Source organism: Phyllobates terribilis, unplaced genomic scaffold (genome assembly GCF_046119375.1).
Source record: "Phyllobates terribilis strain yellow unplaced genomic scaffold, ASM4611937v1 Scaffold_61__1_contigs__length_8056638, whole genome shotgun sequence".
In the NCBI taxonomy this organism is placed as follows: Eukaryota; Metazoa; Chordata; class Amphibia; order Anura; family Dendrobatidae; genus Phyllobates; species Phyllobates terribilis.
Window position 1 is genome coordinate 2,438,884 of NW_027362821.1, and position 72,089 is coordinate 2,510,972.

The 72,089-nt window shown below is 45.2% G+C and overlaps 1 pseudogene; it reads right to left on the reverse strand.

The window, feature by feature from the left end:
* Positions 1–8,371: 8,371 nt before the first annotated feature.
* Positions 8,372–32,639, reverse strand: LOC141192429 (uncharacterized; annotated as a pseudogene).
* Between the last annotated feature and the right edge of the window lie 39,450 nt (positions 32,640–72,089).

Sequence of the window (72,089 nt, forward strand, 5' to 3'; positions counted from 1 at the left end):
TTCTGGGATGTATTAACAGAAGCATACAGTCTAGATCACGTGAAGTCATTATCGGTCTTTACTCTTCTTTGGTCAGACCTCATCTGGAATACTGTGTACAGTTTTGGGCACCACATTTTAAAAAAGACATAGACAAACTGGAGCAAGTTCAGAGAAGAGCGACCAGAATGGTGACTGGTCTGCAAACCATGTCCTATGAGGAACGGTTGCAGGATTTGGGAATGTTTAGCTTGCAAAAAAGAAGACTTAGAGGAGACTTAATAGCTGTCTACAAATATGTCAAGGGCTGTCACATTGTAGAAGGATCATCTTTATTCTCATTTGCACAAAGAAAGACTAGAAGCAATGGGATGAAACTAAATGGGAGGAGACACAGATTAGATATTAGAAAAAACTTTTTGACAGTTAGGGTGATTAATGAGTGGAACAGGCTGCCACGAGAGGTGGTGAGTTCCCCTTCAATGGACGTCTTCAAACAGAGGCTGGACAGACATCTGTCTGAGATGATCTAGTGAATCCTGCTTTGAGCAGGGGGTTGGACCAGATGACCCAGGAGGTCCCTTCCAACTCTACCATTCTATGATTCTATGATTCTACCCCACAGACCACTGCATTACACAGATCAGTACGCAGCACGAGAGGTAAACCCCCTGCTAGGTGCATTGAATAAAATAGTACAATTTCTGAGAATGTAGATAGTTACCCCTGAGGTATTATGTATTATACTACGTATTGTATTAAAGTGTGTAACTTATATTTCTTCCCTTTGAATGGACAATTCAAGTGATATGGACACTTTAACCCTAACCTGTTTATTCCTTATATATGAAATCTGAGGCTGAGGACTTTGTGCAGCCCAAAGATTTTCTTTGTAAATATTTGCGCTCCCTGGAGTGCCCCTTTGAGCAACCTCTCCGGAAGAGACTTGGACTTTCTGGTTGCTCACTGCCTACTGCTTTTGCAATGTATATATATATTTTTATTCATGTTTTGTTATGCAACGTTCAAGTGTTCTAACCTCCCATAAAGGGAAGCTTGTTATTTCTATTGTTTACAAAATGTGCTTCAGCCCGGGAGTGCTGACTTTAACTAGGGGGGGGAATGTGACGCCCCGCTGTGCATGGAGTCACAGACCAAAGGGGGGTGCATTTCAGGTTTTCTCCACAAGAGGCCCTCAGAGCATTCACACATCTCCACCCTACCTCAGAACCACCAGAGGGAGCCCTTTAGTGAATATATAAAGGAGGGTGGAGGCAGGAAGAGGGGAAGTTCAGTCAGTTGTCTAAGGAGTGAGTCCAGTCAGGAGTCTCTGCTGAGACACAGAAGGTTAGTGACTCAGCAGGTTTCTGCTGAGAGGAGTTGTTTGGAGTCTGCTGCAAGCAGCTCAGAGAGAGACAGCTAGGAGCGTTGCCGACGCTCTAAAGAGCGGCAGAAGAGGCAGCCAGCTTACTGCCAGTGTGTTTAGCCTAGTGACCCAGAGTAGGCCGAAGGCTAGTGGAACAGTAGCATCGGGGACCGAGGAGCTTCATAAGCTCACCCCAGAAATATACCGGACACCGGCTCCGAGTCTGCAGAGCAGTATACCCTCTGTGGAAAACAACCGGATCTTTCCTGGAAGACTTCAGGTCTCAGGATAGCCCAGGAGCTGACACGTAACAGGACCAGGAGGCACGGAGGCTCCGCCATACCAGGAGCGTGCTCTTCAGCAAAAGGCCCTAACACCAGGTCAGCCGGCGCAACACAAGGACTAAGTTAGGCCTAGTTTCAGACAGGCCATAAACTACACAAGCGGCAAGGATACAGGAGGCCCTATACCTGCTCACTGGGGAGAAACCAGCAGTGCACCCCTCACCCTACAGTGCTCCGGGCGGTACCGCAACTCCACCAGTAAAAAGGTACTGAAGCCAAACGTGAGTGTGTCTCCCATTTTTTCCTTGGACCCGACTGGGTCACTGCCATATAGTGCACCTTACCGAACACCGCTGCCCTGAGGCCTAGCTCCACCTGTGGGGAGCTACCCCATCATAGCTGCCGTAACACCGGCCTCAGTGGATTGCCGCAGCGCTGGTGGTCCTCACCAGACACCACAGGTGGCGTCAGGAACTTTCATTTTCCATTTAACCCCTTTTTTTTTTTAAGAGAGACCCCAGGGTACGGGCCCGGGAGCCGACCACCGCGACATCCCCTAAGGCCAGGCATTAAGGCCCGGGCGCCGAGTAGTCCCCATCCCCTGGGTGCCACACCAACAGTTGTTGCCTTCTCACCAAGCTGCTTGCATATTGTCCTGTAGCCAATCCCAGCCTGGAGCAGGTCTACAATTTTGTCCCTGGTGTCCTTAGATAGCTCTTTGGTCTTAACCATGGTGGATAGGTTGGAGTGTGATTGATTGAGTGTGTGGACAGGTGTCTTTTATACAGGTAACGAGTTCAAACTGGTACAATAAATACAGGTGAGGAGTGCAGAGTAGGAGGGCTTCTGAAAGAAAAACTAACAGGTCTGTGAGAGACAGATTTCTTGCTGGTTGGTAGGTGATCAAATACTTATTTCATGCAATAAAATGCGATTTAATTATTTAAAAATCATACAATGTGATTTTTTTTGGATTTTATTTTTAGATTCTGTCTCTCACAGTTGAAGTGTACCTATGATAAAAATGACAGACCTCTCCATTCTTTGTAGGTGGGAAAACTTGCAAAATCGGCAGTGTATCAAACACTTATTTTCCCTACTGCGTGCGTGTATGTATGTATGTATGTATGTATGTATGTATGTATGTGTGTGTGTGTGTGTGTGTGTATATATGAGTGGGGCCTTTTTTACAGAGGGCCCTGGAGCTTTGGATTTCTTTTTCCCTTAATAATAAAATACCTTCATTTAAAAATGGCTTTTTGTGTTTACTTGTGTTATCTTTGTCTAATATTTACATCTGTGACAAATATGCAAAAGAATAAGAAATCAGGACGGGGCAAACACTTTGTTTTACACCACTGTATCTCAGAATGTTAGATGCTTCTGACCGCAAAGAGCATGACTGAAAAGTAGACCTGTTATGATCTTTTGATAAACCTATATTTCTATAACTAAGGATTCAAATCTCTATTAATGAACACACTGAATATATACATAATGGATAAACAATATACTTATTACAAAAATTATTATAAGAATTATACAAACCTCCCATACTGGTGCCGTTCCATCGGTGTCAGCACTTGTGTTCCCGGGACTCAGGTCAGGTTGTTTCGCCATGTGAGCCCTGAGCCCAGTCAGCGCTGGCGTCACATTTAACGAGGCCAAACATGAGGAATAACAAAGCATTGTCCAAGTAGAGGACATCCCCTTTAAGAATGGAGAGCGGGGGGCGTGGCCTAGCTCTTGATGTGAGAGGTCGGGTGGCAGTGCCTCTCCACCACCATTAGCTTCAATTATCCTGCACAGAGCCCGAACCAGCCAAATCCCTTATCAGGAACTGCTGTCTGAGGGTCCCGGGAGTCAGAGGCGAGCTTCTGCCAGACTCAGAGAGTCCAACATGGGCCGCAAAAGGCAGAAGGATGCCGGGGCCTGCAGCAGTGCCTCAGCCCAAGATGGCACCGAGACAGAGGAAGAGGCGGGAAGGAGGAACACAGCCTATGCACGGAGGCTGGAGGCTTCAGCACGGCTGCACAGGTATGCGAGGGGCATGAAGGCAGATGAAGAAGGAAGTGAAGGCAGTGAGAAGCATGGAGATGAGGAGGAAGATGGTGAGGAGATGCCTGTGCCTGTGCTACATAATGAACAGCAGGAGGAGGGGGATGGTGACACTGTGCTGGCAGCTGAAAGTTCAGATGAGGCAGAGCCGACTCTGCGAGATGTATTCCAGGCTGTCTTATACTGCAAGACTGCTTTAACTGCTCTGACAAAGCAGGTGAATGGTCTGAAAGCCGACATGGGAGGCATTGAGGCTTCTATGCAGAAAGTTACAGCCAGATTGACTGAGGTGGAGGGCAGAGTTGGTGTAACAGAAGATCATTTAACCTCAGTGCAAAAGACGCAGCAACAGCACACTCAGAGGATCACGGTAGTGGCTAACAAAAACGATGACCTGGAAAACCGGTCACGCAGGAACAATTTGCGTATTGTGGGCATCCCTGAAAGAGCTGAGGGTGCTGACCCCACGACCTTTGTTGAAACCTGGCTGCTGGGAAAGTTTGGGTCTAATATCCTGTCGAGGGTGTTTGCTGTGGAGCGTGCCCATTGAGTGCCCATGAGACCCCCAGTGCCTGGAGAGGGCCCTCGTACGATGTTAGCCAGAATCCTGAACTGCAGAGACCGGGACACTATCTTACGTAAGGCCAGAAAATTGACAGATCTTACCCTGGAGGGCAAACGCATTGAAATATACCCGGATTACTCGGCTGAGGTGCAAAAGCTGCGGCTACGGTATGGTGAAGTGAAGAAACAGCTCCGCTCTTTGAATGTGAAATACTCTACAATTTATCCTGCCAAATTAAGAGTGGAAGCCTTTGGAAAGGTCAATTTTTTCCCGTCACCGGTAGAGGCCGCCTCGTGGTTGGAGCGGAACCGGAGCAAATTGAGAGAAGCTGAGGACTCGGCACGGTGAATGCACGACCCTGCTATCCTGACCACTGGACAGGGTTGTGGCTCTGCATTGCTCTGCGAAACCGCAGAGGAGGGGGAGAAACCCCCGCTGGGATCTACGTTTTATAGTTAATTTGTTTGATTAATGGTTCGGGACTATGCATACTATTGATTATGTGGTGGAGAGACTGCCAATGCTGGAGGAGGACACGGCGCATGTTGATATGCGGTATACTACGATGTTGCTCAGGTTCTTTGAGCTCCCACTCTCACGTTGGGAAGAGAGTGACAAGAGAAGGGTGGGGGGGAGTTGGATGGGTTGGATTTGCGGGAAAATGGGGTTGCTTATGCTGTTTGACCTGGTATGCTTGGGAACAAAATGGAAAGAGGTTACTTGATGATGGTGGATTGTTTTTTCTAATGCACAATGAGTAACCGTACGGTTCGGATTTTAAGTTGGAATGTACGTGGTATATCGGACAGGATTAAGAGGGCAGCAGTTCTGAATCACATCAGATCTTGTGATCCTATGATTGCGTGCTTACAGGAGACCCATCTCACTAGAGATACTAGGCACTGGCTATCGAGAGGGTGGATGTTAAAGACATATCATTCCACTTATTCCTCGTACTCCAGGGGGGTGTCAGTCCTAATACACAAAAACGCACATTATGAAGAGCTGGCAGTGCAAGTAGACAGTGAAGGGCAGTATGTATGGATTGCGTGCAGATTGTATGGACACAAAATGATTTTAGTGGCTTTATATATCCCTCCACCTTATTCTAAAAAGGAACTTCAAGCAGTAATGGACTTGACGGCCAGATGGGGGGAGGCTCCGATGTTGATTATGGGAGATGTTAACAACACCATGAATGATTACTGGGATAAAGTACGTCCGGCAGGTATGGAAGCTGGACGGGACGGAATGACTGCATTTGGCACCCACGTGGGGGAGCTGGGGCTGGTGGATCTGTGGAGAGTACGAAATGAGGGTAAGAGGACCTTCTCGTGTCATTCGGCTACACACGGAACACTGTCAAGGATAGACCTGGCTTTTGGGGATACTGCTATGGATGGGATGGTTGGGGAGGTGGAATACCTACAGAGGACTCTATCGGATCATAGTCCTATGGTTGTCACGCTTCTAGTGGGATCTGCTCAGGGTCAGAGGGGAGGTTGGCGTCTTCACCCGACGTGGCTTAAAGTGGTGGATATGGGTGGCATAACCAAAGAACTAGAGCACTTCTTCCAAGTGAATGAAGGGAGTGCTGAGGCCACAGTGGTGTGGGAGGCTATGAAGGCATTTACGAGGGGACTCTTTATAAGTGAGATCTCACGGTGTAAGACCAAAACTAAATTGGCAGATCAACAAATAAAGGATGACTTGACAAGGGCAGAGGCAGACATGATTTTGGCGCCAACGAGTGTAGCTCACAATAGACTAAAATTGGCACAGGAGGCAGTTAATAAACTGCACATGATGCAAGCTGAGAGGAAAAGGGCATTTCAGCAAGCCCAATTCTTTGAGGAAGGAGAGAGAGTGTGTCGCTTGTTGGCGGTGATATCTGCGGCACAGAGGGAGTCTTCCAGGGTGTACAGGTTGAGAGACCAAACGGGGACGACTCTGACAGACACAAAGGACATATTGGAGGTCTTCAAGGAATATTACATGGCACTGTACAATTCAAGAGTACGGGACACGGAGGGGGCCGTAGAGGAATTTTTGGAAGGCATCTCACTGTCTAAATTGTCTGAGGAAGATAGGATGAGGTTGGATGAACCTGTGAGTGTGGAGGAGGTGGAATGTGCAATTCTGTCTATGCCCAATAACAAATCACCGGGTGCTGATGGTCTACCTGGGGAGGTGTACAGGGAGCTGGTGGAACTGCTAGCTCCAAAATTGAAATCTGTGTTTGATGAGGCTTTGGTGAAGGGGGCGTTACCGAGATCAATGGAGGAAGCGGTGATAGTGGTTCTGCCAAAGGAGGGGAAAGACCCCATGGATGCGGAGTCGTATAGGCCCATATCGCTGTTGACAACGGATGTCAAAATACTCGCTAAGATCCTGGCCACCCGGCTCACCGGGGTTGCGCATACTGTTATTCACGAGGACCAGTCGGGCTTTATGCCCAACCGCTCCACGGCTGTTAACTTGAGAAGATTATTTCTTAATATGCAGCTGCCTGCTGATAATGGTGGCGGGAGAATAGTGATGTCATTGGACGCTAGAAAAGCATTTGATAGCGTGGAATGGAAATATTTATGGAAAATCATGGAAATAATGGGATTTGGCCCCGCATTCATGGCCTGGGTGAAGTTATTGTACTCATCCCCAAGGGCGGTAGTTAAGGTGAATGGTGAACGGTCCGGGATGTTTGACTTACATAGGGGCACAAGGCAGGGGTGCCCGCTGTCCCCGCTATTGTTTGCGGTGGCAGTGGAGCCCCTGGCGGCCAAAATAAGAGCTGAGAGAGGAGTGGTCGGATTTAAATTTGGGAGGCTGGAAGAAAAAATATCACTGTATGCCGATGACATCCTGTTATTTCTGGAAAATGCAGGAGAGACATTGGGGTGCACGATGGATGTAATTAAACACTTTGGGAGCATTTCGGGACTGGAGATAAACTGGCACAAGTCTTATGTCATGGCTGTAGATAGACCAATAAAAGCAGAGGAGATAGATGAGAGGGGGAAGCAGCTCCAGCTGGTTTCACAATTTAAATACCTTGGGATATGGGTGGCGCTTCCATTGACACGATTCACGGATCTGAATTTAGTTCCTCTGCTAGAGAAATTTAAAAAGAAAATAGGCGCATGGTGCCAATTGGCTTTGACGGTGACGGGTAGAACTAACCTGATTAAGATGGTCCTTATGCCACAACTAATGTACGTTTTGCACAGCTCACCGATATGGCTACCAAAAAAACGATTTCAGGGTATTGATTCTATCTTCAGATCCTTGATATGGGGCAAGAGGCAGGCAAGGATTAAATTGGGAACGCTGCAAAATGGGAAGGAGGAGGGAGGATTGGCCGCACCCAATCCCTGGGTCTATTTCTTGGCAGTACAGGGCCAGCATGTCAGGGGATGGAGAGAACCCGATTGTGGAGGGGCAGCTTGCCGGGTGCTGGTACATGTGTCGGGGAGACGCCCACTGGTCCAGGCGTTAGAGGATGGTACCTTTAAGAAATTGGGAGCAATATATCCTACCTTAGGCTTGACTCAGAAGGTATGGGACACTATTAAAAAGATCAGGGGGGTGGACGGGCTGACTAAGTACTCACCGGTGTTGGGCAATGAACATCTGCCGGAACTTAATAAGCTGTGTCAAATGGGCAATTGGAAGGCGCAAGGAGTGAGATATGTGTGCCAGCTGCAGAGTGGAACGGACCTGAAGACCTTTGAGAAATTGAGAGAAGAATTTGATTTGCCTTTGGTATGGGGATTTCAATACTATAGGCTTCGACATGCTTGGAGGGCACAGTGTGGATTGGGAGCCATGACGGTTCAGGGTGACATTGTACTAGACTCTGTATGTATGAAGGGAGGGACGAGGGGAGTCATATCGAGCTTATATCATGACCTACTGCACTCCTATCTGGGGGGAAATCACTTCATTGCAAAGAGTAAATGGGAAAGGGAGGTGGGTACCCTCACAACAGAACAATGGGAGGCAATTCTAGAATATGCCCCGAAGATCTCTCTAAGCGAGCAGGCACGGATCTCCCAATTATACATAATACATAGGACATACAAAACACCGCTGCGCCTGTACAAGGCGGGCTTGAGGGGAGATTCCAGTTGCCCTAGATGTGGCACGGACCAGGCCGGACTGCTACACATGCTATGGTCATGTCCACGGCTAGTGGCTTATTGGTTGGTCGTTGTTAACAAAATTGAGAGGGCTTATACATGTACAATTGACAGAAACCCGGTGCTGTGTGTTTTGGGGGAGGTGGATGGAATACCTGTCTCAGAACATTACAAAGTGGCGATAGCGCGATTGCTATATGTGGCACGCAAACTAATAGCACGAAAATGGACAGATTCGGAACCCCCCACTAGGAGGGAATTTATTGCTCAGACACGTACGGTAATGCATTTAGAGGAAAGCATTTACAGGCGGAGGCATGGAGAGAGAACTTTTGGGAAAATATGGTCCGCATGGATGGCGGTAATATGATTGTCAATGTTCCCAGGTATGCCCGGCATAAGGAGTATTGGCGGGAGGGGGGAGAGGGTTTTGACTGTATTACTACACGTTATGTGAATTGTTATATGTATATTGATAACTGTTTGCTGTAAATTTTTGAAACCTAAATAAAAATAATTGGTTTTAAAAAAAAAGAATGGAGAGCAGAAAAAAATCCAGCTTCAATGATCCTCTAAAAACACTGCTTTATTGAGTAAATATAAAAATCTGAGATAACAGCATGGATGTCACAACCCCTAGAGGGGGAAATATTTTCTAGCAGACACGTTTCAGACAGTAAGGTCTTTAGTCATTGAAGCTGGATTTTTTTCTGCTCTCTATTCTGCTGGTTTCCTGAGCTTTGGATTCCTCAATGGGTGAGCTGACTTTTTGTTTTTTTTTCTTAGTAACCCCTTTAAGAAGATACAATTTTCGGTTAAAACATTTCCAAAATTCTGAACATGAAAAAGGCTTTTCCCCTCTGTGGCTTCTCTGATGTTTATTAAGAATTGATTTCCGTATAAAACATTTCCCACATTAAGAACATGAAAAAGGCTTCTCCACTGTGTGAGTTCTCTGGTGATTAACCAAAGCTGATTTATGGGTGAAACATTTCCCACATTCTGGACGTGAAAAAGGCTTCTCCCCTGTGTGAGTTCTCTGATGTCTATAAAGCACCGATTCCTGGTTAAAACATTTCCCACATTCTGGACATGAAAAAGGCTTCTCTCCTGTGTGGATTCTCTGGTGATTAACCATAACCGATTTATGGTTAAAACATTTCCCACATTCTGGACATGAAAATGGCTTCTCCCCTGTGTGAGTTCTCTGGTGTATAACTAAATCTGATTTTAGGTTAAAACATTTCCCACATTCTGAACAAGAAAAAGGCTTCTCCCCTGTGTGAGTTCTCCGATGTCTATAAAGCCCTGATTCCTGTTTAAAACATTTCCCACATTCTGAACAGGAAAAAGGCTTCTCCCCTGTGTGAGTTCTATGGTGATTAACCAAAACCAATTTATGGTTAAAACATTTCCCACATTCTGAACAAGAAAAAGGCTTCTCCCCTGTGTGAGTTCTCTGATGTATAAGAAGCTCTGATTTGTAGTTAAAACCTTTCCCACATTCTGAACAGGAAAAAGGCTTCTCCCCTGTGTGGGTTCTCTGGTGCACAACTAAACCTGATTTCCGGCTAAAACATTTCCCACATTCTGAACAGGAAAAAGACTTCTCCCCTGTGTGAGTTCTATGGTGATTAACCAAAACCAATTTATGGTTAAAACATTTCCCACATTCTGGACATGAAAATGGCTTCTCCCCTGTGTGAGTTCTCTGGTGTATAACTAAATCTGATTTTAGGTTAAAACATTTCCCACATTCTGAACAAGAAAAAGGCTTCTCCCCTGTGTGAGTTCTCTGATGTATAAGAAGCTCTGATTTGTAGTTAAAACCTTTCCCACATTCTGAACAGGAAAAAGGCTTCTCCCCTGTGTGAGTTCTCTGGTGATTAATCAAAACTGATTTATCGTTAAAACATTTCCCACATTCCAAACATGAAAATGGCTTCTCCCCTGTGTGAGTTCTCTGCCTCGCAAGATCTGATCTGCGAATTTTTTCTTGTTTAAGAAGAGTATTTCTATATTCTGAACGTGAAAATGGCTTCTTTGCTTTAGGAGCAGTTCGTTTTTTAATGCTTATTTTGTAACTTTGATTTTCCTTAGTAGTCGCTAATGAATCAGAAGACAGGACCTGTTTCAAAGGATTAGATGATTGATCTTTGCTGTGAAGGGATGATGGTATATCTGGAGTAATGGCATTCATTTCAATTGCATCTTGTTGGATCTCAATCTCATGTGATTTAAAAATTGAAGATGTCAGTTGTCCTTCTGATCTCCTGGTACAGTCATCTGCCAAGAATAAAATTAAGTATTATTATTGAATAAAATGTTCTTACATTTTTTTAACATTTTTACTTAAAGTGTCTGTAAAAATGGCAAGCTACGTAAAAAAAAAATTAAAAAAAAATTATTCACCAAGTCAATTACAGTTCACAGTCTAAAAGACTGTGCCCAAACCACATTTAGCATTTATGTATTTGGCATTACTATAGTGAGAAGAACCCACTTAATTTATCTGGGCACTGTGTGTTGGGTAATAAAATGGCATTTTTGCAATTTTCACTCTCCAACATCCACTGCGTGCTAATTTAGGGAAAGTGCCTGTGGAGTCAAAATAGTCCCTACTCCTATAGATTAATTCCCTGAAGGTTATAATTTCCAAGATGGAGTCACCTTATGGGGATTTCTACTGCTCTGGTTTTCTTTCATTTTGTCATATCAAGGTTTCTGCAAATGGTGGGTCCCATTTTCTCTGGGATCTGCTCCTGCAACGTCTAATTCTGTCACCAGGAGCTTTATTCATCCTGCAGGCGGCGCTGGTGAAGGAGGAGACGTCAGAACCAGAAGCTCTGGCGGCGCAGGCTCTGTCCAGCCATTAAGATTAGGGTTGCTGGGACCAGTAGTATCATCCAGTCTGGCAGTATGGGTGTGTGTGCTGTCCAGCTGGAGTAATCTGCTCCCTGCTTCAGTTAATTGGAAAGCACCGCACCCTACTAAAGCTGGAAGCATATTGCCGGAAGCCGCCAGATACAGCCTTGTTCTCCTCTGGTTCAGTCCTCTGTGCTCAGCTCCCGGTTTGTCTATTTGTTTCTGTTGTGACCTCGGCCCGTTTACTGACTATTAGTTTCTTCTGATTTTGTATTTTCTCTGCCCTCCTGGTTCTGACCCGAATAGCTGACTATTCTTCCCATCTGACACAACAGAACAGCAGGTAACACAGTGGCCCAAGCTAGGGGTCTCTGTGTAAGTCCAGATCCATGTAGAGGGGTTAAAGAGAATCTGCCACCCCCTGGGAGATTGGAGACCCCTAATATGGGCATACAGGTTATAGAAAAGTAGATCTATACATGCCTGTATGGCCCATAGTAGAGGTCTGCTTGCAGTGAAATGGGAGTTTTATAAAATCCGTTATCACATGCTTGGCGTCCCCCGGACGCCAATAAGTCCCCGCCTATCTGCTTATTTAGCATGTTCCCCACCTCCCCTGCACATCACAGGGACCTGTGACGTGCACTGGTCTAACTCATTTCCCACGCATGCGCAATGCGACGCTCACATCAGGAGCGCTTTGTTTCCTCCCGGTCCGTTTGTCTCTGCACTGCTCTGCAGTCGCAACGCTCATGTGCAGGGGAGGGGGGGACGACATGCTACATAAGCAGATAGGCGGGGATTTCTGGGCTAACTAAAGAGATAGGCGGGGATTTCTGGGCTAACTAAAGAGATAGGCGGGGATTTCTTGGTGTCCAGGGGACACCAAGCATGTGAAGACAGATTTTATAAAACTCAATTTCACTGCAAGCAGACCTCTACTATGGGCCATACAGGTATGTATAGATTTACTTTTCTATAACCTGTATGCCCATATTAGAGGTCTCACATCTCCCAGGGGATGAGAGATTTCCTTTAAAGAAGTTAAGGGGGTGATGGGCAAAACTGTGACTATAGACCATAACACATCTACTGAAGAAATCAAGCTGAACAGTCTTCTTTATAAAAAAAAATGAGTAAATAGTGGTGAAACCTCTCGGGGGTAATTAGAGTATGGGGCTCGGTGGTTCTTCGTAATCTAAACTATCGTAAGGGACAATATTTTCAGATCAGATGAGTTTCAAGAAGAAATATTAGACATTTTAAATGAACTTTTTATAATAGTGCAGAGCTGAGGTGTCTTATATTTAGACCTCGGGCATTGGGAAGACGTAATGGAGACCTTCTTTTAAAGACTACCAGGGAGTTACAGAGTCACATAAGTGAGGCCGGCCGATCCCACCACAATCAAACTATCACACAGAATGAACCTGGAAAAAAATACATAAAAAATATGTTACATCCTCAACAAGAACATACAGTCATATGAAAAAGTTTGGGCACCCCTATTAATCTTAAGCTTAATGTTCTATAAAAATTGGTGTTTTTGCAACAGCTATTTCAGTTTGATATATGTAATAACTGTTGGATACAGTAATGTTTCTGCCTTGAAATGAGGTTCATTGTACTAACAGAAAATGTGCAATCTGCATTCAAACAAAATTTGACAGGTGCATAAGTATGGGCACCTCACCAAAAAAGTGACATTAATAGTTAGTAGATCCTCCTTTTGCAAAAATAACAGCCTCTAGTCGCTTCCTGTAGCTTTTAATGAGTTCCTGGATCCTGGATGAAGGTATTTTTGACCATTCCTCTTTACAAAACAATTCCAGTTCAGTTAAGTTTGATGGTCGCCGAGCATGGACAGCCCTCTTCAAATGATCCCACAGATGTTCAATGATATTCAGGTCTGGGGACTGGGATGGCCATTCCAGAACATTGTAGTTGTTCCTCTGCATGAATGCCTGAGTAGATTTGGAGCGGTGTTTTGGATCATTGTCTTGCTGAAAGATCCATCCACTTTGTAACTTCATATTTATCACTGATTCTTGAACACTATTGTCAAGAATCTGCTGATACTGAGTGGAATCCATGCGTCCCTCAACTTTAACAAGATTCCCAGTGCCAGCATTGACCACACAGCCCCAAAGCATGATGGAACCTCCACCAAATTTTACTGTGGGTAGCAAGTGTTTTTCTTGGAATGCTGTGTTTTTTTGCCACCATGCATAACGCCTTTTTGTATGACCAAATAACTCAATCTTGATTTCATCAGTCCACAGGACCTTCTTCCAAAAAGAAATTGGCTTCTCCAAATGTGCTTTTGCATACCTCAGCCAACTCTGTTTGTGGCGTGCTTGCAGAAACGGCTTCTTTCGCATCACTCTCCCATACAGCTTCTCCTTGTGCAAAGTGCCTTGTATAGTTGACCGATGCACAGTGACACCATCTGCAGCAAGTTGATGCTGCAGCTCTCTGGAGGTGGTCTGAGGATTGTCCTTGACTGATCTCACCATTCTTCTTCTCTGCCTTTCTGATGTTTTTCTTGGCCTGCCACTTCTGGCCTTAACAAGAACTGTCCCTGTGTTCTTCCATTTCCTTACTATGTTCCTCACAGTGGAAACTGACAGGTTAAATCTCTGAGACAGCTTTTTGTATGCTTCCCCTGAACAACTATGTTGAATAATCTTTGTTTTCAGATCATTTGACAGTTGTTTTGAGGAGCACATGATGCCACTCTTCAGAGGAGATTCAAACAGGAGAACAACTTGCAAGTGGCCACTTTAAGTAGCTTTTCTCATGATTGCATACACCTGGCTATAAAGTTCAAAGCTCCATGAGGTTACAAAACCAAAAAAAGTGCTTTAGTAAGTCAGTAAAAAGTAGGTAGGAGTATTTAAAACAAGAAAATGATAAGGGTGCCCATACTTATGCACCTGTCAAATTTTGTTTGAATGCAGATTGCACATTTTCTGTTAGTACAATAAACCTCATTTCAAGGCAGAAACATTACTGTGTCCAACAGTTATTACATATATCAAACTGAAACAGCTGTTGCAAAAACACCAATTTTTATAAAACATTAAGCTTAAGATTAATAGGGGTGCCCAAACTTTTTCATATGACTGTATGTATGAGGGGAGAACTCCAACATTAAAGCGGACTTACACTTATTTATGGTGGACCATTGGAGCTACTATGAGTTCTGACCAGGAGAGTAGAGAAAGTATTAGTGCTCCCATTTCAGGAGAGATTGTGCAGTAATCTGAATTCCTTAGGATTGAAAACATAATGGAATTTATGACGTGAAGTGAATCCAACATACCAGGGCTCGAGCCATGCCAACACATCTCCTGCAGGTGTATATATTACAGTATATTACAGCTATCAGCCTCGCACAGCTTAGAGATACAGGTGCTTCTCAATAAATTAGAATATCATCAAAAAGTTAATTTATTTCAGTTCTTAAAAAAAGTGAAACTCATATTATATAGTCATTACAAACAGAGTGATCTATTTCAAGCGCTTATTTCTGTTAATGTTGATGATTATGGCTTACAGTCAATGAAAACACAAAAGTCATTATTTCAGTAAATTAGAATAATTAACAAAAAACACCTGCAAAGGATTCCTATGCGTTTAAAAAGGTCCCTTAGTCTGTTTCAGTAGGCTCTACAATCATGAGGAAGACTGCTGACTTGACAGATGTCTAGAAGGCAGTCACTTACACACTCCACAAGGAGGGTAAGCCACAAAAGGTCATTGCTAAAGATGCTGGCTGTTCACAGAGTGCTGTATCCAAGCATATTAATGGAAAGTTGAGTGGAAGGAAGAAGTGTGGTAGAAAAAGGTGCACAAGCAACCGGGTTAACTGCGGCCTTGAAAGGATTGTTAAGAAAAGGCCATTCAAAAATTTGGGGGGAGATTCACAAGAAGTGGACTGCTGCTGGAGTCATTGCTTCAAGAGCGTCAACACACATAGACTTATCCAGGACATGTGTTACAAGTGTCACATTCCTTGTGTCAAGCCAGTCATGACCAACAGACAACGCCAGAAGCGTCTTACCTGGGCCAAGGAGAAAAAGACCTGGTCTGTTGCTCAGTGGTCCAAGGTGTTGTTTTCAGATGAAAGTAAATTTTGCATTTCATTTGGAAATAGAGGTCCCAGAGTCTTGAGGAAGAGTGGAGAGGCACACAATCCAAGCTGCTGGAGGTCTAGTGTGAAGTTTCCACAATCAGTGATGGTTTGGGGGGCCATGTCATCTGCTGGTGTAGGTCCACTGTGTTTTATCAACACCAAAGTCAGCGCAGCCGTCTACCATGACATTTTGCAGCACTTTATGCTTCCCTCTGCCGACAAGTTTTTTGGAGATGGAAATGTCATTCTCCAGCAGGACTTGGCACCTGTCCACACGGCCAAAAGTACCAATACCTGGTTTAAAAAGAACAGTATCAATGTGCTTGATTGGCCAGCAACTCGCCTGACCTTAACCCAATAGAGAATCTATGGGGTATTGTCAAGAGGAGGATGAGAGACACCAGACCCAACAATGCAGACGAGGTGAAGGCAGTTATCAAAGCAACCTGGGCTTCCATAACACCTCAGCAGTGCCACAGGCTGATCGCCTCCATGCCACATTGCCGCATTGATGCAGTAATTGATGCAAAAGGAGCCCCGACCAAGTATTGAGTGCATTTACTAAACATACATTTCGGTAGGACATCATTTCGGATTTTAAAATATTTTTTCAAGCTGTTATAAAGTATTCTAATTTACTGAGATAATGACTTTTGTGTTTTCATTGGCTGTAAGCTATAATCAACATTAACAGAAATAAACACTTGAAATAGATCACTCTGTTTGTAATGGCTCTATATAATATGTGAGTTTCACTTTTTTGAAGAACTGAAATAAATTAACTTTTTGATGATATTCTAATTTATTGAGAAGCACCTGTATATCATGGCGTGTAATGTTTTTTGCATAGTTAATCGCGATCCTGTATGAAGTTAGTCGGTTTTAAAAGAAATTGTAAAATCAGGACAAAAGGGAAACTCTGCTGTTATTGTACAGAAATTCACACTTGGCCTCACTGCACATTTAATGTTGTCGATCATAAAAGTGAAGTTTGGTCATTAAAACTGGACCTGGTCTTGTAGGGACCATATGAGGACATTCAGCAGCACAGAAGGGAGAGAAGGTAGATTCATCCAATAAGATATCAGGGTTCTAGGAAGCCAACACCATCATTACCCTCCGCTTTCACTTACAGGCCCATCATAATATTTTCTTCAAGTGATTTTCTAAACTGTCTGTACATTCTACGTACATTGTCATCTGGTTTTGTAGTTTACAGATCTGAGGAGGTTATGGTCAGCGTCTTCTAATCACAGGGAGTAGGTGGATCCTCCAAGTTATAAGTTCTATAGAAAAGGGCTTTCAATGGCCAAAATCATTTGAACAGTTTTGGGTGGAGGAGAATGTTGTGGTCTAGAGGTAAAATGGTGATCACACGATTGTGATACAGCCGGACTACACAACCGATAAAGCAGCCACAGCCGGTGACTTATAAGAATCTGTAACTTCTCTGCATTTAGTGGTTACTACTCACCTGGGAGGTCATCTGTAGGAATCATCTCTTTACACCGCTCATCACCCCTCACATATGTCTCTGTAGTATTAATGTGGGTCAGATCTTCACCCTGAAACAAATATTGTAAAAGTCACAGACAGATGGAGAAGTCCCATCTATGATCAGCTCTAATCCTGCCATCTCCACCGTTCTCATTACACAAGTATAAAACATATAATACTGGTGGATAAAACAAGACTGAGCACAAGACCTTCATAGCCGTCTACACATCATAGGGGAGATCTCATGACACCTTCTCTCCATCTACCTGATGATCCTGGGGAACATTGGGATCTTCTTGTTTACAGTTCTGTGGAAGAAGAGGACGGGGACATCTCTCTGGTGTTGTCCTCTTACTGGATAAAACTGGAGGAAACACATACAGGGACTGAATTCATTCTTTACATACAGATAATTATAGGCCGTGTGCATTTAGTCCTGTCTATTACCTGGTGATGTGAGGGGCTGGGGAACATTCATCATGACGTCCTTGTACAGATCTTTGTGTCCTTCTAAATACTCCCACTCCTCCATGGAGAAATAGACTGCAACATCCTGATACCTTATAGGAACCTGACATATACAATGATACCGTCATCCCCCCGATCCCTTCATAGCGTTACTGTATAATGTCCCAGCATTCCCAGCAGTGTCACCTCTCCAGTCAGCAGCTCAATCATCTTGTAAGTGAGTTCTAGGATCTTCTGGTCATTGATGTCCTCATGTATGAAGGGGTGAGATGGAGGCCCCGTGATTGGGCTCAGGGGTCTTCCCCATCCCTCAGACACAGGGTCCTGACAGCGCCCACTAGAGGTCTTCTTCACTACTGTGTAATCCTGGTTATGGAGAGACACATTAATAAATCTCACTCCAGACATTTCCAGAGTCCTCACCTCTCCAGTTCTGTCCATCTGTTATTCCCATAGATAAGAATGATGTAATGTGACGTCATCAGAATCTCTCACCTCTCCAGTAACCCGGAAGAGGATCTCTAGGGTGAGGTGTAATATCCTCTCAGCCATCTTGTCTCTGTCCATTTCCATCTTTGATGGATAAATCAGGAAAATTCACTTGTATAGAAGATCTTTACTGAGAGGATCCGATATTGTAGAGACCTGAACGAGAAGACGATGAGCCGATGTAATATCATAAAAATCCTGTGTAATAATACAATTACTAGAGATAATCAGGTAAAACATGAGGAGATTTATAATTTTACAGTATTTAGTTTTCTTCTTTACATCTAGAAATAAAACCTATATACACTGCTCAAAAAAATAAAGGGAACACTCAAATAACACATCCTAGATCTGAATGAATGAAATATTCTCATTGAATACTTTGTTCTGTACAAAACTTAATGTGCTGACAACAAAATCACACAAAAATCATCAACGGAAATCAAATTTATTAACCAATGGAGGCCTGGATTTGGAGTCACCACCAAAATGAAAGTGGAAAAACACACTACAGGCTGATCCAACTTTGATGTAATGTCCTTAAAACAAGTCAAAATGAGGTTCAGTATTGTGTGCGGCCTCCACGTGCCTGTATGACCTCCCTACAACGCCTGGGCATGCTCCTGATGAGGTTGCGGATGATCTCTTGTGGGATCTCCTCTCAGACCTGGACTAAAGCATCCGCCAACTTCTGGACAGTCTGTGGTGCAACGTGACCTTGGTGGATGGAGCGAGACAGGATGCCTTCATCTTCCAGGAACTGCTGACACACTCCAGCCACATGAGGTCTGGCATTGTCCTGCATTAGGAGGAACCCAGGGCCAACCGCACCAGCATATGGTCTCGCAAGGGGTCTGAGGATCTCACCTTGGTACCTAATGGCAGTCTGGCTACATGGAGAGCTGTGTGGGCCTCCAAAGAAATGCCACACCACACCATTAACCATTACTGACCCACTGCCATAGGTCATGCTGAAGGATGTTGCAGGCAGCAGATCGCTCTCCACGGCATCTCCAGACTCTGTTACATCTCTCACATGTGCTCAGTGTGAACCTGCTTGCATCTGTGAAGCGCACAGGGCACCAGTGGCGACTTTGCCAATCCTGGTGTTCTGTGGCAAATGCCAAGCGTTCTGCACGGTGTTGGGACGTCGGGCGCTCATACCACCCTCATGGAGTCGGTTTCTTATGGATTGTGCAGACACTTGCACATTTGTGGCCTGCTAGAGGTCATTTTGCAGGGCTCTGGCAGTGCTTCTCCTGTTCCTTCTTGCACAAAGGCGGAGGTAGCGGTCCTGCTGCTGGGTTGTTGTCCTCATACGGCACCCCCCACGTCTCCTTGTGTACTGGCCTGTCTCCTGGTAGTGCCTCCAGCCTCTGGACACTACGCTGACAGACACAGCAAACCTTCTTGCCACAGCTCGCATTGATGTGCCATCCTGGATGAGCTGCACCACCTGAGCAACTTCTGTGGGTTGTAGAGTCCGTCTCATGCTACCACGAGTATGAAAGCACAACCAACATTCAAAAGTGACCAAAACATCAGCCAGAAAGCATTGGTGCTGAGATGTGGTCTGTGGTTCCCACCTGCAGAACCACTCCTTTATTGAGGGTGTCTTGATAATTGCCAATAATTTCCATCTATTGTCTATTCCATTTGCACAACAGCATGTGAAATTGATTGTCAATCAGTGTTGCTTCCTAAGTGGACAGTTTGATTTCACAGAAGTTTGATTTACTTGGAGTTATATTCTGTTGTTTAAGTGTTCCCTTTATTTTTTGGAGCAGTGTATTTTAGGCCACAGACAACAAGCAGTTTCTTCCTCAGAGTCTGCAGCTGAACACGTTTCTCATAGACTCATCTTCCATAATGCTAATTGTCGTCTCATTTACGGACACTGGAATCGGCATTAGTAATACTACAGGAGATATTCATTACACATGACATGAGAAATAACTACTTCATGATCAGGACGGCATCTTCATTTTCTACTATGGCTCTAGAAACATATTGGGCCAGAATCCGTCACCGACTACATCTCCACCGGTCGTCTATATGAATGTTTCCCTTCTTCCCCGGACTGTAATCTTGTATCATATTAGATCTCATGTCTGATTCACACACAGAAGTTTGAGGCTTTTATAAAAGCTTTTTTGTTCACACAAACACCTCGGACAGAAATTATTTGATACGAAAGTCTTCATGTACACTGTTTTATGGTGTTTATTTCTGGCCTTAGTCTTTCCTATGTTACAAGAAAGACACCAGATAAGAGCAGAAATAGTAAAAACATGCAAAAAGCACAAGACAAGTTTAAGGGCAATGGTACCAAATACTAATGAAATGTATGTAATGTTTTAACTTTGCAGTAAGTAATAAAAATGCCTTAAAACATTCTCTCTCATCTGGCAAATATTAAAAATTATGGTAAATTATGGTAATCCTATTTGACCTAAAACTGGAAAGGTTTATTCTGATTTCATGTCAGATATTGAGAGAAACATGCATATGTGTCTTTATATAGTGTATGTAAACTTCTGGTTTCAACTGTACATCAAGAGAATGTCAAGAGTGTGCAAAGCAGTCATCAAAGCAAAAGGTAGCTACTTTGAAGAACCTAGAATATAAGACATATTTTCAGTTGTTTCACACTTTTTTGTTAAGTATATAATTCCACATGTGTTAATTCATAGTTTTGATGCCTTCAGTGTGAATGTACAATTTTCAAAGTCACGAAAATACAGAAAAATCTTTAAATGACAAGGTGTGTCCAAACTTTTGGTGGGTACTGTATCTATAAATATATACTGTATATCTGGTGGAGTCATATCTCCCGACTCTGCAGACCGCATGCCGCTGCTGTACTTGGCAGGCACGGACCAGATGGTATGGAGATTAATGAGGGAAAAGTCCAAAGGCAAACTTTTCCACACTTAACAAGAACTTGATGAGAAGTATATACATCAGATAGCAGGCACAACACTTTATGAATGCTTCTTCTGCATTAATAATAAAAAAGTGGAATAAAAAAGTGCAAAAATGCATATATAATATATGACGTATTGGCCGATATTTTGGGCAAAATACTCAAGCTCGTAACCCGCGTCAAGGGTCCTCATGCTTATGAGTCCCTACTCTAAACATAAAAAGCAAAGCCACAATAAGAAGAATTAATTTTTTTTTTCTTTTTTTCTTCAATTGTGGGGGAATTTTAATTCTTCTTATTGTGGCTTTGTTTTTTTACCAAAAAAGAAAAAAGTTATGGCTGTAGGAAGAAAGGGAGCAGAAAACGAAAATGCAATAATGGAAAATGGCCCGGTCATGAAGGGGTTAACACTACCAAAATTACAAGCTCAATGGCTTGTTGTGGATGTACTGTATATAAACAGATGTAAACAATGAATGATTGATACAGTCACTACCTTACCCAATCCCGTACCTAAACTAAGCTGATGCTGCCTAGAAGAGGAGGTTGGCACCCTAAGGAACGACAATTGTGTCCCTCAGAAGCCCTATAGAACGTATAATTAGCAAATATATACACACACACACACACACACACACACACACACACACACACACACACACTATATTATACAGATTATACAGTGGGGAAAAAAAGTATTTTGTCAGCCAGCAATTGTGCAAGTTCTCAAACTTAAAAAGATGAGAGAGGCCTGTAATTGACATCATAGGTCGACCTCAACTATGAGAGACAAAATTTGACAACAAATCCTGAAAATCACATTGTCTGATTTGGAAAGAATTTTTTTTCATATTTTGGTGGAAAATAAGTACTCAATACTTTGTTATATATCCTTTCTTGGCAATGACAGAGGTCAAACGTTTTCTGTAAGTCTTCACAAGGTTGGCACACACTGTTGCTGGTATGTTGGCCCATTCCTCCATGCACATCTCCTCTAGAGCAGTGATGTTTTGGGGCTGTCGCTGGGCAACATGGACTTTCAACTCCCTCCAAAGGTTTTCTATAGTGTTTAGATCTGAAGACTGGCTAGGCCAGTCCAGGACCATGAAATGTTTCTTGCAAAGCCACTCCTTCGTTGCCCTGGCGGTGTGCTTGGGATCATTGTCATGCTGAAAGACCCAGCCACGTTTCATCTCCAATGACCTTGTTGATGGAAGGAGGTTTGCATTCGAAATTTCACGATACATGGCCCCATTCATTCTTTCATCTACACGGATCAGTCGTCCTGGTCCCTTGGCAGATAAACAGCCCCAAAGCATGATGTTGCCACCCCCATGCTTCACAGTAGGTATGGTGTTCTTTGGATGCATCTCAGCATTCTTTCCCCTCCAAACACGATGAATTGTGCTTCTACCAAACAGTGCTACTTTGGTTTCATCTGACCATTCTCCCAATACTCTTTTGGATCATCCAAATGCTCTCTAGCAAACTTCAGAAGAGTCTACACATGTAATGGCTTAAGCAGGGGGACATGTCTGGCACTGCAGAATCTGAGTCCCTGGTGGTGTAGTGTGTTACTGAAGGTAGCCTGTGTAACGTTGGTCCCAGCTCTCTGCAGGTCATTCACTAGGTCCCCCCGTGTGGTTCTGGGATTTTTGTTCACCGTTCTTGAGATCATTTTGACCTACGGGGTGAGATCTCGTGTGGAGCCCCAGATTGAGGGAGATTATCAGTGGTCTTGTAGGTCTTCTATTTTCTAATTATTGCTCCCACAGTTGATTTCTTCACACCAAGCTGCTTGCCTATTGCAGATTCAGTCTTCCCAGCCTGGTGCGAGGCTACAATTTTGTTTCTGGAGTCCTTCGACAGGTCTTTGGTCTTCACCACAGTGGAGTTTGGAGTGTGACTGTTTGAGGTTGTGGACAGGTGTCTTTTATACTGATAACAAGTTCAAACAGGTGCCAGTACTACAGGTATGAGTGGAGGACAGAGGAGCCTCTTAAAGAAGTTACAGGTCTGTGAGAGCCAGAAATCTTGCTTGTTTGTAATTGACCGAATACTTATTTTCCACCAAAATTTGAAAAAAAAATTTATTTCCAAATCAGACAATGTGATTTTCAGGATTTGTTTTCTCATTTTGTCGCTCATAGTTGAGGTCTACCTATGATGTCAAATACAGGTCTCTCTCATATTTTTAAGTGGGAGAACTTGCACAATTGGTGGCTGACTAAATACTTTTTTATATATATATATATATATATATATATATATATATATATATATATATATATATATATATATATATATATATATATATATATATATATATACATATATATACACACATACACACACACACAGTGGGTATGGAACATAGTAACAGTTTATAAGGCCATCCAGTTCAGCCTATTTCTTGTGCACTGCAGCTATTCCACAGCGTTGATCCAGGGGAAGGCAAAAAAAAGCCCATGCGGTATAGGCCAATTTACATCATTGAGGAAAAATTCACTTCCCGACTCCAATCTGGCAGTCAGATTAAATCCCTGGATTAATTAACTAAGCATAAGATGTAATTTTATTGTTCTCAAGAAAGGCGTCCAGGCCTCTCTTGAACTCATTAAGTGAGTTGGACATCACCACGGCTCTGACCGTAAAGAATCCCCTTCTATGCTGGTGCAGGAACCTCCTTTCCTCCAGATGCATAGTGTGCCACCTCGTCTTTGTCACCATCCTTGGTATAAACAGGTCATGGGAGATATCTCTGTACTGCCCCCTGATGTATTTATACATGTTTATGAGGTCTCCCCTAATCCTTCTCTTTTCCAACGTAAATAGGCCTAATTTTGACAACCTCTCTGGGTATTCTAGTCCCTCCATTCCCTTTATTACCTTAGTCGCCCTCCTTTGTACCCTCTCTAGCTCCAATATGTCTTTCCTGAGCACCGGAGCCCAGAACTGTGCACAATATTCTAAGAGCGGCCTTACCAGCGCTTTATACAGAGGAAGAACAATGTTCTCATCATATGCACCTATTCCTCTTCTGATGCATGCCATGACTCTATTTGCCTTCGCAGCTGCTGCCTGACACTGGGCACTCCAATTTAATTTGCTGTTAACCAAGACGCCCAGGTCCTTCTCCATGTCAGATTTCCCCAACGGTTTCCCATTTAATATGTATGGGTGACTGCTGTTGTTCTTTCCCATGTGCATGACGTTACATTTATCGGCATTGAACCCCATTTGCCATTTTTTGGCCCAACTCCCCAATTTATCTAAATCCTCCTGTAGCTGTGCCCTATCCTCATCTGTATTAACTACTTTACAAAGTTTAGTATCATCTGCAAATATTGCTATTTTACTATGCAACCCTTCCACCAGATCATTAATAAATATATTAAATAATATAGGGCCCAAGACAGACCCTCGAGGCACCCCGCTAGTAACCCTGACATACCCTGAGCTTACTCCATTGATAACCACCCTCTGCTTTCTATCACTCAGCCAGCTATTTACCCACTTGCACACATTATCCCCCAGACAAAGCATTCTCATTTTATATACCAACCTTTTGTGTGGCACGGTATCAAACACTTTGGAGAAGTCAAGGTAAGTATTCAGACCCCTTTATTCTTTTCACTCTTTGTGAAATTTCTGAGTAAAGCAGAAATTCTTTTGTAACCTTGGCCAGATCTGTGCCTTGCCACAATTCTGCCTCTGAGCTGCTTGGGCAGTTCCTTTTGAGCTCATGATTCTCATTTGGTCTGACATGCACTGTGAGCTGTGAGGTCTTATATAGACAGGTGTGTGCTTTTCTGAATCAAGTCCTATCAGTTTAATTAATCACAGCTGGAATCCAATGAAGGAGTAGAACCATCTCAAGGAGGATCACAAGGAAATTGACAGCATGTGACTTAAATATGAGTGTCTGAGCAAAGGGTCTGAATACTCATGACCATGTGATATTTCAGTTTTTCATTTTTAATACATTTTCAAAAATGTCTACATTTCTGTTTTTTTTCAGTCAAGATGGGGTGCAGAGTGGACTTTAATGAGAAAAAACTGAACTTTTTAGAATTTACCAAATGGCTGCAATGAAACAAAGAGTGAAAAATTTAAAGGGGTCTGAATACTTTCCGTACCCACTCCACAGAAGGGCGAAAAATCCAGCACGAAATCCAGGTAATGTGATAAAAGTTAAAACTCCATTTATTGTGAAAAAGTTAAAACAAGACAATGGGACTTACGAGTCACAATAACATGTTTCGAACTCAGATGTTCTTAGTCATAGTGTGACCCATATCCAAAGAAAACCAAAGTCAAATTTTTAGGATTTTATCCTATTCAGTCCAGATCTGATTCAATGGATATTTTTCAGGATGTTGTGCAGCAAATGTAAAAGGTGCTGCACTCATTTCCGAATATGGGGACTGTCAAGTGAAATGTGACCAATAAAGAACGGATTGCCCTTCAAGAATTAAAATGTATGAAAGATCTTGTCATAAGAATGTCAGACAAGGGAGGAGTAGTAGTATTAACCCTTTAACACCAACGCCTTCGTGATCAGGCCAATTTTTGGTCAATCTGACCACTGTCACTTTATGAGGTAATTACTCTGGAATGCTTCAGCGGATCCCACTGATTCTGAGACTGTTTTTTTCGTGACATATTGTATGTCATGATTGTGGTAAAATTTATTCGATATGACTTGCGTTACTTTGTGAAAAAAATCGGAAATTTGGCATGGCAAAAATTTTGAAAATGTTGCAATTTTCAAACTTTGAATTTTTATGCCCTTAAATCAGAAAGATATGTGACAAAATAGTTAATAACATTTCTAACATGTCTACTTTACATGAGCACAATTTTGGAACCAAATTTTTTTCGCTAGGAAGTTATAGGGGTTAAAAGTTGACCATTGATTTCTCATTTATCCAACAAAATTTTCAAAACCAAATTTTAGGGACCACATTTTATTTGAAGTGACTTTGAGGGGCCTTTATGACAGAAAATAATCCAAAGTGACACCATTCTAAAAACTGCACCCCTCAAGGGGCTCAAAACCACATTCCATAAGTTTATTAACCCTTCAGGTGATTCGCAGGAATTTTTGGAATATGGAAGTAAACAATGAACATTTAACTTTTTTTTCACAAAAATGTTACTTTAGATCAAATTTTTTTTTTTTTTCGCAAGGGTAACAGGAAAAAATGAACTACAAAATGTGTTGTGCAGTTTCTCCTGAGCACGCTGATACACCATATGTGAGGGAAAACTACTGTAGGGGTCCACGGCAGGGCTCGGAAGGGAAGGAGCACCATTTGACTTTTTGAATGTAAAATTTGCTTAAATAACTAGTGGACGCCATCTCGTGTTTGGGGAGCCTCTGATGTGCTTAAACAGTGGAAACCCCCCACAAGTTACACCATTTTGGAAACCAGACCACTCAGGGAACTTATCTAGATGTGTGGTGAGCACCTTAAACCCCCAGGTGCTTCACAGAAGTTTATAACATTAAGCCGTAAAAATAAAACTTTCACATTTTTCCCACAAAAATGTTTTTCAGCCCCCAATTTTACATTTTCATAAGGGTAACAGGAGTAATTGCACCATGCAGTTTGTTGTGCAATTCCTCCTGAGTAAGCCGATACCCCATATGGGGAGGAAAACTACTGCTTTAGCGCACGGCAGGGCTTGGAAGAGGTTGCAGACACCATGTCACATTTGAAGAGTCGCTGACATACCAAAACAGCAGAAACCCCCACAAGTGACACCATTTTGTAAACTACACCTCTCAAGAAATTCATCTACGGGAGTAGGGAGTATTTTTTAAAACTCAGGCGATACACAAACTTGTATAACATTGGGCTGAGTAAATGAAATATTACTATTTTTTCCATTCAAGTGTTGCTTTGACCCCAAGTTTGCAGTTTTCAAAAGGGGTAATAAGAGAAAATGTTAAACAGCTTCTCTTAAGTACATTAATACCCCATAAGTGGTCGAAAACTACTTTGCAGGCACAATGCAAAGCTCATAAGGGAAGGAGCGCCATGTTACAGTGCAGATTTTACTGTTGTGGTTTGCAGGTGATATGACCCACTGGGAGAGCCCCTGAGGTCCCAGAACAGAAGAAACCCCCCCATAAATTACTCCATTTTACAAACGACACCTCTCAATGAATTCATGAATTCATCTAGGGGTGCAGTGATCATATTTACATCACATGTGACAGAAATTTATACCATTTGGCAGTGAGGAAAAAATAATTACATTTTTACCACAAAAAAATAGTTTTAGCCTCAGATTTTACATTTTCACAGAGGGGAATGGGTAAAAATGGTGCCAAAATGTGTCACACAATTTCTTCTAAACGTGGCAATACCCCATATGTGGCTGTACAGTACCGCCTAGCCATACGGCAAGACTCAGGAGGGAGGGAGCGCTATTTGACTCCTGGAGAACAAATTATTGTAGAATAGTTTGAGGACTCTATACAGAGCCCCTAAGTGCTAGAAGAGCAGAATCCCCCCTCAAGTGACCCCATTTTGGAAATTATACCCCTTTGGAAATTTACATACAGGTGTAGTGACAATTTTCACTTCATGCGTGTTTTCCAGAAACATGCAGCAGTGGATGTTGCTGAGTGAAAATTTCAAACTGCCGTTGTAGTGACTAGTACGTTGTAGAGACCAGTACGTTGTGCCCAGCTCATGCTTCTGTAGACATGCACCTGTAAATTAGGCGGGCTCTCATCGCTACAGGAATGCCAGACATGTGGACCCCAAATATAGTTTAGGCACATTGTGGGGCTCAGAAGGGAGGGGAGCATTTGGACTTGGGAGCACAGGATTTGCTGAATTTCTTTTGGGGGGCAAGGGCCATTTTGCTTTTCCACAGCCTTTGTGCTACCAGTAACTTGAAAGTCCCTTATATTTTCGCTAGATGACAGACCTGAGTGGGGACTTGCTTTTTTTGTGGATTGAGTTGAAGCTTTTATTGGGAACATTTTACATAACGTTTATCCGGCTCTCTACGCTGGGCACTTACATCGGGGTTTCCATCTAAATCTCCAAGTGATGTAATTCAGATGAAACCCCCGAGGGAACCATTCACTATAGTGAGGCAGCAGAGTTACTCAGGACTCAGTCTTGGCTCTGTTTAGCGGTGTCCTTTTTTTCAGAGGTGCACAAAATTGTGGCCAATCACACTTTTACACATGTCTAAAAAAAACCTGACACTGTGGGATGATAGGCTACACGGTGCCTCCATCAGCCTCATTACAGGGAATCTTCCGTCGGGTGTTCCGTCTGAATCATGTATTTCAGAGATTTACACGGAAACCCCGGTGTAAGCGCTTAGCACAGAATAAACGGGAGACGCGCCATACTGCATTGTTTTGGGAAGCAGAATGAACAAATTAGCAGCAGGTGAAAAATTGTTTTTATTTATTTTTTACGCCGTTCCTCATGCGGTATAAGTGAAAAAAATTAGACAACTATATTCTTCGGGTCGTTGCTATTACAGTGATACCAGATTTATATAGGGTATTTATGATTGACAGCTGTCATACACTAAAAGACGCTTTGTTTTGCAAAATCTAGTTTTTGCATTGCCATATTTTGAGAGCTATGATTTTTCCAGATTTTGGCCGACAGAGTCATGTGAGGGCTTGTTTTTTGCGGGTCCAGTTGACGTTATTATTGGAACCATTTTTGGGCATGTGACATTTTTTGATCGTTTTCTATTCTGTTTTTTGGGAGGTACAATGAACAAAAAACAGCAATTCAGGATTTGTTTTTTGAGGTTTTTTTTAATACCGTTCCGCAAGTGTAAAAATTGATAAGGCAGCGTTATTCTTCGGGTCAGCATGTTTACAGCGATACCACACAAAGTTTTTTTTATGTTTTGGCGCTTTTACACAATAAAAACTATTTTATAGACAAAAGAATTACAAAAGAGCTACAACTTTTTTATCTTTCAGCTGATGGAGCTGCATGGCGGCTTTTTTTTTGCAGGACAAGATGACGTTTTTAGCGGTAACATTTTTATTTCCATTTAGCTTTTTGATTGTATTTTATTCCACTTTTTGTTTGGCAGTATCATGTAAAAGCATAGCTTTTTGCTCCGTTTTTTATGGTGTTTACAGAAGGGGTTAATTAGTGTAACAGTTTTATAGGGTTGTTCCGGATGCGGCGATACCAAACATATGTACTTTTTTTGTTTTTGCATAAATATATTGATTTGTTGGTTTATTTACCGTATTTATTTAATTTTATTTTGTGAGATAAAATATATATATATTTTTTTAACAGTTTGAAAACATTTTTTTATACTTTTTTTTTTTTTACATTTTTACTTAGTCCCTGTATGGAACTTCAATTTTTATTTTTCTGATCACTAGTCTTACGCAATGCAATAGACATGTATTGCATTGCATGAGAGCAGACAGTTTTACACTGTCAGATCTCCTGCTAGACTCAGCTGCTGGCTGATTCTAGCAGGACACCGTGCATGGCAGACCAGGAAGTCATCATATTACCTCTTGCTGCCATGACAACGCCAGGTCCTATCACGGGGGCCATCGGAAAGGTGAGTGGACGACCCCCTCTCCTCTCACCATCTCCTAAATGCCGCAATCGCTATGGATCGCGGCATAGAAGATAGCAAAGGGTTAGCATCATTGGGACCTGATCCAATCAGGTTCCGATGATGTTACCTGTCAGAGCTGTTGCTCTGCACCGCAACCGCAGCACTTGCAGGACCCTGGGGTTCCTGAGCGCTGCGAGGCCGCCGATTGTTCATAAACGTGGGCGCTGCACAGAGCCCAGCCAGCACCGACGTTTATGTACAGTGTGTGAGGCAGTGACGGGGATCGTATACAAGGGACGGTATATATCCCCCAGAATGTGTACAGAGACCTATTAAACCCATTGAAGTGCATTGCAGCCACAGACACACCTGCGGCTGCAATGCAGGCATGAAGGTGAGCATTGACCTGGTCAGGCTATCTGGCTAAGGCAGATTAGTAAAACCCGGGGCCTTCATTTCTTGGAGGAGACTACAGGAAGGCAGTGGGGCGGATTCCTCCCTCCAACCCGGGTTTTCCAGTGGCTCTTGCCTCAGGTCCTTTAAAAACCCTGCATTAAGGATTAGTGTTGTTCAGTGTTCGGACCCGCTAGGGACATAGCAGGAAGGCTTAGCGGGCCTGTGTGTAGCTGAACCTACGCCTGGGTAGGCTCTGCACCAGTCAGGCTCTGAGCAGCCCGGCGCAGCCGTTGCCCACGGCAACCGTTGTTATGGACTTATGTTAACCCGGCTGAAAACCAGAGGACTTTCTGTTTTACCCGTGAGTGCTGAATAAAAGCTGCTTATGTTGGACTTGCTTGGGTCACTGCCTCAGTTACTGCACGGTGTGAACACCGCCGCCTTACAAGTGGGAGGTCGGAAGCGGTTAATGGAAGCAGAGATGTATGATTTACAAATGCTGTCAGATAAAACAACATATAAAAAAGTCCTAGATAATCCCACATCAAAGCTGTAACATACCTGGCGGCGTCCTTGCATAGTGGTATATCTCCCACTGTGCAAGAGCGCGCATTTGATTTCCAGTCCAGACTGTCTCTCCGGCAGTCTCGCTCTGCCCTGACCCTTTGCTCGCCGCTCCGGCAGTCTCGCTCTGCCCTGACCCTTTGCTCGCCGCTCCGGCAGTCTCGCTCTGCCCTGACCCTTTGCTCGCCGCTCCGGCAGTCTTGCTCTGCCCTGACCCTTTGCTCGCCGCTCCGGCAGTCTCGCTCTGCCCTGACCCTTTGCTCGCCGCTCCGGCAGTCTCGCTCTGCCCTGACCCTTTGCTCGCCGCTCCGGCAGTCTCGCTCTGCCCTGACCCTTTGCTCGCCGCTCCGGCAGTCTCGCTCTGCCCTGACCCTTTGCTCGCCGCTTCGGCAGTCTCGCTCTGCTGACCCTTTGCTCGCCGCTCCGGCAGTCTCGCTCTGCTGACCCTTTGCTCGCCGCTCCGGCAGTCTCGCTCTGCTGACCCTTTGCTCGCCGCTCCGGCAGTCTCGCTCTGCTCACCCTTTGCTCGCCGCTCCGGCAGTCTCGCTCTGCTCACCCTTTGCTCGCCGCTCCGGCAGTCTCGCTCTGCTGACCCTTTGCTCGCCGCTCCGGCAGTCTCGCTCTGCTGACCCTTTGCTCGCCGCTCCGGCAGTCTCGCTCTGCTGACCCTTTGCTCGCCGCTCCGGCAGTCTCGCTCTGCTGACCCTTTGCTCGCCGCTCCGGCAGTCTCGCTCTGCTGACCCTTTGCTCGCCGCTTCGGCAGTCTCGCTCTGCTCTGACCCTTTGCTCGCCGCTCCGGCAGTCTCGCTCTGCTCTGACCCTTTACTCTCCGCTCCTGGCGGTCTCGTCTTGCTCTGCTCTTGCCCGCCGCTCCGGGCGGTCTCACCCTGCTGTGTTTGTCTACCGCATCTGCGGTTCTGTTCCGGAAGTCCCAGTCTGTACTGGGTCCTATCCACTCTGTGCACCAACCTGTTGTACCTGCCAGTACCTCCCTGCCTGCATACCAGTCGTGCTTACCAGCCGTGTCCGCCTATTCCCCCAGTCTGTGTGCCAGCCTAACATTCCAGTTCCTGTATTCCCCGGTGTGGGCCAACCGCCGTGTCCGGAGTCTGACCTGGAGTAGACCCGGGTCCCTCAGCTCGGTTCCTCCCTGGTGCACTGGCGTCGTATGCCGTCGTGCGACCTTGGTCGGATCTGGCAGATACTTAGTTACGCCCCTCCTGGCACTCTCCGGTACGGTCCAGTGGAATCACTACATATACACGCACATGCCAGTCAGTCCGGGCGTGTGCATTACAAAAGCTAGTTATAGATACCCATTCTATTATTCAAGAGGGTTTTGCCCTAGAGGTTATAACTGAAAAAGAAAGGGATTATTTAATTGTGGAGCAACCAATGTTGCCAGGTTTATATGGTCTGCCAAACATACAAAAAAATATAATTCCTCCCCCGATGAGACTCATAGTATCGGGTATAAACTCAGTTACTGAATTAATAGGGGATTGGAAGGATAATTTGCTGCAGCCATTAGTTCAAAGAACTGCAAGATTTTTAAAGGACTCCAGGGATGTCTTAAATCAGGTATCTAAAATGGAATGGCAGCCTTACTACACGTGGCTTAGCTGCGATGTAGTGTCATTGTATACTTGCATTCCCTATAATATTGTTATCCAAACACTAAAGTATCATATATTTAAATTCAGCGCTTATTCTTCTGATCTATGTGAATATATTGTCTTGTAGGTGCAATTTTTAATAACTAATATTTTTTTTATGTACAAGCAGGTTTTTTTCCTTCAGTGCAAGGGGGTCTCCATGGGAGCTAAATACTCCCCGTCGCTCGCAAACTTAATAATGTCCTTCTGGGAGCATAAATGTTTGTATACTTCTGCGAATCCTTATGTGAATTGTCTGCTCTGGTATGTCAGATACATCGATGATTTGATCTTCATATGGAGGGGCAATATATCTGCCATACCGGAATTTGTACAGTATCTTAATGATTTTAATTTGTCATTCACATACAATACTCACCCCACTGTAATTCCATTCTTGGACCTCAGACTGGAGGGGGGAAATGGAAGTATAGCTACTTCATCATTTTCTAAACCCCGCTCAAGAAATACGATACTGCATGCTGCAAGCAGTCGACCGCAGTCACACCATAAAAGCCATCCCAGCGGGAGAGTATACCAGGATAAAGCGTAACTGCAGTAAAGCTGACAACTAGAAAGTGAAATCACTACTTGTCGGGATAAACTAATTAGGAGAGGTTACCCACCCTGGACTCTGGACAGAGCTTCAAGGATCGTAGCTACAAGAGACAGAGAAAAACTAATTGATTCAAATGCAAGAGAAACATTCTGCCACCACACTGTTTATTCAGAAGATCAATCACCAGGGCATAATTCAGACTATGTGCTTCAAGACTTAAACGGTGGTGCACATCCAAGAAATATTTCACTCACAAGCAAGAATAGAAGGAAAGGCAGCACTCACCCAGTCTTCTTTAAAACGTTCCTTTATTTTTGTGTGTGGAGCAATTCAGCGTGCAGCATTGGACTGAGACCCCGAAGGGTGTGCGGGGGAAAAAAGGGACAACGGCCGTTTCGCTGCCTTCCGGCGCTTCAACGGGTCCAAACCTCCGCGCACAAAAATAAAGGAACGTTTTAAAGAAGACTGGGTGAGTGCTGCCTTTCCTTCTATTCTTGCTTGTGATTGAAAAACTAATTGATGTCTCTGAGAGTGAAACTGATGAAAAAAAGATAATGAAACCAGCATTAGCTTTAACATTTAGTCTACAATTTAATAAGATTAAAAAAAATAATAAATAAATATTTGCCCATATTGCATGATGACAGTGTCAGATCTGAGATTCTGAAGTCAGGGTGTTCAATTGTGGCAAAGAGACAATCATCTTGGGGAGACATTTTATCCCCAAAGAGATCTAATACTGTGAGACAAAGACATGCATGGCTAAATTGCAAAAAAATTTTTAAATGTGGTCAAAATGGCTGTGGCATGAGTAATTTAGTTCAGGTCTCAAAAAATGTCTCCACAGCTGCATAAATATTGCAACAGTAATCATGTTGTATATATAATTGAATGCAAAGCGTGCAGTAAATTGTACGTGGTGTGTACTGTAAGAAAATAGAAAAAACGCAGAGCAGAACATATACAGTTAGGTCCATATATATTTGGACAGAGACAACATTTTTCTAATTTTGGTTCTAGACATTACCACAATGAATTTTAAACTAAACAATTCAGATGCAGTTGAAGTTCAGACTTTCAGCTTTCATTTGAGGGTATCCACAGTAAAATTGGATGAAGGGTTTAGGAGTTTCAGCTCCTTAACATGTGCCACCCTGTTTTTAAAGGGACCAAAAGTAATTGGACAATTGACTCCAAGGCTATTTCATGGACAGCTGTGGGCAATCCCTTCGTTATCTCATTCTCAATTAAGCAGATAAAAGGCCTGGAGTTGATTTTAGGTGTGGTGCTTGCATTTTTTTGATGTTACAGGTTTATTTGCCGAACCGGAACATCAAAACATTTGCTCATCTCTAGTAATTAATAATCTATCAATCTTATATAAATTTCATATCGAAATATGGCACAAGAGTACTTTATAGGTGGTATCCTTGTTGTATCGTTTATTTATTATTTTTATACACAGTATATGATATGATCAATTGTTATCTATTTGATGCACTAGTCACTTTAGAATTTTTCATAAATAATCTCCTTTATTATTTGATATAGTATAATTCTGATTATCAAATCAACTAAACTTGATGGCATAATAATGAACCTTTGATCATTTGGATAATAGTATATAATTTGTGGAATTGGGTGCAATTCCGTAGTCATCTCCAACTTGATGCAAAACAAATTTGTCTTGCACAATATATATGATCAATAAAAATATGTAAATATATTATATATATACACACACGCTGCTCAAAAAATAAAGGGAACACTTAAACATCACAATGTAACTCCAAGTCAATAACACTTCTGTGCAATCTACCTGTCCAGTTATGAAGCAAAACTGATTGTGAATCAATTTCTCCTGCTGTTGTGCAAATGGTACAGACAACTGGTAGAAATGATCGGCAATTAGCAAGATACCCCTATAAAGGAGCGGTTCTGCATCTGGTGACCACAGACCATCTCTCTGTTCTCATCCTTTTTGGCTGATGTTTTGGTCACTTTTTCATTTTGCCATTGCTCTCACCCCTAGAGGTACAGTAGCATGAGGCGGTGTCTACAGTACAACCCACAGAAGTTGCTCAGGTAGTGCAGTTCATCCAGGATGGCACATCAGTGCGAGCTGTGGCAAGAAGTGTAGCTGTGTCAGTCACCACAGTGTCCAGAGCATGGAGCAGATACCAGGAGATGTGGATGGAGCCATAGGAGGGCAACAACCCAGCAGCAGGACTGTTACCTCCTCCTGTGTGCAAGGAGAAACAGGAGGAGCACTGCCAGAGCCCTGCAAAATGACCTCCAGCAGGCCACAAATGTGCATGTGTCTGCACAAACGGTTAGAAACCGACTCCATGAGGGTGGTATGAGGGGCCGACGTCCAAAGATGGGGGTTGTGCTCACAGCCCAACACCGTGCAGGATGCTTGACATTTGCCACAGAACACCAGGATTGGCAAAGTCGCCACTGGCGCCCTGTGCTCTTCACAGATGAAAGCAGGTTCACACTGAGCACATGTGACAGAGTCTGGAGACGCCGTGGAGAGCGATCTGCTGCCTGCAACATCCTTCAGCATGACTTGTTTGGCAGTGGGTCAGTAATGGTATGGGTGGCATTTCTTTGGAGGGCCGCACAGCCCTCCATGTGCTCGCCAGAGGTAGCCTGACTGCCATTAGGTACCGAGATGAGATCCTCAGACCCCTTGTGAGACCATATGCTGGTGCGGTTGGGCCTGGGTTCCTCCTAATGCAGGACAATGCCAGACCTCATGTGACTGGAGTGTGTCAGCAGTTCCTGCAAGATGAAGGCATTGAAGCTATGGACTGGCCCGCCCGTTCCCCAGACCTGAATCCCTTTATTTTTTGAGCAGTATATGTGTGCGTATTTATAATAAATATATATACACACACTGCTCAAAAAAATAAAGGGAACACTCAAATAACACATCCTAGATCTGAATGAATGAAATATTCTCATTGAATACTTCGTTCTGTACAAAGTTGAATGTGCTGACGACAAAGTCACATAAAAATCATCAATGGAAATCAAATTTATTAACCAATGGAGGCCTGGATTTGGAGTCACTCCAAAAATTAAAGTGGAAAAACACACTATAGGCTGATCCAACTTTGATGTAATGTCCTTAAAACAAGTCAAAATGAGGCTCAGTATTGTGTGTTGCCTCCACGTGCCTGTATGACCTCCCTACAACGCCTGGGCATGCTCCTGATGAGGTTGCGGATGGTCTCCTGTGCGATCTCCTCCCAGACCTGGACTAAAGCATCCGCCAACTCCTGGAAAGTCAGTGGTGCAATGGATGGAGCGAGACATGATGTCCCAGATGAGCTCAATCGGATTCAGGTCTAGGGAACAGGAGGGCCAGTCCATAGCTTCAATGCCTTCATCTTGCAGGAACTGCTGACACACTCCAGCCACATGGGGTCTGGCATTGTCCTGCATTAAGAGGAACGCAGGGCCAACCACACCAGCATATGGTCTCACAAGGGGACTGAGATCTCATCTTGGTACCTAATGGCAGTCAGGCTACCTCTGGCGAGCATATGAAGGGCTGTGCAGCCCTCCAAAGAAATGCCACCCCACACCATTACTGACCCACTGCCAAACCGGTCATGCTGAAGGATGTTGCAGGCTGCAGATCGCTCTCCACGGCATCTCCAGACTTGTCTGTCACATGTGCTCAGTGTGAAACTGCTTTAATCTGTGAAGAGCACAGGGCGCCAGTAGCGACTTTGCTAATTCTGGTGTTCTGTGGTAAATGCCAAGCGTCCTGCACGGTGTTGGGCTGTGAGCACAACCACCATCTGTAGACGTCGGGCCCTCTGGCAGTGCTCCTCCTTGCACAAAGGCGGAGGTAGCGGTCCTGCTCCTGGGTTGTTGTCCTCATACGGCCCCCTCCACGTCTCCTGGTGTACTGGCCTGTCTTCTGGTAGTGCCTCCAGCCACTGGACACTACGCTAACAGACACAGCAAACCTTCTTACCACAGCTCGCATTGATGTGCCATCCTAGATGAGCTGCACTACCTGATCAACCTCTGTGGGTTGTAAAGTCCGTCTCATGCTACCATAAGAATAATTGGTAAATCTCATGCTCCTCTGATATCATCCTCATGCAGTATATTACTGTACAAAGCCTCGATATCTAGTAAGGCCTGCTCCCCTACATGCAAGTATACATGCTCGAGGGTATACATGTAGGGGAGCAGGCAGAGGGAAAACTCCAGAGGGATTATTTCAACTGTAAAACCTCGGGGCTTATTCCAACTGCAGGACCTCAAGCGATACTATGGGAACATTATACTGTGTGTGGGGGGGAAGGTGGTAGTGTAGGAACATTACTCTGTGTGGGGGGCATCAAACATATTGCAAAAAGAGCATAATGGGGGCATTACACTGTGTGGAGGCATCATACATCCTGCATAAGTGACATAATGGGGGCATTAAACTGTGAGGGGCATCATACATCCTGCATAAGGGACATAATGGGGGCATTACACTGTGGGGGCATCATACATACTGCATAAGGGGCATAATGGGGCATTACACTGTGTGAGGGGCATCATACATACTGTATAATGGCCATAATGGGGGCATTACACTGTGGGGGCATCATACATACTGCATAAGGGGCATAATGGGGGCATTGCACTGTGTGGGGGCATCATACATCCTGCATAAGGGGCATAATGGGGGCATTACACTGTGTGGGGGCATCATACATCCTGCATAAGGAGCATAATGGGGGCATTACACTGAGTGGGGGCATCATACATCCTGCATAAGGGGCATAATGGGGGCATTACACTGTGTGGGGGCATCATACATCCTGCATAAGGGGCATAATGGAGGCATTACACTGTGTGGGGGGCATCATACATACTGCATAAGGAGCATAATGGGGGCATTACACTGTGTGGGGGCATCATACATCCTGCATAAGGGGCATAATGGGGGCATTACACTGTGTGGGGGCATCATACATCCTGCATAAGGGGCATAATGGGGGCATTACACTGTGTGGGGGCATCATACACCCTGCATAAGGGGCATAATGGGGGCATTACACTGTGTGGGGGCATCATACATCCTGCATAAGGGGCATAATGGGGGCATTACACTGTGTGGGGGCATCATACATCCTGAATAAGGGGCATAATGGGGGCATTACACTGTCAGGGGCATCATACATCCTGCATAAGGGGCATAATGGGGGCATTACACTGTGTGGGGGCATCATACATCCTGCATAAGGGGCATAATGGGGGCATTACACTGTGTGGGGGCATCATACATCCTGCATAAGGGGCATAATGGGGGCATTACACTGTCGGGGGCATCATACATCCTGCATAAGGGGCATAATGGGGGCATTACACTGTGTGGGGGGCATCATACATCCTGCATAAGGGGCATAATGGGGGCATTACACTGTGTGGGGGCATCATACATCCTGCATAAGGGGCATAATGGGGGCATTACACTGTCGGGGGCATCATACATCCTGCATAAGGGGCATAATGGGGGCATTACACTGTCGGGGGCATCATACATCCTGCATAAGGGGCATAATGGGGGCATTACACTGTGTGGGGGGCATCATACATACTGCATAAGGGGCATAATGGGGGCATTACACTGTGTGGAGGCATCATACATCCTGCATAAGGGGCATAATGGGGGCATTACACTGTGTGGGGGCATCATACATCCTGCATAAGGGGCATAATGGGGGCATTACACTGTGGGGGGCATCATACATACTGCATAAGGGGCATAATGGGGGCATTACACTGTGGGGCAGTAAAGGGGTCCTGTACTATGAGAACAATACGTTTCCTCCCTTCCTGTCTCCATAGTTGGGTCGTATGTATCTATTACAGGAAACAGAACAAAAACCTTATGATTCTTATAAAGGGGCAACACAAGACCCCAAAAGAGTCTCCGTGCTGAAGGGGTTAATGCCCCCTGCGCCCAGTAATGGGGGTCTCCACATACCTCCACCTGCAGAGCCGCCACCACATATATGGCTGCTCTGTGCGCACAGGAGCTGTGATGAGGTCACAGGAGGGGAGGAGTCAGGGGTCACATGATCAGGGGCCTCAGTGGATGCAGGACTCTGCTGTGCTGGTTGTCATGGTGCTGGATGAGCTGAAGTTTATGTGTGGGGTCAGGAGGGGTTTACAGTGTGGATGTAGCAGAGCCGCGTGTGTACGAGGTGTACGGAGCAGAGCCGCGTGTGTACGAGGTGTACGGAGCAGAGCCGCGTGTGTACGAGGTGTACGGAGCAGAGCCGCGCGTGTACGAGGTGTACGGAGCAGAGCCGCGTGTGTACGAGGTGTACGGAGCAGAGCCGCGTGTGTACGAGGTGTACGGAGCGGAGCCGCGTGTGTACGAGGTGTACGGAGCAGAGCCGTGTGTGTACGAGGTGTACGGAGCAGAGCCGCGTGTGTACGAGGTGTACGGAGCGGAGCCGCGTGTGTACGAGGTGTACGGAGCAGAGCCGTGTGTGTACGAGGTGTACGGAGCAGAGCCGCGTGTGTACGAGGTGTACGGAGCAGAGCCGCATGTGTACGAGGCGTGCGGAGCGGAGCCGTGTGTGTACGAGGCGTACGGAGCGGAGTCGCGCGTGTACGAGGTGTACGGAGCGGAGCCGCGTGTGTACGAGGCGTACGGAGCGGAGCCGTGTGTGTACGAGGTGTACGGAGCAGAGCCGCGCGTGTACGAGGCGTACGGAGCAGAGCCGCGCGTGTACGAGGCGTACGGAGCAGAGCCGCGCGTGTACGAGGCGTACGGAGCAGAGCCGCACGTGTACGAGGCGTGCGGAGCCGCACGTGTACGAGGCGTGCGGAGCGGAGCTGTGTGTGTACGAGGCGTGCGGAGCGGAGCCGGGGGTGTACGAGGTGTACGGAGCAGAGCTGGGCGTGTACGAGGCGTGCGGAGCGGAGCTGTGTGTGTACGAGGCGTGCGGAGCGGAGCCGGGGGTGTACGAGGTGTACGGAGCAGAGCTGGGCGTGTACGAGGCGTGCGGAGCGGAGCTGTGTGTGTACGAGGCGTGCGGAGCGGAGCCGGGGGTGTACGAGGTGTACGGAGCAGAGCTGGGCGTGTACGAGGCGTGCGGAGCGGAGCGGAGCCGGGGGTGTACGAGGCTTGCGGAGCCTGGCGTGTACGAGGCTTGCGGAGCCGGGTGTGTACGAGGCGTGCGGAGCGGATGCTGCCCCTCTCCAGGAGCGATCACAGCAGCAAATTGAATGTTGTCATTCCAAAGAACAACTAGTCCCACAAAACACAAGCCCTCCGTCTATGTGAATGAAAAAACAAAGTTATATTTTTTGGGGTAAAAGGGGAGGAAAAAAACAAAAAATTGGTCTTGTCAGAATAATGTAATTGCTATATATATATTTTTTTTTTAAATTGAATAATTTTACCCAAAAATTGTGATCTCTTATAATATTTTCATTCTTCTTGTGAGATTAATCATTAGTCTGTAGATAAATCCAAACATCTGGAAGATGTAGAACAATATATCTGTGATTCTCTTCTGCCAGGATAAGCGCCTCCTTTCTGTCCTTTCTGTGATTGAGAAAACGCTTGAAAGATTCAGAAAGTCCGATGAGTTTTTGGAGCTTATTGTAAAGGGTCTTAATGACGACCTGGGAAAGAAACCACCAGAAACAAAGGATCCAACCAGGTAAGTTCTAATGATCCCGTCTGATAAAATGATCAGCTTTATTCCCATGGGATTGTTCTGTAGAAGAGATGGGACCTGCAGCATTTTGATCCTGAACTTCACTATGTATAGATGTAGCAAAGCTTAATGTGACAATTCACACACCGCAGTGGTAAATTGTCTCAGAAGGTTAGCTCTCATAAGAGAATTAACATCACTTATAGTGGAACTAAACTTACAATTTATTTTCAGAATTGTGAAAATTCTGGCACTTTGCAAAGCACTTCATTAGTTTCTTTGGCGTCATATCCATAAAATGATGATATTAAAGTGGCCTCCAGACCCTGCTTTTCCCCAGTGCAGGAGCGTTGCTGGGGTCCTAAGAGATCAGGGACCCCAGCCCCAAAGTACATGTTTCCCCATATAACCTCCCTGCCACTTAAAGAGGATTTATACATATATAATTACAGTATACCACTGTTACTAATCTAAAATACACTATACAATTCCCAAAATTACTACTATACAAGGCCAAAATGCTACTGCTACACAATGTCCTCTACCATCACCACCACACAGCGAGTCCATATACAGTACAGGCCAAAAGTTTGGACACACCTTCTCATTTAAAGATTTCTCTGTATTTTCATGACTATGAAAATTGTACATTCACACTGAAGGCATTAAAACTATGAATTAACACATGTGGAATTATATACTTAACAAAAAAGTGTGAAACAACTGAAAATATGTCTTATATTCTAGGTTCTTCAAAGTAGCCACCTTTTGCTTTGATGACTGCTTTGCACACTCTTGGCATTCTCTTGATGAGCTTCAAGAGGTAGTCACCGGAAATGGTTTTCACTTCACAGGTGTGCCCTGTCAGGTTTAATAAGTGGGATTTCTTGCCTTATAAATGGGGTTGGGACCATCAGTTGTGTTGTGCAGAAGTCAGGTGGATACACAGCTGATAGTCCTACTGAATAGACTGTTAGAATTTGTATTATGGCAAGAAAAAAGCAGCTAAGTAAAGAAAAACGAGTGGCCATCATTACTTTAAGAAATGAATGTCAGTCAGTGCGAAAAATTGGGAAAACTTTAAAAGTGTCCCCAAGTGCAGTTGCAAAAACCATCAAGCGCTTCAAAGAAACTGGCTCACATGAGGACCGCCCCAGGAAAGGAAGACCAAGAGTCACCTCTGCTTCTGAGGATAAGTTTATCCGAGTCACCAGCCTCAGAAATCGCAGGTTAACAGCAGCTCAGATTAGAGACCAGGACAATGCCACACAGAGTTCTAGCAGCAGACACATCTCTTCAACAACTGTTAAGAGGAGACTTTGTGCAGCAGGCCTTCATGGTAAAATTAATTAGAAAAATATGGATATATAGGTCCATTAATTATATTATAAGGAGTTACCCCCAAAAATCAATATCCATTAATGTATCTCCTTCATTAATTTCAAACATATATTATATAAAATAATCATATTCATTCATATTTGATCAATACTTTTATTAAATCACAGCAAACAGGAAAGTGATAATATCTTCTATAAAAATCTTCATTGTACCCATAAAAACATTTAAAACCCTCTTCATGGTAAAATAGCTGCTAGGAAACCACTGCTAAGAACAGGCAACAATCAGAAGAGACTAAAGAACCCAAGGAATGGACATTAGACCAGTGGAAATCCGTGCTTTGGTCTGATGAGTCCAAATTTGAGATCTTTGGTTCCAACTACCGTGTCTTTGTGCGACGCAGAAAAGGTGAACGGATGGACTCTACATGCCTGGTTCCCACCGTGAAGCATGGAGGAGGAGGTGTGGGGGTGCTTTTCTGGTGACACTGTTGGGGATTTATTCAAAATTGAAGGCATACTGAACCAGCATGGCTACCACAGCATCTTGCAGCGGCATGCTATTCCATCCGGTTTGCGTTTAGTTGGACCATCATTTATTTTTCAACAGGACAATGACCCCAAACACACCTCCAGGCTATGTAAGGGCTATTTGACCAAGAGGGAGAGTGTTGGGGTGCTACGCCAGATGACCTGGCCTCCACAGTCACCAGACCTGAACCCAGTCGAGATGGTTTGGGGTGAGCTGGACTGCAGAGTGAAGGCAAAAGGGCCAACAAGTGCTAAGCATCTCTGGGAACTCCTTCAAGATTGTTGGAAGACCATTTCCGGTGAGTACCTCTTGAAGCTCATCAAGAGAATGCCAAGAGTGTTCAAAGCAGTCATCAAAGCAAAAGGTGGCTACTTTGAAGAACCTAGAATATAAGACATATTTTCAGTTGTTTCACACTTTTTTTTTAAGTATATAATTCCACATGTGTTAATTCATAGTTTTGATGGCTTCAGTGTGAATGTACAATTTTCATAGTCATGAAAATACAGAAAAAGCTTTAAATGAGAAGGTGTGTCCAAACTTTTGGTCTGTACTGTATGAGAGAAAACCCCGCAGGGTAAAAGACGATCAAAGGAGTCCAGGGAGTATAAAATCTATCATATTTATTCAGCAATAGAAAAATAGGATGATGGGGAAAGGGACACAACACATATGTGATTGTTAGACATGTAAGCGAAAAAAAAGCAAGGCACGCAAGGAAGGGGCCATTCCAGGTATAATGGCTGTCTATAGTATCATCATGGGTATACTAAAATATCCCAAAATAGACACCGCATATATTCCACTGGGGGCAACAGTCATCATATACAGGTGCATCTCACTAAATTAGAATATCATCAAAAAGTTAATTTATTTCAGTTCTTCAATACAAAAAGTGAAACTCCTATATTATATAGAGTCATTACAAACAGAGTGATCTATTTCAAGTATTTATTTCTGTTAATTTTGACGATTATGGCTTACAGCCAATGAAAACACAAAAGTTATTAATTCAGTAAATTAGAATAATTAACAAAAAACACCTGCAACGGCTTCCTAAGTGTTTTCAAATGTCCCATAGTCAGTTTCAGTAGGCTCCACTATCATGGGGAAGACGGCTGACTTGACAAATGCCAAGAAGGCAGTCATTGACACACTCCACAAGGTCCCAGAGTTCCAATTTTCCTTTGGAAATCAAGGTCCCAGAGTCTGGAGGAAGAGTGGAGAGGCCACAATCCAAGCTGCTTGAGGTCTAGTGTGAAGTTTCCACAATCAGTGATGGTTTGGGGAGCCATGTCATCTGCTGGTGTAGGTCCACTGTGTTTTATCAAGACCAAAGTCAGCGCAGCCGCCTACCAGGAAATTTTACAGCACTTCATGCTTCCCTCTGCTGACAAGCTTTTTGGAGATGGAAATTTCATTCTCCAGCAGGACTTGGCACCTGTCCACACTGCCAAAAGTACCAATACCTGGCTTAAAAACAACAGTATCACTCTGCTTAATTGGTCAGCAAACTCACATGACCTTAACCCCATAGAGAATCTATAATAGAGAATCTATGGGGTACTGTCAAGAGGAAGATAAGAGACACCAAACCCAACAAAGCAGACGAGCTGAAGGCTGCTATCAAAGCCACCTGGGCTTCCATAACACCTCAGCAGTGCCACAGGCTGATCGCCTCCATGCCACGCCGCATTGATGCAGTGATTGATGCAAAAGGGGCCCCGACCAAGTATTGAGTGCATTTACTGAACATACATTTCGGATTTTAAAAACATTTTTCAAGCTGATGTTATAAAGTATTTTAATTTACTGAGATAATGACTTTTGTGATTTCATTGGCTGTAAGCCATAATCAGTGGCGTACCACCAATGGTGGAAGGCCACACCACTGCTATGGGGCCCGTGAGCCTCGGGGGAGTGAGAAGGATAGGTGAGTATTGGGGGGGTGGAAGGTTGCGGCGGCTGAGGAGCGGGCACACACAGTAGCGGCTGCTGTAGCTACCACGTGTGCCCGCTGCTAAAGGGACATGAATATTCCCTCTTCTCCACTTCCATGGGCGTGGAGAAGAGAGAATATTCAGTCTCTTTAGTAGTGGGGACGGAGGAGCGCTGAGCCGTGGCTCCTGCTTACAGTGCCCACTACTAAAGAGAATGCATTTTCACGCTTGTCAACACTCATAGTCCCGGCGTGGAGAGGAGTGAATATGCCGGGAGCAGCTCACCTCGGTAACTGAGAGCGCGCGCTGCTCAGATACCAACATGAGCTGCTGGCAGACAGAACACAGCAGCTCTGGAGCAGAGGTGAGGAAGGAAGGTGAGTATAAGTGTTTATTTTTTGTGTGTGCAGTGATGGGACCACACATACCAGGATTGGGGGATGAGGGGGCCATGCATACCAGGATTGGGGGATGAGAAGGCCACACATACCATTCCTGACCCCATTTCTGGCGATTGGATATTTCCCTGGATCTCGTGTATCCTGCTGCATATTGCTGTATATAACATAGGCTTACGTTATGTGAACAATGGCCAAATAGCTGTTGGCTGAGAACTCATCCTAAAATATAAAATCTGCGATGGAGGTTCCTAATACGGCTTCCAACGAAGATCTGAAATCATCCAAATGTGTATAAGAACTAGCGAGTGATAAAGGAGACAATGGCTGGTAGGTAATAAGTCATTACTGTTATGATCTGCTACAAGCACTAAGGAAAGACAGGAGATCTGTCCCTACAATAGAACTAAGCTAGATCCCTACGATGTAACGGGGAACCTGATCCTGCGATCAGACCCGCTAAAGTCCTCGGCTAGTCTGAACGAAGACCTATAGATGTGAGGGAGGGATCCCTACAAAAACTAGGGACTGGGAGAAAGATGGACACCTCCTAGCAGAAATTGTAGCAGCAAAAAGACAAACAAACAACATAGAACATAGAGGTCCAAAGACCTAGCTAAACTGACTGAGAAAGGTAACAAAGCACCTGGCTAGCTTAAGAGTAGAAATTACAATGAAGTCCAAAATGGCCAGAAGGGCGGAGCAGGATTAAATAGGCAAAAAAGGTCATGTGACCAGCAAAATAGAAAAAACCTAACAGGAGAGTTCTAACAGTACCCCCTCTTCTATGAGGATCCTCCGGATCCCCTAGGCCCAGGCTTATCAGAAAACCTCTTGTGAAACGCTCTGACAAGTCTGGAAGCAGAAACATCATCCGCCCTCACCCATGAGTTAACCTCGGGACCGAAACCCTTCCAAGCGACGAGATACTGCAAACTCCCTCTATACCATCTAGAATTAAGGATGCGGGAAATTTCATATTCCCCGTCCTCCACCACCGGAGGAACAGTGGCAGTGGCGTCTCTATCTGATACATCAGCTTTTTTCAATAGAGAAACATGAAACACCGGATTAATCTTCCAACCTAACAGCAGATTGGTTAACTACCTGAAGCACCTTAAAGGGCCCTACAAACTTGGGACCCAATTTTTTAGAAGGAATCCTCAACCGCAGATTCTTAGAGGACAACCAAACCATGTCACCAACCGTAAACAAAACCTCTTGACTTTTCCTGTCAAAGTACCTCTTAGATTTTTTGTTAGCCTCCTGAAGATTACCACGCACATCCGTCCAAACTCTCTCCAAATCACCGGAAAAACTCTCCTCCTCAGGCACAGCCGATACCAATTTGGAGAATGACCCAAAAGACGGATGTCTCCCAGAACAACAAAAAAAAGGCGAACACCCAGCAGAAGAGGATGTATGATTGTTAAGAGCAAATTCAGCAAGCGGCAGAAACTCAGACCACCCCTCTTGATTGTCTGCCACAAAACAACACAAGAACTGCTCAACATCCTGGTTCTTCCTTTCTGTCTGGCCATTAGACTCAGGATGATATCCCGATGAAAATGACAAATGAACTCCCAACCTGTCACAAAAGGCACACCGAAAACGAGCCACGAACTGAGGTCCCCTATCAGAAACAATGTCAGTAGGAACACCATGGAGTCTGACAATTTCCTTGACAAAGGCCTTAGCGAGTGTCTTAGCGCAGGGCAGTTTGATTAAGGGAACCAAGTGACACATCTTGCTAAAACGGTCCACGACCACCCAGATGACCGTGAAACCCTCAGAGGGGGGAAGGTCAGTAATAAAGTCCATAGCCAGATGTGTCCAAGGTGCACTAGGAACCTCCAGAGGGCAAAGCAACCCCGCAGCAGGAGTATGTGAAGACTTAGATCTAGCACACACAGTACATTGATGCACCCACTTAATGACTTCCTTCTGCCATCCAGGCCACCAAAAACTGCGACCCACAAGTCTCTTGGTCTCAGAAATTCCTGGATGACCTGCCAACCGAGACTCATGACACTCAACAAACAAATCTCTCCTAAAGGTCCTAGGCACAAACAACCTCCCATGGGGAGTGTTAGATGGGGCATTCTCCTGTGCTTTCAGAATCTCATCTTCCAAAACGGAGTCCAATGCAGCAATCATAACACCTTCTTGTAAAATGCTCTCCTCCTCCTCAGCACCGACCATGGGAGAAAAGCTGCGAGACAAAGCATCAGCTTTAACATTCTTGGTACCCGGGATGTAAGTAACGGAAAAATTAAACCGCGAAAAAAAAAGTGCCCATCTAGCCTGACGGGCATTCAAGCGCTTGGCAGCATCAAGATAGATCAGATTTTTATGATCAGTGAAAACCTGAATGGGAAATTCAGCACCTTCCAAGAGATGACGCCAGTGTTCTAATGCGAGTTTAATAGCCAGCAGTTCCCGATTACCAATATCGTAATTAAGTTCAATCTCAGAAAAAAATTTTGAAAAAAAGGCACAGGGATGTACTCCATCCTTGTTTTCCTGAGACAACACTGCACCGACCCCCACAGAAGAAGCATCAACTTCAACCAAAAACGGCTTAGTCACATCAGGCTGCATAAGGATGGGGGCAGAGGTGAACCTCTCCTTTAGAAACACAAAAGCTTCAATGGCCTCAGTAGTCCACTGAACCGCATTAGCACCTTTCCTGGTGAGATCGGTCAGTGGTTTAACAATAATAGAAAAATTTTTAATGAATTTTCTGTAAAAATTGGCAAAACCCAAAAACCTCTGTATCGATTTCAAACCAATAGGCCTAGGCCATTCCTGCACAGCTTGAACTTTCACCGGGTCCATCTCAAAGCCCTCGCTGGAGATAATGTAGCCCAAAAAACTAATTCTCTGTACAGCGAACTCACATTTCTCTAGCTTAGCAAAAAGCGAGTTGTCAATTAATAACTGTAATACCTCACGTACGCTCCGCCAATGAGACTCCAGATCCGGCGAATAAATCAAAATGTCATACAAATACACAACCACATTTTTGCCGATCAAAGGTCTAAGGATGTCCTTAATAAGATTCTGAAAAAATGCTGGTGCATTGGTAAGACCAAAAGGCATAACCAGATTCTCAAAATGACCCACAGGAGTGTTAAAAGCAGTCTTCCATTCATCACCCTCCTTCATGCGCAACAAATTGTATGCCCCCCGGAGATCAATTTTAGAGAACCACTTGGCCCCCACTAACTGGTTAAACAAATCAGGAATCAATGGCAGTGGGTAGGGATTGCGTACTGTAATTTTATTAATCTCGTGAAAGTCCAGACAAGGACGTAAACCGCAGTCCTTTTTTTTAACAAAAAAAAATCCAACAGCCACAGGTGACTTAGAGGGTCTGATATGACCGGCGGCCAAGCTCGTCTGTATGTATTCCTCCAAAGCCTTTCTCTTAGGGATAGTAAGATTAAATAAACGACTTTTAGGAAGAGTCGCTCCAGGGACAAATTCAATGGTACAATCATAGTCTCTATGGGGAGGCAAAATTTGCGACACCTCCTCAGAAAAAACTTTCCAAAAATCCTGAATAGGTATAGGTAATTCCCCTTTATCCACAGCAGCAATGCGCCCGTTACAACACTTGTCATAACACTTAGGGCTCCAGGACTTAATTTCATTGGTAGACCAATCCAGTACAGGATTGTGCAATTTTAACCAGGGTAACCCCAAAACTACAGGAGAAGGCAAATTATTTAATACCACCAAATCCAAATTTTCTTGGTGAATACCATTAATAGTGAGGGGAAATTCATAAACCTTGTGAGTAACACATTTCAAGGGAGAGCCATCGACAGAAACCACGGCAATAGGGGATGACAAAGGTTTGGGTTTTCATTTAAGTTTTTCCAAGAATCCCCCATCAATCACATTCAGAGTAGAACCACAATCCACAAATACCCGAAATTAAATTAATTCTTCCTGAGCAGCAGTAGTAGCAGAAAGAAATACACCCTTAGTATTTAAACAGGCTATACGGGCGTAACTGACCTTTTTTTTTTTTTCTTTGTTCATACGAAGCACACAGTTCTTAATGAAATGGTCAGATCCACCGCAATAAAAGCACAAACCTTCAGAAAATCTGCAGTCTTTTTCCTGAGAGCGGGGTGACATCGCCCCAATCTCCATCGGCTCTCCAATGTCAGTACAGACCCTCTCAAGACTCGGAGCTGACATGGCAGAGGATTTACTCTCATTAACCCTTGCACGCAGTCTCCTGTCCACCCGTATAGCTAATTGCATTGCCTCCTGCAAGTTTCCAGGTGAAGGATAAGCAATCAGCAGATCCTTAACCCTTTCACCTAGCCCCGCAAGAAACAAACTTTTCAAAGCTGAATCGTTCCACCCCACCTGAGCAGACCACCGACGGAAGTGAGTACAATAATTTTCCACATTACCTGATCCCTGCCTCAAACGTCTTAATTCAGACTCAGCAGATGAGACACGATCAGGATCATCATACAACAACCCCAAAGCAGAAAAAAAACTATCCACTGATCTAAAGCACGGATCACTAGGTTGGAGAGAAAAGGCCCATCCCTGAGGTTCTTTGCGCAAAAGTGACATTATGAACCCTATGCGCTGTGATACATCACCAGAGGATCTGGGTCTTAAACGAAAATACAATAAACAAGCATTTTTAAAGGAAAAAAAATCTTGTTGTTCACCAAAAAATAAATCAGGCAATCGTGCCTTTGGCTCTACAAAATGCGCTCCAGAACAGCTACTCACGTGTTGTTGGAGCTCAGCCACCTCCAGAGAGAGTCCCTGCAAGCGTTGAGCCAAATCCTGAACCGACACCATGATGGAAACTGGAGGTCTTTCCTTAGAGAAATTTTTGGCCTGGACTTACTGTTATGATCTCCTACAAGCACTAAGGAAAGACAGGAGATCTGTCCCTACAATAGAACTAAGCTGGATCCCTACGATGTAACGGGGAACCTGATCCTGCGATCAGACCCGCTAAAGTCCTCGGCTAGTCTGAACGAAGACCTATAGATGTGAGGATAGGATCCCTACAAGAACTAGGGACTGGGAGAAAGATGGACACCTCCTAGCAGAAATTGTAGCAGTAAAAAGACAAACAAACAACATAGAACATAGAGGTCTGAAGACCTAGCAAAACTGACTGAGAAAGGTAACAGAGCACCAAGCTAGCTCAAGAGTAGAAATTACAATGAAGTCCAGCAAGACCAAAAGGGCGGAGCAGGATTAAATAGGCAAAAAAGGTCATGTGACCAGCAAGATAGAAAAAACCTAACAGGAGAGTTCTAACACCAAGTCCTGCTGGAGAATGAAATTTCCATCTCCAAAAAGCTTGTCGGCAGAGGGAAGCATGAAGTGCTCTAAAATTTCCTGGTAGACGGCTACGCTGACTTTGGTGTTGATAAAACACAGTGGACCTACACCAGCAGATGACATGGCTCCCCAAACCATCACTGATTGTGGAAACTTCACACTAGACCTCCAGCAGCTTGGATTGTGGCCTCTCCACTCTTCCTCCAGACTCTGGGACCTTGATTTCCAAAGGAAAATTGGAACTCTGGGACCTTGTGGATGGTGTCAATGACTGCCTTCTTGGCATTTGTCAAGTCAGCAGTCTTCCCCATGATTGTGGAGCCTACTGAAACAGACTATGGGACATTTTTAAACACTTAGGAAGCCGTTGCAGGTGTTTTTTGTTAATTATTCTAATTTACTGAGATAATGACTTTAGTGTTTTCATTGGCTGTAAGCCATAATCGTCAACATTAACAGAAAAACACTTAAAATAGATCTCTCTCTCTGTAATGACTCTATATAATATAGGAGTTTCACTTTTTGTATTGAAGAACTGAAATAAATTAACTTTTTGATGATGATGACTGTTGCCCCCAGTGGAATATATGCGGTGTCTATTTTGGGATATTTTAGTATACCCATGATGATACTATAGACAGCCATTATACCTGGAATGGCCCCTTCCTTGCGTGCCTTGCTTTTTTTTCGCTTACATGTCTAACAATCACATATGTGTTGTGTCCCTTCCCCCATCATCCTATTTTTCTATTGCTGAATAAATATGATAGATTTTATACTCCCTGGACTCCTTTGATGGTCTTTTACCCTGCGGGGTTTTCTTTCATATATGGACTCACTGTGTGGTGGTGATGGTAGAGGACATTGTGTAGCAGGATTATTTTGGCCTTGTATAGTAGTAATTTTGGGAATATTGGACTTTGTATAGTGTATTTTAGATTAGTAACAGTGGTATACTGTAATTATATATGTATAAATCCTCTTTTAAGTGGCAGGGAGGTTATATGGGGAAACATGTACTTTGGGGCTGGGGTCCCTGATCTCTTAGGACCCCAGCAACGCTCCTGCACTGGGGAAAAGCAGGGTCTGGAGGCCACTTTAATATGATCATTTTATGGATATGACGCCAAAGAAACCAATGAAGTGCTTTGCAAAGTGCCATAATTAAAAAAATAAAATGGCGCCATTTTACAAGACCCGTAGCGTCTCCATTTTTTGGGATCTGGGGCCGGGTTTATTTTTTGCATGCTGAGCTGAAGTTTTTATTGATACCATTTTGGGGTAGATCTGATGTTTTGATCACCCGTTATTGCATTTTATTGCAATGTTGCGGCGACCAAAAAACGTAATTCTGGCGTTAGAACTTTTTTCTCGTTACGCCGTTTACCGATTGGATTAATTATTTTTTTATATTGATAGATCGGGCGATTCTGAACACGGCGATACCAACTATGTGTATGTAGGTGGTATTTTTAGAATTTTATTTTGAATGGGGCGAAAGGGGGGTGATTTAAACTTTTATATATTTTTAATTTTTTTTTATATTTTTAAAAACATTTTTTTTTTTTACACTTTCTGCTTGCTTCTATAGTCTCATTAGGAGGCTAGAAGCAGCAACTGTCCAATCACCTCTGCTACATAGAGGTGATAAGCAGATCCGCTCTATGTAGCAGAAATGCTCCTGTGCTATGAGCACCGACCACTAGGTGGCGCTCATAGCATCAGTACACGACAATCACTGGGGTCTGCTGCAGACCCAGGGTTGTCATGCCCACCCATTAGTGACCCGCGATTACGTGACGGGGTCACCGATGGGCGGGGTAAGTGACGCGCATCCGGCGCGGCGCTGTTAAATGCCGCTGTCAGAGATTGACAGCGGAATCTAACATGTTAACAGCCGCGGGTGGATTGCGATTCCACCCGCGGCTGTTGGGGGCACATGTCAGCTGTATAAATCAGCCGACATGTGCCTGATTCAGTCCAGGCTCAGCGCCGGAGCCTTCACTGAACCGGGGGTGATAGCCTAGTGCATACTATTACGCCCCATGCTTTAAAGGGGTTAAATGGAGTATAATATTTGACAGCTCCCAAAAATTTTAGGATTTTTACGGCAGTGATAAGGGATCACGTTTGATGACCACGGTTTTAGGCATTGGCCTTGTAGTGTGGTATTGGTCTGTGACCAAGTGTGAATAGGTTCAACAAAACATAGCTGGCAGACTTTAAATGGAGGGTAGTATTTGGCACGCTCCACAAAATGTCACGATTATTAGGTAAGGTGTGTATAGGAAAATGTTATTTAAGGAAATAAAATGTACATTTTATTGGGGATTCCACCGAAGTCAGTGATTTTAGTCCAGTGTTTTCCTGTAACTCACATAGCAGTAGAAGACAAAGACAGAAACACAATACACAAATCCCCTGCAGTAAATAAACCGCAATACTGAATGAAAATAACAAAGGGGACTTAGTTAACAGAATTGTGATCAAAATAATGTGAAAGCCATCCCGCATCATCACGGCGACCCTCATGGGACAGTCCTAACTCTTTTTTGTTTAGTAATTTATTTCCTGAAGTGTAAACTTGATACATAAAACAGTAGTGTCCGTTATGATGACATCATAAAGCACATGACAGCACCGAGAACATGACATCATAGACCTCACATGACATCATAACTGCTACAGAATGTACAAAGTTCTATTCCTGAGCCATCATTCCATCTCTTCATTGGCGCACCTGTGACTTGATCACTGAAGATCCCTGTGTCTGTCATCACTGGATTCCTGTGACAGCCAGCCTGTTGCTAGTGTTCATAGGAGACCGTGATCTCTGTTATGTATAGCAATGCTGTATATAGCACAAGCAATCAGATGATCGCAGGTTCAAGCCCCCTAAAGAGACGAACAAATACAGTGAAAAGTAAAAAAAAAATAAAAAAAGTATAAAAGTTCAAATCATCCCAGTTTTCCCCCCAATAAAAATTAAGAAATATAAAACATTTAAAAAATACACATATTTGGTATCGCTGCGTCTGTAAAAGTCAGATCCATCAAAATATAAAATAAATTAATCCATTTAGTAAACGGCGTAACTAGAACATTACATAAAATGCCAGAATTACAGATTTTCAGTCGTTGCAACAAGAAAAAATATATAATAACAGACAATCAAAACATTGTATATACCCCAAAATGATATCAATATAACCATCAGTTTGTGGTGCAAAAAACTAGCCCTCACGCCGCCCCATTCCCGAAACATGAAACGCAGCGGCTTTCGAATCTCGGAAAGTGGCGACACAAGCAAATTATTTTTATTATTTTTTTTTACAAATTTCTGAATTTTTTTTCATCACTTAAATATAAATCCTATAAATCGTCACTTAAGTAGAACAGATGAAGCTTTACTACCTCCTGCTCCAGCTCCAGCACTTCACCGCTGCCGCTGATCTTTAGTCACTGGCTTCAAGGGTGACATCATGACTGCAGCTCTGCAGCCAATCACTTGGCTCAGTGGGCCATGCTGACAGAGCTTCTAAGCTCAGTGATTGGCTGCAGCAATGATGTGTGCTGAAGTTGAGCCATCACCCCTGCAGCCTGTCACAATAGAGCACAGGAAGCGCTGAAGATCCAGAGCTGGAGCAGCAGGAGAAAGTAAAGCTCTGTGTGTTTTCTCTACCACTGGGAACCTCCTATATATTACATAAAAACATTCCTGAAAACCCCTTTAATCTGACTTTATAGAAAAGGTCTATATCCGGCTACTGTCCTCCCCTCATGAATCACAAAATATGCCAAGTGTGAACAGCTCCTGTCCCCAAATGAGGACTTGCAGGCGATCAGTTGATAGTCGGGGGTCTGGCAGTGAACACCCTCAGCAATCAGCTGTGTTTTGCTGGACGTAGCGGCCTCTCCAGGACACATGTGGTATTACATGGTGCTCTTTCAGAATAATATGTAATATGTAATACATGATATCTTGAAGTCTTCCAGAAGAAGATATTGGCAGACAGGTAATGACTTATTACCTACCAGCCATTGTCTCTTTATCACTCGCTAGTTCTTATACACATTTGGATGATGTCACATCTTCGTTGGAAGCCGTATTAGGAACCTCCATCGCAGATTTTATCGTACAGGACGAGTTCTCAGCCAACAGCTATTTGGCCATTGTTCACATGACGTAAGCCTATGTTATATACAGCAATATGCAGCAGGATACAAGAGATCCAGGGAAATATCCGATCGCCAGAAATGGGGTCAGGAAGGAATTTTTTTCCCCCCTGAATCAGAATTCTTTTGGGGGGGTTTCTTTGCCTTCTTCTAGATCTTTGGGTCCCATTGACTCTCAGGTGGTCCCCAATGACCGCAGCTCGTTTTGTGGTCTCCACCGGGGCCAATCTGAGAGTGACTGTGACCATAGTTTAATTTCTTAAAGGACCAGTAATATTTTCATTACAATGTTGCTTATTGCTATTTCAATAAAAAAAATTAATTATATATATATTGTTTTGTGTGTTTTTTTTTTCCTGGATTTCACCTTACACAGTGAGAATGATAAGAGTAATCACAAAATATGGGGGCTCCATACACAGAGAGAACTCTGGTACCAAATTCCATGACAATTGTTCTGGGGTTGAGTCTGTGATGGAGCAGTAACATTGTATCCAGGACGTCGTACACACCATGCTACAGAAAGAAGACTGAAGAACGGGACGCAGCCGCAGAATACAGGAGACACAGGGTCTTGTGTAACAGTAAAAAACAGGAAAGATGATCAACAAGTGGCCGGGGGGCTCCAGGACCAAACCAGGAGGGAGGCCTCAGTCATCAGTGGCCAATATTCGCATGAAGTGACCACATTTACCAACCGTTCTGCAGCCACTCGTTTACCTTTGTCCAGCACCTCCGTCAGTCCTTGCAGTTATTAGGCCACCACTGAAATTCTTCTCTGACTGCACACAGACACGTACATAGAAACCGTGCATGCCGCCATCACCGTCCACAACCAGAGTCCTGGTCCAGACCAGTGGCCTTTCCAATTCAAGTCTACTTGGGTTTATACAAGGGTCCTGTCTCTAAGAGAACCATGCGCTTGCCACTTGGAACAGCAGTGATACAGTAACACCAGGTTAATATTCTTCGGGCACAGAGATGCACAGACAGTGAACCCTCTTAAAAAGAAGAATTGGACTGACATTCTATAAGCAATAAGTACCCACACAATTGGAGGGACAGATTGCTAGCCCTTGCTGCACCATGGTGTATGCCCAGTGGTGGCCACTCTTAGTCTAAGTTGGCTCGTCAGATTGCATGGTGATAAAGAACCTGAGGGCCATATACCTTCAAGAAAAAGATCTCATAAGGACACGTCGCCTTGAATTGTGAAGAACACAATAATGTTTTCCATACAATTCCATACAATTCTATTGTGTTCTATTCAGGATATATTAAAAAAAGTCTGGTCCTTAGAAGTTATAAAATGAGGTCAATACAACCTCAGGTGAAGAACAACACATCACAAATTACACCAGGTCACCGAATATTTACCAAAAAATATACTTAAATGCAGAAACAGTGTGTGAAAAATTAAAGAGGTTGTCCAATGAAAACAAGCTCCAATCTACAGGAAACTTCATCCCCTTTAGATTGGAACGGTGGTACGCATGCTAAAATGCTGCTCCATTCATTCTATATGAGGCAGCCATGAAGTGCGCCCGACTTTTTTGGACCCATGAGACAGAGTGGCCTTACAGAGAAGGGTCCTTGGATTGGACGCCGAGTTACGGACCCCAAAGCAGCACTGAATATGATGTACTAGTGGGAGTCACGAGTGCAAGGGTTCAAGGGCGCCAGTAGTGGAAGACCTAGTGCGCGAAACCGAAGAGCAAGTAAGCAGACCTGCTGATCAGCACTGCAGTGCTGAGGCCGAGTTATGGCGAAATAGGGAGCGACAGTGCGCCTCACCAGTCCTGGAGTATATTACACAGGAAGGATACTGTGTGGAAAATGCTTCATACTGTAAAGGAAACGTCCAGAACACTTTGTGACCCCCGATATCCCTTGTATGCCGGGACGTTGCTAGGGTCCTAAAAGATCAGGGGCCAAAGCCCCAAAGTAGGTGTTTCCCCATACAACCTCCCCGCCACTTAAAAGAGGACCTATACATATATAATTACAGTACATCATTGTTGCTAACCTAAAATACACAACTGAAAGACCAATATTCCCAAAATTACTTCTATACAAGGCAATAATAATCCCGCTACACAATGCCCTCTACCATCAACACTACACAGTGAGTACATAGTATTATGATATGACCATTGCCTCTACATAAAAAACACACTGTACAAGCCTTAAAGCCACAATCAAACTACACCCAACTACAAAGTTCTTCTTCAAGTCTATGGACGATGATTTCGGGGTGGTGAAAGAAGAAATTTCTGATGATGCACCCATTTAAAAGAAATAATGTCCTGAGTGCCCCCCTAGCACCCTGTATATTGTATGATAGTCCCACAGCTCACTACACACTGTATGATGGTCCCCACAGCTCCCTATGCACTGTATGATGGTCCCCACAGATCCCTATACACTACATGATGGTCCCCACAGCTCCCTACGTACTGTATGATGTTCCCCACAGCTCCGTATGCACTGTATGATGGTCCCCACAGCTCCCTACGCACTATATGATGGTCCCCACAGATCCCTATACACTGTATGATAATCCCCATAGCTCCCTATACCCTGTATGATGGTCCCCACAGCTCCGTATGCACTGCATAATGGTCCCCACAGCTCCCTATGCCCTGTATGACGGTACCCACAGTTCCATATGCACTGTATCATGGTCCCCACAGCTACCTATGCACTGTATGATGGTCCCCACAGCTATCTACGCTCTGCATGATGGAACCCACAGCTCCCTATGCACTGTATGATGGTCCCCACAGCTATCTACGCTCTGTATAATGGTCCCCACAGCTCACTATGCACTGTATGATGGTCCCCACAGCTTCTTAGATACTGTATGATGGTCCTCATACTTCCCTATACACTGTATGATGGTCCCCACAGCTCCCTACACACTGTATGATGGTCCCCACAGCTCCTTAGATACTGTATGAGGTCCCCACAGCTCCCTAGACACTGTATGATGGTCCCCACAGCTCCCTAGACACTGTATGATGGTCCCCACAGCTCCCTAGACACTGTATGATGGTCCCCACAGCTCCCTATGCTCTGTATGATGGTCCCCACAGCTCCCTACGCTCTGTATGATGGTCCCCACAGTGCCCTATGCACTGTATGATGGTCTTCACAGCTCCCTAAGCATTGTATGATGGTCTCCCCAGCTCCCTATGCATTGTATGATGGTCCTCATAGCTCTCTACGCACTGTATGATGGTCCCCGCAGCTCCTTAAGCACTGTATGATGGTACCCACGGCTCCTTATACACTGTATGATGGTCCCCACGGCTCTTTATGTACTGTATGATGGTCCCTGCAGCTCCCTACGCTTGGTATGATGGTCCCCACAGCTCCCTATGCACTGCATAATTGTCCCCACACCTCCCTAATCCCCGTATGATGGTCCCCACATCTCCCTATGCACTGTATGATGGTCCCCACAGCTCCTTAGGCACTGTATGATGGTCCCCACAGCTATCTATGCACTGCATAATGGTCCCCACAGCTCCCTATGCACTGCATAATGGTCCCCACAGCTCCCTATGCACTGCATAATAATCCCCACAGCTCCCTATGCCCTGTATGATGGTCCCCACATCTCCCTATGCACTGCATAATGGTCCCCACAGCTCTCTATGCACTGCATAATGGTCCCCACAGCTCCCTATGCACTGTATGATGGTCTCCACAGCTCCCTATGCATTGTCTGATGGTCCCCACAGCTCCCTATGCCCTGTATGATGGTCCCCACATCTCCCTATGCACTGCATAATGGTCCCCACAGCTCTCTATGCACTGCATAATGGTCCCCACAGCTCCCTATTCACTGTATGATGGTCTCCACAGCTCCCTATGCACTGTATGATGGTCTCCACAGCTCCCTATAAATTGTCTGATGGTCCCCACAGCTCCCTATACACTGTATGATGGTCTCTACAACTCCTTATAACTGGCATGATGGTCCCTACAACTTCCTATATCCTGTATAATGGCCCTCACAGCCCCATATATACAGTACTGTATGATGGCCCCCGCAGCTCAATATATACTGTATGATGGCCCCCACACCCACTTGTACACTATATTATGGCCCCTACAGCTCCCTTTATACTGAATGATGGCCCCACAGCCCCTTATAAACTGTATTCTGGCACCCACTCCCCATTTTATATAATATGATGGCCCCACTGCCCTTATATATAGCATGATGACTCCCATAGCCCCTTAGAGTATGATGGCACCCACACCCCTTATATATACAGGTGCATCTCACTAAATTACAATATCATCAAAAAGTTTATTTATTTTAGTTCTTCAATGCTGAAAATGAAACTCATATATTATATAAAGTCATTACAATCAAAGTGATCTATTTCAAGTTTTTATTTCTATTAATGTTGATGATTATGGCCAGGGGCGCACATAGAAATCATGAGGCCCCATAGCAGAAGCTCTAATTGGACCCCCCCCCACCAAAAAAATAAAGAAATATTTGTCTGTGTCACAGAAGAGCCGATCTCACAACTTTCCAGCCTTTACTTCGCTTTTCTAATGTTCCTCCTACTGAAGTCCTAGATCCCTCTTTCATTGCCCCCATGAAGTATGATGCCAATAAAAGTGCCCCCCAAACACAGTATGATACCCCCATGGTGCATTCCTCCACATTAGCCTCTACATGAACAGTATAATGACCTTATTGTACCCCACTTCAACTCCCAAGGCAAAGTATGGTGACCCTAACACTGTATGATTCCCCCAACTGTGACTCCCACACAGCCCTCCATACAGTATAATGGGCCTACATACAGTATAATGGCCCACACTAGCCCTCCAAACAGTATAATGGCCCCACACACCCCTCCAAACAGTATGATGGACCCCACACAAACCTTCACACCGTATAATTGCTTTCATACAGTATAACGGCCCCCCACATAGCCCTCAAAATATCATAATGGCCCCACATAGACTTCCATATAGTATAATATGCCACCTATAATCCTCCATATAGTATAATGCACCCTCCAAAATCCTCCATATAGTATAATGCACCCCCCATAATCCTCCATATAGTATAATGAACTTCCCATGGTCCTCGATAGAATATAATGCACTCCCCATAGTCCTCCATACAGTATATTTCACACCCCAAAGGGTAAAATTCAGCCCCCATATAGTATAATGCACCACACAGTCCTGCAGTATTATGGGCACCACGTACTCACTGATTTTAAAATACTGTATGTTTTAAATAAGACGACCCGAGTATAAGCCGAGGCCCCTAATTTTACCACAAAAAAACTGGGAAAAAGTATTGAGTTGAGTATGAGCCTAGGGTAAGAAAGGCAGCAGCTACTGGAAAATTTCACCATCCTGGTATGTATGGCACCCCTCATCACCAATCCTGGTATGTATGGCACCCCTCATCCCCCAATCCTGGTACATATGGCACCCCTCATCCCCCAATCCTGGTATGCGTGGCCCCCTCATCCCCCAATCCTGGTATGTGTGGCCTCCTCATCCCCAATCCTGGTATGTGTGGCCTCCTCATCCCCCAATCTTGGTATGTGTGGCCTCCTCATCCCCCAATCCCGGTATGTGTGGCCTCCTCATCCCCCAATCCTGGTATGTGTGGCCTTCTCATCCCCCAATCCCCTGGTGTGTGTGGACCCCTCAACCCCCAATCCTGGTATGCATGGCCCCCTCATCCCCCAATCCTGGTATGTGGGGCCTCCTCACCCTCCCCAATCCTGGTATGTGTGGCCCCATCACTGCACACTGTCTGTCATCACTGTATTCCTGTGACAGCCAGCCTGTTGCTAGTGTTCATAGGAGACCGTGATTTGTGCTATATATAGCAATACTGTATATAGCACAAGCAATCAGATGATTGCAGGTTCAAGCCCCCTAAAGAGACGAACAAATACAGTGAAAAGTAAAAAAAAAAATCAAAAAAGTATAAAAGTTCAAATCATCCCAGTTTTCCCCCCATTAAAAATTAAGAATTATAAAACATTTTAAAAAATACACATATTTGGTATCGCTGCGTTTGTAAAAGTCAGATCCATCAAAATATAAAATAAATTAATCCATTTAGTAAACGGCGTAACTAGAACATTAAATAAAATGCCAGAATTACAGATTTTCATTTGTTGCAACAAGAAAAAAATAAAAATAATAACAGACAATCAAAACATTGTATATACCCCAAAATGATATCAATATAACCATCAGTTTGTGGTGCAAAAAACTAGCCCTCACGCAGCCCCATTCCCGAAAAATGAAAAAACGCCACGGCTTTCGGATCTCGGAAAGTGGCGACACAAGCAAATTATTTTTATTATTTTTTTACAAATTTTAGAATTTTTTTTCATCACTTAAATATAAATCCTATAAATCGTCACTTAAGTAGAACAGATGAAGCTTTACTACCTCCTGCTCCAGCTCCAGCACTTCACCGCTGCCGCTGATCTTTAGTCACTGGCTTCAAGGGTGACATCATGACTGCAGCTCTGCAGCCAATCACTTGGCTCAGTGGGCCATGCTGACAGAGCTTCTAAGCTCAGTGATTGGCTGCAGCAATGATGTGTGCTGAAGTTGAGCCATCACCCCTGCAGCCTGTCACAATAGAGCACAGGAAGCGCTGAAGATCCAGAGCTGGAGCAGCAGGAGAAAGTAAAGCTCTGTGTGTTTTCTCTACCACTGGGAACCTCCTATATATTACATAAAAACATTCCTGAAAACCCCTTTAATCTGACTTTATAGAAAAAGTCTATATCCGACTACTGTCCTCCCCTCATGAATCACAAAATATGCCAAGTGTGAACAACTCCTGTCCCCAAATGAGGACTTGCAGGCGATCAGTTGATAGTCGGGGGTCTGGCAGTGAACACCCTCAGCAATCAGCTGTGTTTTGCTGGACGTAGTGGCCTCTCCAGGACACATGTGGTATTACATGGTTCGCTTTCAGAATAATATGTAATATGTAATACATGATATCTTGAAGTCTTCCAGAAGAAGATATTGGCAGACAGGTAATGACTTATTACCTACCAGCCATTGTCTCCTTTATCACTCGCTACTTCTTATACACATTTGGATGATTTCACATCTTCGTTGGAAGCCGTATTAGGAACCTCCATCGCAGATTTTATCATATAGGACGAGTTCTCAACCAACAGCTATTTGGCCATTGTTCACATGACGTAAGCCTATGTTATATACAGCAATATGCAGCAGGATACACGAGATCCAGGGAAATATCCAATCGCCAGAAATGGGGTCAGGAATGGTATGTGTGGCCTTCTCATCCCCCCAATCCTGGTATGTGTGGCCCCCTCATCCCCCAATCCTGGTATGCATAGCCCCCTCATCCCCCAATCTTGGTATGTATGGCCTCCTCACTCCCCAATCCTGGTATGTGTGGCCCCATCACTGCACACACAAAAAATAAACACTTATACTCACCTTCCTTCCTCACCTCTGCTCCAGAGCTGCTGTGTTCTGTCTGCCAGCAGCTCATGTTGGTATCTGAGCAGCGCGCGCTCTCAGTTGCCTAGGTGAGCTGCTGCTGCTGCCAGCATATTCACTCCTCTCCACGCCGGGACTATGAGCGCTGACAAGCGTGAATATGCATTCTCTTTGGTAGCGGGCACTGTAAGCAGGAGCCACGGCTCAGCGCTCCTCCGTGCCCGCTACTAAAGAGAATGAATATTCCCTCTTCTCCACGCCCATGGAAGTGGAGAAGAGGGAATATTCATGTCCCTTTAGCAGCAGGCACACGTGGTAGCTACAGCAGCCGCTACTGCGTGTGCCCGCTCCTCCGCCGCTGCAACCTCCCACCCCCCCAATACTCACCTATCCTCCTCGCTCCCCCGAGGCTCACGGGCCCCATAGCAGTGGTGTGGCCTGCCACCATTGGCGGTACGCCACTGATTATGGCTTACAGCCAATGAAATCACAAAAGTCATTATCTCAGTAAATTAAAATACTTCATAACATCAGCTTGAAAAATGTTTTTAAAATCCAAAATGTTGGGCTACTGAAATGTATGTTCAGTAAATGCACTCAATACTTGGTCAGGCTCCTTTTGCATCAATTACTGCATAGTGCGGCATGGCATGGAGGCGATCAGCCTGTGGCACTGCTGAGGTGTTATGGAAGCCCAGGTGGCTTTGATAGCAGCCTTCAGCTCGACAGCATTGTTGGGTCTGGTGTCTCATCTTCCTCTTGACAATACCCCATAGTTTCTCTATGGGGTTAAGTTCAGGTGAATTTGCTGGCCAATTAAGCACAGTGATACTGTTGTGTGTAAACCAGGTATTGGTACTTTTAGCAGTGTGGACAGGGGCCAAGTCCTGCTGGAGAATGAAATTTCCATCTCCAAAAAGCTTGCCGGCAGAGGGAAACATGAAGTGCTGTAAAATGTCCTGGTAGACGGCTGCGCTGACTTTGGTCTTGATAAAACACAGTGGACCTACACCAGCAGATGACATGGCTCCCCAAACCATCACTGATAGTGGAAACTTCACACTAGATCTCCAGCAGCTTGGATTGTGACCTCTCCACTCTTCCTCCAGACTCTGGGACCTTGATTTCCAAAGGAAAATTGGAACTCTGGGACCTTGTGGATGGTGTCAATGACTGCCTTCTTGGCATTTGTATAGTCAGCAGTCTTCCCCATGATTGTGGAGCCTACTGAAACAAACTATGGGACATTTTTAAACACTTAGGAAGCCGTTGCAGGTGCTTTTTGTTAATTATTCTAATTTACTGAGATATTGACTTTAGTGTTTTCATTGGCTGTAAGCCATAATCGTCGACATTAACAGAAATAAACACTTGAAATAGATCTGTTTGTCTGTAATGACTCTATATAATATAGGAGTTTCACTTTTTGTATTGAAGAACTCAAATAAATTAACTTTTTGATGATATTCTAATTTAGTGAGATGCACCTGCATATGATGACTGTTGCCCCCAGTGGACTATATGCGGTGTCTATTTTGGGATATTTTAGTATACCCATGATGATACTATAGACAGCCATTATACCTGGAATGGCCTCTTCCTTGCGTGCCTTGCTTTTTTTCGCTTACATGTCTAACAATCACATATGTGTTGTGTCCCTTCCCCCATCATCCTATTCTTCTAGTGCTGAATAAATATGATAGATTTTATACTCCCTGGACTCCTTTGATGGTCTTTTACCCTGCGGGGTTTTCTTTCATATATGGACTCACTGTGTGGTGGTGATGGTGGAGGACATTGTGTAGCAGGATCATTTTGGCCTTGTATAGTAGTAATTTTGGTAATATTGGTCTTTGTATAGTGTATTTTAGATTAGTAACAGTGGTGTACTGTAATTATATATGTATAAATCCTCTTTTAAGTGACAGGGAGGTTATATGGGGAAACATGTACTTTGGGGCTGGGGTCCCTGATCTCTTAGGACCCCAGCAACGTTCCTGCACTGGGGAAAAGCAGGGTCTGGAGGCCACTTTAATATCATCATTTTATGGATATGACGCCAAAGAAACTAATGAAGTGCTTTGCAAAGTGCCATAATTAAAAAATAAAATGGAACCATTTTACAAGACCCGCAGCGTCTCCATTTTTCGGGATCTGGGGCCGGGTTTATCTTTTGCACGCCAAGCTGAAGTTTTTATTGATACCATTTTGGGGTAGATCCGATGTTTTGATCGCCCGTTATTGCATTTTATTGCAATGTTGCGGCGACCAAAAAACGTAATTCTGGCGTTTAGAATTTTTTTCTCGTTACGCCATACGATTGGATTAATAATTTTTTTATATTGATAGATCGGGCGATTCTGAGCACGGCAATAGCAAATATGTGTATGTGGGTGGTATTTTTAGAATTTTATTTGGAATGGGGCGAAAAGGGGGGTGATTTAAACTTTTATATATTTTTAATTTTTTTTATATTTTTAAAAACATTTTTTTTTTTTACACTTTTTGCTTGCTTCTATAGTCTCATTAGGAGGCTAGAAGCAGCAACTGTCCAATCACCTCTGCTACATACAGGGGATGAGCAGATCAGCTCTATGTAGCAGAAATGCTCCTGTGCTATGAGCGCCGACCACTAGGTGGCGCTCATAGAGTCAGTACATGACAATCACTGGGGTCTGCTGCAGACCCAGGGTTGTCATGCCCACCCATCAGTGACCCGCGATTACGTGACGGGGTCACAGATGGGCGGGGTAAGTGACGCGCTTCCGGCGCGGCGCTGTTAAATGCCGCTGTCAGAGATTGACAGTGTAACGGGTCTGGGAGGTGGAACCTCAGAGCAACTATACAAAGGGGCAGTCCTTGTAAGGAAGCGGGTGGCTCCCAGGGAAGGCGGGCAGGTAGTCACGGCAAGTGACAGGGACAGTCTCTGGGTAGAAGGGCAGGAGGTCACGGCAAGTGACGGGGACAGTCTCTTGACAGGCGGATGGTCACGGCAAGTGACAGCAGGGTAAGAGTCTCTAGACAGGCAGGTGGTCACGGCAAGTGACAGCAGGATAAGAGTCTCTAGATAGGCTAGCAGGCAGGTAGCAGGTGAGCGCTCCCAGGTGAGCGGGCAAGAGTCTCTGGACAGGCAGGTGGTCACGGCAAGTGACGGCAGAGCCTCCAGGTACGCTAGCAGGCAGGTAGCAGGTGAGCGCTCCCAGGTGAGCGGGCAAGAGTCTCTGGACAGGCAGGTGGTCACGGCAAGTGACGGTAGAGCCTCCAGGTACGCTAGCAGGCAGGTAGCAGGTGAGCGCTCCCAGGTGAGCGGGCAAGAGTCTCTGGACAGGCAGGTGGTCACGGCAAGTGACGGCAGAGCCTCCAGGTACGCTAGCAGGCAGGTAGCAGGTGAGCGCTCCCAGGTGAGCGGGCAAGAGTCTCTGGACAGGCAGGTGGTCACGGCAAGTGACGGCAGAGCCTCCAGGTAGGCTAGCAGGCAGGTAGCAGGTGAGCGCTCCCAGGTGAGCGGGCAGGAGTCTCTGGACAGGCAGGTGGTCACGGCAAGCGACAGCAGAGCCTCCAGGTAGGCTAGCAGGCAGGTAGCAGGTGAGCGCTCCCAGGTGAGCGGGCAAGAGTCTCTGGACAGGCAGGTGGTCACGGCAAGTGACGGCAGAGCCTCCAGATAGGCTAGCAGGCAGGTAGCAGGTGAGCGCTCCCAGGTGAGCGGGCAAGAGTCTCTGGACAGGCAGGTGGTCACGGCAAATGACGGCAGAGCCTCCAGATAGGCTAGCAGGCAGGTAGCAGGTGAGCGCTCCCAGGTGAGCGGGCAAGAGTCTCAGGACAGGCAGGTGGTCACGGCAAGTGACGGCAGAGCCTCCAGGTACGCTAGCAGGCAGGTAGCAGGTGAGCGCTCCCAGGTGAGCGGGCAGGAGTCTCTGGACAGGCAGGTGGTCACGGCAAGTGACGGCAGAGCCTCCAGATAGGCTAGTAGGCAGGTAGCAGGTGAGCGCTCCCAGGTGAGCGGGCAAGAGTCTCTGGACAGGCAGGTGGTCACGGCAAGTGACGGCAGAGCCTCCAGGTAGGCTAGCAGGCAGGTAGCAGGTGAGCGCTCCCAGGTGAGCGGGCAGGAGTCTCTGGACAGGCAGGTGGTCACGGCAAGTGACGGCAGAGCCTCCAGGTAGGCTAGCAGGCAGGTAGCAGGTGAGCGCTCCCAGGTGAGCGGGCAGGAGTCTCTGGACAGGCAGGTGGTCACTGCAAGTGATGGCAGAGCCTCCAGGTAGGCTAGCAGGCAGGTAGCAGGTGAGCGCTCCCAGGTGAGCGGGCGGGCAGATCCATAGACAGACTGACAGGTGTTGGAAGGCAGACTGTCGGACCGCAGGAATGCAAGCAGATAGACAGGAATCAGGTAGGTATCAAGCAGAGATATGGCAGGTAACTGGCAGGTATCTGGTAACGGGACCTGAGGGCTGAAGCAGAGTTGAAAGGCTTTGCAACAACATTGCTCGGGCACCTCCATTTTGGAGGAGGTGCCTTATATATGGTGAGGTCCTCCGGCCATTGGCCGGGGACTCCTTAGGACGGTGCGCGCGACCCCTTTAAGAGAGGGAGAGCGCGCGCGCGCGTGCCCTAAGCACAGAGGCCGGGAAGCAGCGCGCGCTGCCAGCAGAGCGGGAGGAAGCTGCCGGGCACGGACCGGAGAGATGAGGGGAACGGCGTCCCTGCCTAGCAGGAGGCAGGGATGCCGACGCTACAGACAGCAGCATTTAACATGTTAACAGCCGCAAGTGGATCGCGATTCCACCAGCGGCTGTTGAGGGCACATGTCAGCTGTATAAATCACGGTTTTAGGCACTGGTCTTGTAGTGTGGTATTGGTCTGCGATCAAGTGTGAATAGGTTCAACAAAACACAGCTGGCAGACTTTAAATGGAGGGTAATATTTGGCACGCTCCACAAAATGTCACGATTATTAGGTAAGGTGTGTATAGGAAACTGTTATTTAAGGAAATAAAATGTACATTTTATTGGGGATTCCACCGCAGTCAGTGATTTTAGTCCAGTGTTTTCCTGTAACTCACATAACAGTAGAAGACAAAGACAGAAACACAATACACAAATAACGGTAAAGTTTTAAATATTAGAGTTAGGACTGTCCCATAAGGGTCACCATTACGAAGCGGGATGGCTTTCGCATTATTTCGATCAAAATTATGTTAACTAAGTACGCTTTATTATTTTCATGCACTATTGCGATTTATTTATTTACTGCAGGGTGTTTGTGTATTGCATTTCTGTCTTAGTTTTTTTTCTGGTTAGTGGCCATGTGTGAACATGCTCTTACATGCTGCATGCACGACAATTTAAATTCCAGTTCATGTCTCGAGGTTTTTTTCATATAGCAGAAGGTTATATGGATTAAAATAAAGGTTCATTTAAATAGCTGTCATGAATTATAACATGGGGCTGTGGGATATTTGCAGTCTGTGACTTTTTTGTTTAGTAATTTATTTCCTGAAGTGTAAACTTGATACATAAAACAGCAGTGTCCGTTATGATGACATCACAAAGCACATGACAGCACCGAGAACATGACATCATAGACCTCACATGACATCATAACTGCTACAGAATGTACAAAGTTCTATTCCTGAGCCATCTTGTGTCACAGCTTGAAGAGGACCAGTCCAGGTAAGTAGCTCATCACTGAACGCTGGGGATCGGGTCACTTCGGAAAGGGAGGAGGACTGGCTGCACAGCATTGTGTCACAGCACAAACAGCAGAGTAAGATCAGGAAGAGATCTGCAGTGTGTGCTGTATGGACTGAGTCCTCATCCCCATGATATTTCCACATGATTATTAGCTGCATTGTTTTCTTTCTTCCTGACCTTCCTCAAGGCTGTTCTGAGATCTGTGGATTAACTATCATACGTCCGGCAATTATCAACTGAGAAGACTTTTTGGGATTCAGCAAAAAGGTAGGTGTGCGTGCATGTGAGTGTGTGTGTAGGCACAGCATTGAAGGTTTGTGTGACCCCAGATCTAAAGGGAAGTGTGTATGTGACCCCAGCACTACAAGGATGTGTGTCTGTGACCCCACCAATAAAGGGATGTGTGTCTGTGACCCCACCAATAACGGGATGTGTGTCTGTGACCCCACCAATAAAGGGATGTGTGCCTGTGACCCCACCAATAAAGGGGTGGCAGTGTGATGGTTTGTGTGTCCCTGCACTAATGGGGTGTGTGTTTGTGTCCTCAACACTGCAGCACTGAAGGGGTGTGTGCACGTGTGTTTGGCACACATGTACATGTCTCCAGAAATGCAGCACTGAAGGGCTGTGTGTGTGGCCCCAGCACTGAAAGTGTGTGTCTGTGTCTCTTTGTGTGACCATAGCACGAAAGGGATGTCTGTCTGTGATCCCAGAAATGAAGGGGTGTCTCTGTGACCCCATCAATAACGGGGTGGCTGTGTGATGGTTTGCGTGTCCCTGCACTAATGGGGTGTGTGCTTGTTTCCTCAACACTGCAGCACTGAAGGGGTGTGTGCACGTGTGTTTGGCACACGTGTACATGTCTCCAGAAATGCAGCACTGAAGGGCTGTGTGTGTGGCCCCAGCACTGAAGGAGTGTGTCTGTGTCTGTTTGTGTGACCTCAGCACCAAAGGGATGTGTGTCTGTGACCCCAGCAATGAAGGGGTGTGTCTCTATGACCCCATCAATAAAAGGGGTGGTTCTGTGATGGTTTGTGTGTCCCTGCACTAATGGGGTGTGTGTTTGTGTCCTCAACACTGCAGCACTGAAGGGGTGTGTGCACGTGTGTTTGGCACAAGTGTACATGTCCCCTGAAATGCAGCACTGAAGGGCTATGTGTGTGGCCCCAGCACTGAAGGTGTGTGTCTGTGTCTGTTTGTGTGACCTCAGCACCAAAGGGATGTGTGTCTGTGACCCCGGCAATAAAGATGTGTGTCTAAATGGCCCCATCAATAACGGGGAGGCTGTGTGATGGTTTGCGTGTCCCTGCACTAATGGGGTGTGTGCTTGTTTCCTCATCACTGCAACACTGAAGGGGTGTGTGCACGTGTGTTTGGCACACGTGTACATGTCCACTGGAATGCAGCACTGAAGGGCTGTGTGTGTGGCTCCAGCACTGAAGGTGTGTGTCTGTGTCTGTTTGTGTGACCTCAGCACCAAAGGGATGTGTGTCTGTGACCCCAGCAATGGAGGGCTGTGTCTCTATGGCCCCATCAATAAAGGGGTGGCTGTGTGATGGTTTGTGTGTCCCTGCACTAATGAGGTGTGTGTTTGTGTCCTCAACACTGCAGCACTGCAGGGGTGTGTGCACGTGTGTTTGGCACACATGTACATGTCTCCAGAAATGCAACACTAAAGGCCTGTGTGTGTGGCCCCAGCACTGAAATTGTGTGTCTGTGTCTGTTTGTGTGACCTCAGCACCAAAGGGATGTGTGTCTGTGATCCCAGAAATGAAGGGGTGTCTCTGTGACCCCATCAATAAAGGGGTGGATGTGTGATGCTTTGCGTGTCCCTGCACTAATAGGGTGTGTGCTTGTTTCCTCAACACTGCAGCACAGAAGGGGTGTGTGAACGTGTGTTTGGCACACGTGTACATGTCCCATGAAATGCTGCACTGAAGGGCTGTGTGTGTGGCCCCAGCACTGAAGGTGTATGTCTGTGTCTGTTTGTGTGACCTCAGCACCAAACGGATGTGTGTCTGTGACCCCAGCAATGAATGGGTGTGTCTCTATGGCCCCATCAATAAAAGGGATGGTTGTGTGATGGTTTGTGTGTCCCTGCACTAATGGGGTGTGTGCTTGTTTCCTCATCACTGCAACACTGAAGGGGTGTGTGCACGTGTGTTTGGCACACGTCTACATGTCCCCTGAAATGCAGCACTGAAGGGCTGTGTGTGTGGCCCCAGCACTGAAGGTGTGTGTCTGTGTCTGTTTGTGTGACCTCAGCATCAAAGGGATGTGTGTCTGTGACCCCAGCAATAAAGATGTGTGTCTCTATGGCCCCATCAATAACAGGGAGGCTGTGTGATGGTTTGCGTGTCCCTGCACTAATGGGGTGTGTGCTTGTTTCCTCATCACTGCAACACTGTAGGGGTGTGTGCACGTGTGTTTGGCACACGTCTACATGTCCCCTGAAATGCAGCACTAAAGGGCTGTGTGTGTGGCCCCAGCACTGAAGGTGTGTGTCTGTGTCTGTTTGTGTGACCTCAGCACCAAAGGGATGTGTGTCTGTGACCCCAGCAATGAAGGGGTGTGTCTCTATGGCCCCATCAATAAAAGGGGTGGTTGTGTGATGGTTTGTGTGTCCCTGCACTAATGGGGTGTGTGCTTGTTTCCTCAACACTGCAGCACTGAAGGGGTGTGTGCACGTGTGTTTGGCACACGTGTACATGTCTCCAAAAATGCAGCACTGAAGGGCTGTGTGTGTGGCCCCAGCACTGAAGGTGTGTGTCTGTGTCTGTTTGTGTGACCTCAGCACCAAAGGGATGTGTGTCTGTGACCCCAGCAATGAAGGGGTGTGTCTCTATGGCCCCATCACTAAAAGGGGTGGTTGTGTGATGGTTTGTGTGTCCCTGCACTAATGGGGTGTGTGTTTGTGTCCTCAACACTGCAGCACTGAAGGGGTGTGTGCACGTGTGTTTGGCACAAGTGTACATGTCCCCTGAAATGCAGCACTGAAGGGCTATGTGTGTGGTCCCAGCACTGAAGGTGTGTGTCTGTGTCTGTTTGTGTGACCTCAGCACCAAAGGGATGTGTGTCTGTGACCCCGGCAATAAAGATGTGTGTCTAAATGGCCCCATCAATAACAGGGAGGCTGTGTGATGGTTTGCGTGTCCCTGCACTAATGGGGTGTGTGCTTGTTTCCTCATCACTGCAACACTGAAGGGGTGTGTGCACGTGTGTTTGGCACACGTCTACATGTCCCCTGAAATGCAGCACTGAAGGGCTGTGTGTTTGGCTCCAGCACTGAAGATGTGTGTCTGTCTCTGTTTGTGTGACCTCACCACCAAAGGGATGTGTGTCTGTGACCCCAGCAATGAAGGGCTGTGTCTCTATGGCCCCATCAATAAAGGGGTGGCTGTGTGATGGTTTGTGTGTCCCTGCACTAATGGGGTGTGTGTTTGTGTCCTCAACACTGCAGGACTGAAGGGGTGTGTGCACGTGTGTTTGGCACACATGTACATGTCTCCAGAAATGCAACACTGAAGGGCTGTGTGTGTGGCCCCAGCACTGAAAGTGTGTGTCTGTGTCTGTTTGTGTGACCTCAGCACCAAAGGGATGTGTGTCTGTGATCCCAGAAATAAAGGGGTGTCTCTGTGACCCCATCAATAAAGGGGTGGATGTGTGATGGTTTGCGTGTCCCTGCACTAATGGGGTGTGTGCTTGTTTCCTCAACACTGCAGCACAGAAGGGGTGTGTGAACGTGTGTTTGGCACACGTGTACATGTCCCATGAAATGCTGCACTGAAGGGCTGTGTGTGTGGCCCCAGCACTGAATGTGTGTGTCTGTGTCTGTTTGTGTGACCTCAGCACCAAAGGGATGTGTTTCTGTGACCCCAGCAATGAATGGGTGTGTCTCTATGGCCCCATCAATAAAAGGGATGGTTGTGTGATGGTTTGTGTGTCCCTGCACTAATGGGGTGTGTGCTTGTTTCCTCATCACTGCAACACTGAAGGGGTGTGTGCACGTGTCATTGGCACACGTCTACATGTCCCCTGAAATGCAGCACTGAAGGGCTGTGTGTGTGGCCCCAGCACTGAAGGTGTGTGTCTGTGTCTGTTTGTGTGACCTCAGCACCAAAGGGATGTGTGTCTGTGACCCCAGCAATAAAGGGCTGTGTCTCTATTGCCCCATCAATAAAGGGGTGGCTGTGTGATGGTTTGTGTGTCCCTGCACTAATGGGGTGTGTGTTTGTGTCCTCAAGACTGCAGCACTGAAGGGGTGTGTGCACGTGTGTTTGGCACACATGTACATGTCTCCAGAAATGCAACACTGAAGGGCTGTGTGTGTGGCCCCAGCACTGAAAGTGTGTGTCTGTGTCTGTTTGTGTGACCTCAGCACCAAAGGGATGTGTGTCTGTGATCCCAGAAATGAAGGGGTGTCTCTGTGACCCCATCAATAAAGGGGTGGATGTGTGATGGTTTGCGTGTCCCTGCACTAATGGGGTGTGTGCTTGTTTCCTCAACACTGCAGCACAGAAGGGGTGTGTGAACGTGTGTTTGGCACACGTGTACATGTCCCATGAAATGCAGCACTGAAGGGCTGTGTGTGTGGCCCCAGCACTGAAGGTGTGTGTCTGTGTCTGTTTGTGTGACCTCAGCACCAAAGGGATGTGTGTCTGTGACCCCAGCAATGAAGGGGTGTGTCTCTATGACCCCATCAATAAAAGGGATGGTTGTGTGATGGTTTGTGTGTCCCTGCACTAATGGGGTGTGTGTATGTGTCCTCAACACTGCAGCACTGAAGGGGTGTGTGCACGTGTGTTTGGCACACGTGTACATGTCTCCAAAAATGCAGCACTGAAGGGCTGTGTGTGTGGCCCCAGCACTGAAGGTGTGTGTCTGTGTCTGTTTGTGTGACCACAGCACCAAAGGGATGTGTGTCTGTGACCCCAGCAATGAAGGGGTGTGTCTCTAT